Here is a 72,089-nt window from a genome sequence, read left to right as displayed (position 1 = left end):
CATTTTCACAGCTCTGTATAGTCACATGAAAAGCATTAGAAAAATATGAAAAGAATAAATCACTCTCAGTCTAAAAGGATTCTGTGTGCTTCTACAATTAAAAGAGCATAGTGCAAGACCTGAATGCTGCGTATGGAGGACACGGGGTGGGGAGGGTGGAACCTTGTTCACTTAAAGACAATGTTAAATATTTTTCAAGATTTGAAATCACTTTTTGGCACATCTATTATGGCTAATTAATTGCTTTAATTTGCTTTAAGTTGTGTACTTGAAGATGAATAGTGCACGATAACAAGGCTAGGCTTTGTGAGAAGACCTTTGGTAGTCTATACAGTGTGCGGCCTCATTACAGAGCTAGTTATCTGCAGGAAGTCTGACATTGAAAGGTACTACACGTCCCATAACACCCTCCCTTAACTGTGATGATTGTAGTTTCTTCCTAAAAGTGATGATTAGGAGAGAGAAAAACAAAACTGAAAGCTGTATGAATATTTCATGTAAATGTAAGCAGGCACTTACTGGACTCAGACCTTGATTGATGCCAGAGTGCCTCTAAATGCCTTGACATTGAAGGGTTTAGACTTCCCTTTCCACAATGACTGCTTCCAGAGCTGCAGTTAATAGAGGAATATAGCTGTATTTCACTGAAGAGCTCTTTATTACTGGCTGATATTAAACTAGACCACAAGCCTTAAGTTTGAGTACGTGGATCTAGATACAAGAGTTAGTGGATATCTAAATGGGAGAAGATAGTTAAGGTTTCTCCCTCTGTCTCCTGCTCTGTAGCTCAATTGCTTGCATCAATTTTAAATTCCCTCCTATGCAGAAGTGGATCAGCAACATATGAAAAATCAGCCATAAATTGTTTCAGAGTACCTCTGTTCAACAAAGCACCAAATGGAAATGTCTAAACAGTTTCTTACAAGGAGGAAAGTGTTTTTCAAACATATTGAAATTAATCTAATTATCCAGATTAAAAAAATTAGAATTTAATTTTTTCTTATCAAGGATTTTGAAATGCTGTTGAAACATTGCTCAAAGAGAAAAATGTCTATTCTTTCAAGGGTTGGTTCATCTTTTGCTTTCATAGGGACACAAATATTTCTGTGCATGTGCTAAGAGCCAAATTCTGTCATACATTTGAAGTGGCCTCTTGAAAAGAGAGTGGCCTTTTAAAACAGAATAGTAATGTATGCAAATAGTTTAGAAGCTGAAATCAGTGTTGTAAAGTAATAGTTTTTCAAAATCAGTCAAATGAAGGAGCCATATTTTGAAAGTTGACAGTGAGATGTTTCAGGGTGGTGTGAAATGATGATTGTGATATGTGTTTACCAAGTTTTATTAATAGACAAATCACCCTTTGAAAATAGCTCTGTGACTACCATACAATTTCATCAGGATTATGGACAACATTTTGCAAATACTTATTTTTTTAAGCCTGATTCATAAAACTCCTTATTTCCAGCTGTGCTGCATTTAGGTAGAAATTTTAATCTATATGTTAGTAAAGGTAATGGAATGATTCCTCACCAGGAAATACCCATCCTTCTGTTTTACACATTAAAAGGCACTTCTGTTTATAGCACCCATCTCAAATCCAGGACACCATCAACAGGAAGACTGTGGGATCACATTTTCATTCCCCACAAAAGTTCCCTCAGGTGCATAAAGGACTGAACTGGCCCTCCCAAGCATCCACACAGGGGTGTGTTCCTGAAGCTCTGTTCTTCCATTAAGTTCCTTCTTCAGGTGGTTTGAAAAAAGAAACACCTAAGCTGGTTTTGTCCAGTATTATCACAAAAGCTTGAGTAAGTTTTTCATAGAGACTTTTCACCTAATTGATAATTATACCAGCAGAAGAAAAGAAGTGGGGCTTTATTTTTTTTTCTTTCTTTTTTTAATCATTGCAGCATATCATCTCCTTTGTGCTAGATTTGGGCACTTTCACTTAACTTGTGTTTTGACATGAGATGTCCAGTAGTTACAAATAAAATCTAATTAAAATTATATTTTAAATTTGTTTCTTCTTGTGACACACTGTAAAAAAATAAAGCAAAAATGAAATAGTTTGAGTTTCTTTTAAATTAATGTGTTGGACCTTGGCTGTTTATAGGATATTAAATTACATGTAAACAGAGATTTTTAGCTGCCTTCATCGTATTGATCACATCTAGATATGATTTCTTCTGAAATAAATGACTGCATTCATTTCTATTGAAGAAACAAGGACTTTTATCTATTGGTCTAGCAGCAACTGGCTTAGTTATATTTTCCAAATATATATTTTCCAAATTCTCACAAGTTTGCCTTTTACTTTAGGAGTTTCTGTATTACCTAAAGAAGAATGTGAAGAGAAGTGAAGGGTATCTCTAAGGTAAAGTTGTAGGAGATGCCACATGACAGCCACTGCAATGTGATTTCTATTTTACAAAAATACGTTTAAGTGGCTGATAGTTGTGTCCTAGTTAACAAGGTTCTGAGCACTTTCCAGCTGGGAGTAGTCCTTACGTGCCTGCTCATGTCCACATCTGATTTTGTGTGTTACTGAGCTGACTATATATTTTAAGAACATTAAAGCCCATATGCACACTTATGCCCATATAAAAATGTCATACAACACTGATTTTAAGCTTGTGCAGGTGGATCATGACCACAGAGTGAACTAACAGAGAAAAAGTGAGCTTTGGTAATGTTACAGCCTGATTGTTTCTAAGGAGTAGTGTAGTGTGCCAGTATTTTTTATGCACTAGTGAGAGGGAAGACAAGAGCAGGAATACAAAGCTGCATGGAAGGACTTGAAAAACAAGAAGTTAATGAATCCTGGATCACTTTGTTATTAAAAATAAATGCAGATTTAATCTTAACATTTCATAATCAGTCATGCATCTGACTTTAATAAAACTGTAAACTTGGACTCACATCTCTGTGCACTAAAACTAAGGCTCTAATTACCTACCTACAGAGGCAGGCTGTTCCCGTGTGTCTTGAGCAAATGAGTGAAGTCACTCCTGCTACCTGCTGGAACGACAGGTAGATGGTTATGCAGGCAAAAGCAGTAGAATTTTGATGCCACTGTTAGATATTTATGAAAAGAGATGCATTGAATTTTATCTCAGTAGATCAATTTTCAGGACAGAGTTCCTAACAGTGTATTCATAGGCTGGGTACAAAACCAATTTTATCTGCTTCACTGGTGTGTGAACAGTATAAGGAAAGACATCTCTTTACTCTCTGATAGCTTATCTTCCCTGGTGACCATTTATGCGTGCTCTTGTAAATATACATATTTTACAGAAAAAGCTCTTTAAACTATCCTTCGAGATGACCTTGAAATAGAAGCATTTGAATCTTCCAGGAAATTAACAGCAAAGTCTCTTTTGATAATGACTGGTAGGGTGGGAAATGCCACTCAAAACAGAAGTAATAATCAGTGCTGCAAGCTATTTAATATTACAAGTCTAGGACAGAATAAGATTTTTACAAAGAAACACACAAAAAAAAAGTATACCTACTCTTCCATCCCTGAAAAGTTTCTTAAGAACTAATAGATTTTTCGAAAATAATTGTTTGGCAAAGGCTACTGTTTAAAAATATCTAAAGTAAACAACAGGAAAAATAACCAGTGGGGTTTTCTTGTCCTCCTGGGCACATAAATACTAACTAAACTTAGTTTATGAATAGAGAAAATAATGACACTTTTCTTTTTGATACATTGAAAGCTTGAAAATATTTATCATGGCAACATAAGGAATTTCTTATTATATCTTAGTGTGTAGTTCATTATCTTTATTTTATTCCCTTTTTTTCCAGTTTTTTCCCTCACTTTTCCACCAAGCAAAGTTTCTTACAGATGAATCCCTCCAATTAAAATTAGGTTCATACATTGTAAACATGAATGCGAAGTGAACATTGATATCACCTCGCTTATATCCGCTGCCCTGACTTATAAATAAATCCATATATTCTCCTTTTATCTATACATAAACAGACTTACAACTTCATGCCCAAATTCCCTCACACAGATGCACACTATAAAAATACTCTTCTCTATAAATGTCTTCAGGCATACGCACTTTTGTCCCTAACAAATGTATGCTTTGCATGTGCATGTGCACATTTCACAGAGCACGCTTTCCTGTCTTCCTCGCCAGCCCACATCAAATGCTTCTAGTTGCTTTTTCTCATGCTGTCTCTTCAAAGATGCCTATATAAAAATTCTCTCATTTCTCTGTGTCTATAGCTTGTACTATTCATAGAAATATTCACTTTCTGCACACAAGCACACACAGTCCTTGCAGCATTCATTATGTACATGTAAAATCTTTTGTAGTAGCAGCTTGATTAACCATGGACTCATGTTAAAATTTTATAGGTAGAACTTTGAACCACACCTCTACAATACAAGGTATTCCCTTTTAACTTCACTAACAGTGTCAAAATAACTCATGAACAGTTTAGCAAATGCACAGGAAAGAAACTAAAAGATAATAGACACAACAATAAATCACTTGTTGTTTTGAATTTTTGAATTGATACCATTTGTGTGAATTTTACTCATTATTAACATTTTTGAAAAGATGAGAAATCAAAGGCAGGTTGAGCAGTGACTTTGGTACAGGCACCCCAAGAGGAACATAGAAATAATGCTTGAAGTTGTAGGAGAGTTCAACTGGAACTCGAACTTGCAAAAGATGCCAGGAATAACAAAGAAGGCATTAGTACGTGAGCAGCAAGCTGAGGTACAAGATGTGGGTCCACAGCTGAACAAGTTAGTATAAGCTGACAGGTCAATTAAATATGATACAGAAAAAGCTGAAATACTAAATGCTTCTGTGCTTTGGTGCTCAAGGGTAAAGTTAGCCCCCAATTCTCAGTGCCAAGAAACAACAACAAAGCAAACGTGAACAAGTGAGTGAAGAGAGTTAAGAGTTAACTGCAGCTTTTGAACATATGAAAGTTTATGGGACGTGATGAGATGGGTCTGAGGGTGCTCTGAAAGTTGACCAAAAGCACAGCAAAGTCCCTATGTTTCACATTTCAAAGGTGATGGAGAACAGGTCAAGTGCTCAGTGACTGGAAAAGCACAAATATATACCACCTCCCAAAAAGGAGATCTGGGAAACAACAGAGTCAGCCTCACCTCAGTCCCAGGACACATTATAAAATAGGCCCTCATAGAAGCTGTTGCCATAAACATGAAAGACAAGACAATTGGGAAGATACAACATGGGCTGATCAGTGGAAAATGATTGATCAACTGATTGCCATCAGTGATGAAAGAGCTTGCTTGGTGGATGAGGACAGAGCAGAAATTGCCATCTGACTTAATTCCAGCAATATTTGACACAGCTTCCATAATTCATTTAGAAAACTACGCTAGCAAATGGATCCTAGTCTATAAGGATATATGTCTATCACACAAAAGGGACTGCTAGTAACCATTTAAGAAAGGAAGTAAAATCCATGAGTTTCTCTCACATATGCCATCACTGCTATATTGCATCTACCTAAACAATTTGTTAAACTTTTCTAAATGTTTTCTTTTTTATTCTTATTTTTAATGAAAAGCTGTGGATTTTTCATGCAACTCATGAATATAAATATGAAAAAATGTACTAATCATAAAGAAAATATTGGGGGAAGAACACCAGATATTTTTGATTGTTTTTATAAAAAAAACTAGCTATTAATCACATGGTAATATTTTTCTTTTTGGTAAAAAACACCAATGTATCTAAGGTATAGTTGATGGGAATCCATCAAATTTAATTATGATTTGGTTGGAAAGGCTTCTTTAGATGGGGATGAGACACAACAATTCATAATAACCAATAATTCAGTTATTTGAGGAGTAAGGAACTCGTATAGAAGTTCAAGTCAGTTGTGCCAAATTGGTCAGAACAAGGACTTTTACTCCTATGTATGCACCAAAAACATTTACAATTGTTTAACTAGAAATAATAAGATTTTGTTTCAGCCGTGTTTTTAACTACAATAGCTCCACATGAAAGGTAATGGTAGCTCCTTCTCAAAGGCTAGGCAAAAAGCAATCCTAGTGTGAAAAAAAAGGCACCTAGGGGAAGGTGAGTTTAGGCTGTGATATCTGTTCTACTCTGACTCTTGTTCAATTACAAATACCCTTTCTACTGATTACGCTTCTTCACTCCAAAATACTTATTAAAATCACCTTTCTTGCTTACTTTACATCACTGTTTTTCAAATTTCTGAAGTAAAATCCTCACTTTGGCTATTTCAGTGACAAAGCTCATTGACCTTCAATGAAGATCAGATTTTGGCTCCATTTGTTCTAATGGTTGTACACTGGGCTCTATAAGCTTTCAGAAATGTTTTGATGCTGATGCCAGACTAGGCTTACACTGTGTAAAGTGTAGAATTTCAGTCAGCTTAACTCAAAACACTTAAGAACTAATCATTGGAGCCACATTCAAACAAAAGTAGAGTGTCTCTAGATCTAGCTAGAGTGTATGAGTTATTTTTACCTCTAGAACTAAATTCTGAAATATTTCATATTTATATTAAATATGAAAGCCCTTATTATAAAAGTCTAAATCCTTTGTGACATTCAGAAAAATATTAAATTTGCATAACTGAAAACAATGAACATCACTTTAAAATATTAAAAAATACTGCTTTTTGACATCTCTGTTTTGAGGTGGCATTAACAAATATTCAGGTATAGAGCCAGTGCAGGTTTTCTTCATTAACAGTTGCATGGATTATCATAGACTGTCATTGCTATGCTATTTGGAAATTTGTTTTTAATCCAGCAGCACCATATTGCTAATGATTGAAACATCTACCAGCGGCATCTTTTCTAACAGCAGAGAAATGCCATGAAATTGATTTTAATTAGCCTTTGGAAAAAAAGGAATTATGTAGAATTCAAAATCCATTGTTCAAGTCATATGCCAGCCAAGCTGTGTAAAAGGTTTATACAGCTAACTGGACATTAGGGACCTGTGTTTGTGTTCAGAAATGCACTAACCATTTAATAGAAAAATGTAAGGGATATGTTCACTCACAGAATATCTATCTAGGTAGTGATTTAATTACGATTATAATTGTAACCAAGAAATAGACAAAAACAGAGGCCAAATTCTGTTCTCCAGAGCAAAGCTCAAAAGGACTATAGGGATTTTTTTCAAAGAACGCTTATCTGCATCATATGTTAAATATGGCTGCATCACTGCATGTGAGCATTCTATGAAAATATGGTTGAGATATTCCTAAAATCAGGTCCATTCTCTGCTGAAAAATAAAAATTGCAAAGCAAGTTGTTGACTGATATATCATGCCAGATCCAGAAACCAAAGGCAGATGCTTTATGTATTTTAATTTTTTAGTAGCCTATGAGGAAAACAAGCAAATCCCCACACAAATGCTTCTCTTTGGCTAAATGACATGTGTTTTTAGGTACTAAAATGTTGACATCAAAAGCTGAATAGTCATCGACTTTTCCTTGCTGACCTACAGGTATATGGATAATCTGATCACAAGGAGTACAACATTAAGAATTCTGACATACACAACAGAACTTAAAGAATTTTAATATTCCAAGTGAAGATTTCAAAAAACTTCTTTTAAAAATACAAGACAGCGCAACTGTTTAAATGAAGAAAATGTTCTGAATTGCAATAGGAGAGCCAACTTAGTAAGATTTTTCTCATTGAAATGCCATTGTTATTTAGGAGAATACTGAATTTATTGCACTTACGTTTAAACAACTATTTCCACTTCTGATGGTTCAGAAACTCTGATCCCTGTATTTTTTCTGCATATTTTGCTACAGGGTCTTGCTGGAACTATGTGGAAGATTTGTTTTGGATAACCAAAGCTGTCTGAGTTCAAGATTTATTATGTTTATTAACCATAGTTCATGGTAAACTGATGTCAAAGTCAATTATGTAGGAATTTTGTCTTGTGATCTGGTGAAAATAAATTTTAGAGTACTTCAAAAGAAAATGAATGGGGAAAAAAGTTAGACAAGGACAGAAGGCAAGGAAAAAATAGAAGGCCCAGATAGAGGTTAAAACCATCACCTGGTATAGTGAAGATCCAAGTATTTAAAGATGGTATTTCCTCCTGATCTGGAAAGTCAATTACATTCTGGGACTATTAAAAGCAGTTCTAAAAGTCAAGTTTTGAACATCCCCAAGGATGGGATTTGCTGAACCTCTCTGTACAACCTGTTTCAGTGCTTCGCTTCTCCTACTGAGGGTTTATTTTATTTCCCCGTAATATCCAATCTGAATTTGTCTTGCTGCTGCTTCATCTTTGTGTGCTCACCTCTCTCCTCTGAGAAGAGTTTTTCCTCCTTTTTTCTGTTGCTCCCCATGAGGTACAAAAGACTGCAAACACAAGCCAGTCAGCCTCCCAGCTGCAAGCCAAAGTTGCCTCAGATTCTCTGTGTATTTGGACAAATCATACATATGTGTGTACCAACCACGTACTCAGTCTCATGGTGGCAGCCTGCTGGACTCTCTCCACTTTCTCACTCTCAAGGGAGCAGAGCAGGACACTGCACTCCAGATTCAGCCTCATGGATGCTAGGCAGAAGGGAATTGCCATTTCTCTTTGGCCTGCCAACAGCATTCTTGCCAACAAAACCCCGTCAGTGGTTTTGTGCCTGTGCCTGTTTCATGGGCATGTGCCTGTTTCATGACCAGGTCGCTGTCCATCAGGGCCCAAACACCACTTCTGCATTGCTACTTAGTCTGAAACATATACTGTTGGATGGGATTATTGCATTTGGGGAAGGATTTTGTATTCTTCCTTCTCTTTATATGAGTGGAAAAAGTCTTAGTAAGGACTTTCTTAATATGACCATTTTTTTTCTTGAAATAGTCCTATTATATCCTTTAATTTAGACAGCATCATGAAGGCATTTGGGCTCAGCACCCGAAAATATTCAGAGCAAGAATGTCTCTCTGCTCTTTATACAAACTTTGACACAAATAGTCTTTTTATCGTTTTCATATATTATTTAGTAAAACTTCGGGAGGGATGTAACAGAATATCCAATTTTAGAATAACTGATATTTTTCAGTTTTTTTATTGCTAAGGCTGCCTTCTTACAAAAGCATTTAATCCAATATTCCAACCAAGGGTAACCCTTTTAAATATAACACAGACAGGCAGCTGCTGTCTTAAAATGCGAGTTTTAAAACCATCTGCTATCAGTGACATCTGCCCATGTTCCAATTGGTAAATGCTCTTCCTTTTTTTCATGGAACGATGCTGCTTTTTCTCACCTATTGCAAAAATATCATACAAGCATACTGGCACTATTAGAAGAGTTTCCCATTCATTTCTATTGCAAGCCCACAGGAACCCGTGGATAATGTCACTGTTTGGCAGCTGGCTTTGCATATTTACATATATATGGATAGATGGATTTTCTTTTCAGTGTTAATTTGAAAAGGAATTTAGAGGACTGACACGCAGAACTTTGGTACTAGTTTAATTTAAATTGTTGAAGCAAAATAAAATAGCAATCTATCAAGTCAGTCCTCTTAGGCAGATTTTTCCTTAGAGCAAAAAATGACCATCTTGGTAAGTCAATAAATCAGGTCTCAGCTCAGTCTGTGCAGTCTCTTTGGAAGCAGCCCTGCTACACAGATGAAACTGAGGTGCCCTTTGGACATAAAGCTTCTCCTGAAAACAACTAGGGAAATGCTTCTCCAGTGCTGCAAGATAGGGCAAAACACATTTCTATCACAAGGCTTATATCAGTATGACTTCTATTTGCAGAAGCATTTTTAATCCAAAAATGTTAGCATCAGGAAGCACATAAACACAGAGAAGAGGAAGCAAAGTTCTCAAATGCTGTAGATCAGAGCATATCCATAATCATTATGAAAGAGGGTGGGCGAAGGGTAGTTTGGGAAATAGAAGCAAAAAGCAACAAAGAACCTAGTATCTTTATTTTGATTGTGTCAGTAGTAATAGTCCTACTTAACTTTACCTTAGGAAATAGATGAAAAATTAAACTGTACAAACGTTGAGTATTTCCCACAACAAAGACCATCAAAAGCTATGATGCCAAGATCTGTTCAAGCTGCTTGTGAAAACAAGGTCTTAAGAAAGTGATTTACTGGCCTACCTCATATTTTCAACATTCAGCTTTCCAGCTTGCTCTGTCTTTCTAAGAACTCTCTAAAAATCTTTCTTCTGCTTGTTAATTTGCAAATTAAATTTAAAATCCAGTATAATATTTCCACTTCTCCCCAGTGTGTTTTACCTCATATTGCAAATGCTGTAATCAGAGGTTACAGAGGTTACAGAGTAATTTGTGTGACATCTTCAAAAAAGAAATGTTTTTTGCCTAAATTTAGACCTTTAAAGAAAGGAACCTTGAGTATTTCAGACTATATAACAAATTTCAGTTTTTACTTTGTTGACCTGACAATGGCAAATTATGAACAAGTCTAGAAAAGAAGAATTCATAGCAGGAAAGATGAAAGACCCATCAGTGGGAGAGGTACTAATGGCCTTTACAGTAATGCAGCAGCAAGAAACTTAATTCTAGAGAGCTTTTCACAATTCTTTTAATATTTCTTTTTCTTTATCATAGCATAATACCTGGCTTGACAACAGAAATGTTAACATTTAGGGCTCTATTCTTCAAAACATCATGCTCTATTAACACTGTTTTTCTCTGGATTTACCCTGTCAAAGAAGGAATCACCAAGGAGTAAGGTCTGTGGCTGTCTTATCACTAAATCCCTCTTCTCAATGATGCACAAATGACTAAGTACTTTTGGTGCCATTTTGAGACAGAAAGTTAAAACAGGTCAGTCCCAGGTTAGGGTAGTAGGAAGCTTTTCCTGCACGTGCCAGGTGTTTTATATGCAAAACAAACAAAAAACTCTTAGGTGTTTAAAAGTAAAAAAAAGTATGTAAGTCATGAGTGCATGAGGGCAGGTCTCCCTGCTGTCATCATGTTTAAAGGTATTTGACTACGTGCAATTGCACACGACCAAGTTCCTCACACAGTTGTTTTACCTGTACTTCTGATGTGCATTAACACAGTTCCTTCAGTCCTTTCCAGGATGTGCAGCTGTGCTCTGCCAGGGTTCCCCCCTGTGCAGAGATGCACAGCGTGCCTCACACCTAGGAAAGGAAGGAGATGAGACTCCTGAGTGGGTCCCTGCCGAGGCCCCAGCATTGCCCTGTGGGCTCCCAGGCAGCTGCAGTGCCTCTGTATTTGTACTCAGCTACACGTCCCAACTGCGTGCACTATACACAGAAACTGGCTGCCAGACCGTACTGCTCAGGAGGATTTGCATATTAACAAAGTGACAGTGAGGTTAGGTACCTCATCTGATGGACTTTGAAAGGACAGAGGGAGATATTTTTTGCTGGCAATTTTTTTTCTGGCAAGTTGAACTTTTTTTCAGGCTCTGTGTACCTCCAGCATTTGGATTGGCAACTCGGAATGAGACCTTAACCTGATCCACAGTACACATAGTCTGTGGAGGAAAAAAAATCACAGCAGAAATCAAATTAGGAGGAGCTTATTAATGATGTAGAATTGTTTTATAGAGTGCTGAGCAAATATTGGGTTTGCAAAATGAAGTTGGAAGTTTTACTTTTATTTTCATTTGACTGCATCATGCGGGACCTTGTTTGGACAGAGGCTCTTATGCTTCCTCCAATAATTGTCAGAAGTTAGGAAAAATGGGACACATGGATGTGTGGGGGAAACCTGTGTGAGAGCAGCTACATGCAAAGAAAACTTTCTTCAAGATAGAGACATGATTGAGAATACTATCTACTGAAAAGTTACTCCCTTTCCATTTCAATCCTGTAATTTTCTATCCCTCGGAATATTTCTTCTCCTTAAAATATTTCTTTGGCTAGAATCTGGGACTCAGTAGTTACAAGGAGGCTTTGAACATTAATTTTTGGACACTTAATTTCCCCTACAAAGTAGTGGCAAGAATCTCTTTCTTGCATCACTTTCATACTGGAAAAATGCTGAGCAACAGTCAAATAAAGTGCTCCCTGTTTTGTATAAGTAAGAAGCAAATTGGACCAGTTATTTAGATGCAAAGATACATCTTAAGGAGAATATATTGGAATAAATGGAGAGATTCTTAATAAGGGAAGAGAGGTTGCACTTAATAGAAAGAGCATATAGAGACCCTGACTGTGGCTAATGTGCATAAAAAATTCAGCCTGTCAGATCCTCACTTTTCTAATTCAGTAATCTAAATAATTTATTTGACATTTTAGCTCAAGATGACCTTTCTTGGGAAAAAATTACTGTTTTAAACTTTTAGCAAGTGCAACCACTGCAGAGGAATGCTGTTGAAGTCTGCATTTTCCCAAATGAGTAAAGGTTAATCTTGTACAGCTCAAACACATTTTTGACCCTTTTAAACAAGTTCACAAAAGTCATTTAATTTTTTTAATATAATTTCAATTATATTGCAATATGTGTGTTTAACGAGCTTGCTCCCCTCCTCCTCATTTTTTTTTCTGTAGCTCAGAAGCCATTACCCATGTGTTCTGATGGATTTAGGAAAAGGACTTGTTTTGAATGACTGAAGGTGCCATTCTACCAAATGTTACTTATAAAGAAAGTTCTATAAATCAAGTGAAAATACATGGTAGATTAATAAGGGAGTAGGTTAGAACAGCCACTAGGAATAACAAAAAAATGACTGTCCAGAGGTTCACAGTTCCCAGACTGGTCACTTGACTCAAGCAATCAGACTCAGAGCTATGTCACAAAAAATGATCATGTCTGTCTGTCCCTGGATTCTCTTCCTCTTACTAAACAATCCTTTATTTTGCAGAGGGCATTTCAATGGTTCTACTAAAGGACATTTAGTGTAATTTTACTCTGCTATTTCTGATAATTTATCTAACTTTCCGACAGGTCACTAAAAAAATCTTTCAATGTAAGGATTAATATACCCCCAATTGTACATAATAAAGGCTATAATTCTCTCAGGGTGTTCAGGTGACTTTATAGGGGTACATTATTTATTGTTGAAAATGTGAATTTGCTAGAATGGCTGAAATATCACAAAGGTTTCAGAGTGCAAAATCTGCAGTGCAGCTGTCAGCTATGAGAGGACCTAAGTAACCAGCTATCTAAGAAATGGATGACCAGCCCTACTTAAGCCTCTCATGAGATAAAAATGCAGGGTTTAGTGGTGTGTTCAAATTAGATCTTTTTCCCCCACGCTATTTTCCTCCCCTAATTTGCATCATTCGTGTGGTTTCAGATCATCATATTACTCATATTGGTGTGCAACTGGAGTAATTTCAGTGTAGTCAGTGTGAAGCTAGTGAAAGTTTGATGTCAGAGGAGAAGCAGTACACTCATCTCTGCTGTGATATTCTCTGCTCATGTCTCACTGATGTCAGTTAGTGCTTTCTTTTCTGACATAACAGTGGGGGTTTGATCTGATACGCCCGCACATACCAGTCAAAAACTGCTACAAAAACAGGGAGCTGAATGATCAGCGAGGCTTATGTTCCTAAGGCATTTTGGCAGTTTTAAAATCCAATGTAAATGTATTCAGCCTCTTACAGGCTTTCAGTACTATTAACTCTTAATTAACAGTAGTGGGATTATCTGTCTTGCAGATAGCGTTAGAATTCCAGATGCATCTTAGTTTGCAGGAGTTTATGATGGCAGGTGTGACACCACGTGGAAGGCTGTATTACTTCCAGGGACAGCCCGTCTCTAGGAGTGGTGTGGCTGCTCTCTTACCACACACAGATAAACCTAGTGAACCCTTCAACCCTTGGTAGCACGCTAAAGCACTGAAATCCAGCCTGCATTGCTCTTCCACACATTCCAGTAACGGGAAGCACCAGGCAAAGCCACCCCAACACAGCACAAGGGTGAATTTGTTATAGCTCTGGCTAATTCATGAACAGTTAGAACACTGCATATCCATCTATCACTGTTGCTCCATTAAACAGGAAAATGGAGACTGGATTTACATGGGAGCTAGCCATATTAACCCAAGGCATGCCCACTGGCTGCTTTAAGGCATCTAAGTTTACAGGAGGAAACTGGATAGGCAGCACTTTGTGCATTGCTTGTATTTCTCTATCTCACATGCTTTTGGCAGCTCTCAGCCTTCTCAAGCAGATGACCGGAGAGCACAGCCTTGTGCAGTGGAACTGTATGGAGCTGTAGTTTGTGCAATTCATGTAGTATTACACTGCACCATATTTGTGAGGTGTGGATGGCTTGCACTTTATCAAAATGTAAAACATCATGGAAGAAGAGGAATAGTAAAATTCACAGCTATTAGGCAGTAATTAATCCACTGCTGAACTTCTCCAAGAAAGAAAATCTTCCATTTCACAATTTTATTCAGTACTATTCAGCCTGAAAACTGTTAAAAAGGGACTGATTTTGAGTAAATTATTTTTGACTAATAGGATTAAATTGAGAATTCAAAACTGAACATGTATTACTAACAGGAGAAAATGTTTTGAGCACTTTACTGGGTAAAGTTAACAAAAGGGAACAGTGAGCATTAAACTGCACACACTGCCATATGAATTTCAGTGTTGTTTGGCATGAGTGCAGAGTGACTGCTCACTTTGAGCACAGCTATACTGGTTTTGGGAAAAGGGGACTCCTGCTCCCCTGCCAAAATTGACCTGAAGGTGATGTCATTGATTATTACTAGGTGCTAGTCCTGGTTACTTGTTGTGTTAATCTTGTGCTAGCTTTGTGTCATCCTTTCTACATGGAGAAATTTAATATTGTTTCCTAAACCAATGGGTAGTATTAGATTATTTTAGAAGTCTCATTATGAGTTAAATGAACAGCAAGTCTCGGGCAAGTTTTAAGTTTGAAGTTATTTGTTCTTTAATTTTAGAAATGTATTTTTCACTCATGATTGAAGTATGAAGCCACTGTAGCTCTCTGTTCAGAGAATACCTTGATAAGAGCAGGACTACTCATTTTTTTTCTCTAAGCTCTGACAGGGTTTTTGTTATGTATATTGTTATCCTGGAGTCCATAGGCTGAGATCTGAATGATTTCTGAGGACCTCACATATGGATCTGAATTAGCAAAGATTAAATGCTTGTTGCTCTCATGACCTGTTCTCTATAACATCTAGATTTTCTGTGTTGTTCACCTGTTGCTGTTTCATACAGCTCTGGGAATGACTTCATGATAAAATTATAATGAAATTAAGTTTAAATATCCTTCCTTGTTTCCATCTTCATTATGCAAATTACATGTCTTGAAACTGGCTACTTATCACTTATAAGTTTGGCTAGTCCTCACATGACTTTTCTTGAAAGATGTTTCTAAACATCCTTTTCCAAATTGATTTTCTTTACCCTTAATTATTTCCTATGCATTTGCGATGACCGTGAGTTAAGTAAAAATGTCATAGGGGCTTGGTGGTGATGTGGCAGATGGTGATGTTTATTTTGAAGTTATTTAATAGCTATCTCAGTAGTCTTCACAGGCAAATACATGGAGAAATACTATTAAGATATGTAAGGACTGGTCTGTGGTGCTTTTGGATACTAATGCTCAAGAGCATTTCTTGGTATTCATGTATCCAATTCATTTAGCTCTGTAACTAAGTTGTATTGAGGATTGATTATTCAACATGTTTATTTCCAATATGCAGTGAAAATTTGGAATTCTTAACTGACCAGCTATTAGTTTCCATGCAGTGTTGGGGCTCCCCCCTTCCTTAGAGGAGATAATAAAAAATGCAGATAAGGCCATTAGTCAATTGAAAAAACAAGAGCAAAATATTGCCACTTGGTACATGAACTCACAAGAGGGAAGCCAACAAATCGATTCTGTCCCACTGAACAAGAGGGAATGATGTAGTCCTGTTGTAACAGGGACACCATGCATTTCTGAACATCCATTAAAATCTCTATTGTCCCTTAGGTGTAGGGCAGAGATATGACCTTACATTTGAGGGCAGCATAGTGCTCAAAGGTCTGGCGTGAAGGACGGTTAGAAGCACAATAGATTGTTATCTGCTGCTCCCCAAATCATTTGGTTAAGGTCAAGAAGCTGCTAGTAAATACATAGTATGATTTCCTAAAAAGGCATCTCATTCTTTATGCCACTGAATGGCATCGTGACACAAAAAGGTCAGCCTTAGCGACCATTAAATGAGCAGCTGCTTAAGACTGAAAAGCAAAACTGGTTTTCCCAGATGCAGCTGGGAAAAGGCTGTAACCAAGAACTGTGAACATTGTTGATGTCTAGGAAACACAGGGGCCTTAATCAGATGCTGAATCCCAACAGCGTGGTTTGAGCTACAAGTTGTATGTCTGAATTGTATGTTTCAAACAGCTCAGAAGGTAATATTGTACAGTATTAAAAATGCTGTTCTCTGTTAATATGGTCATAAAAGTGATTGGAGTCTGAAAACTGTCAGATCCAGGCTTCTCATATGACTGTATCTTCTATGATGTGAAAATTCAACAAAAGAATATATTGTTCCATTTCCAGACACCATGTTGTTTTTATGAAAATAAAGCAAACCTAATTTGTGGATCAGGTTACCAGAATATTCATAAGTAACATATTTGTGGAGTACAATAGGGACATTCTTGCATTTGTGCTGCTCAGTGGTAAAGAGTACTGTCATAACATCTCTACTTGGTAAGGTGGGCACTTCTGGTTTAAAATCTGAATTCTTTCACACAGCTCAGATTTAGATAGTTATCCTGGCTGCCTCATTTAGGTTGCTGGAAACCAAAGTTGAAAGAGAAGAGTTAATTAAAAGTAGCCAACTTATAATTTCCACTAGAGTTTCAGAGTAAGGACTCATGTCCTTATGTGCAGTATTAACAACTATCCAACAGCCTGCAAAACCAGAAACCTAAAATTTGTCTGACTGCTGGGGGTTTAGTCTAAGGATGATCTAAATGCCCACTAAAGGTAACTTTCATCAGTTAAAACCTTTTGCCTCTGTGATACACACGAGTCTGTATATCCATGTTGTGACTAAGAAACAAGAATTGTTAGCGTTTGCCGTTTCTGATCTGCGATGCATAGTAGTTAGGATATTTTTTGTTATAATCATCACAGCTTGAGACTGTGGGGCAAAAAACATTAACCTCAAGCCCTGCCTGAAAGTTATTAACAAGATACTTATACCTCTACACACTGTGGAAATATCAAAAAACCAATTCTTTATCAGAAGGCTGAGTTGCACTGCTGTGCATGAAAGAGAAAAAATTAGTCTGGATTATAAGATTTTAAATGGAATGACCTAAAGTGTGAGAGATGGAATGAACCATGATGTATATGACATAAACAGAGAATCTGGAGATAACTAGAGAAAAGAATTTACAGTCTCTTATACCTATAGCACATTTAATTTCAGTCCATAGTGGTAGCAATATCAAGTTATTATAAACTGGTGACTTGCTGGAAAGCTGAGTGAAATAAATCTGGTGACCTCTGTCCAGTTTACACTGCCATAAAAATATTCCTTTTTCACAGAACTCACACCAATTTTAGATACTCATTGGCATCTTTCTTGGAAATCTCCTTGTGTCACAGACTGGAAAGAGCTGAACTGTCTAATGATACGTGAAAGTGCATCCTCCTTTTCTAGACACCTTGATAGAGTCTGTCTGTGAAAAGTAAAAGTTTTCTCCCCAGGGATATTAATCTGACCCTTCTCCTCAGCTTTCAGGGGCTTTTATTTTACACTAAGTACATAGCAGTCCCCATGTTCAAATATAGATGCTCTGCCTGGAAATGTTTCAGTCTTTCCTGGGAATTATCTTCTCATTATTTTCCTGTCATCATTACTCCTCCTTTCTTATTTATGTAAGAATGTGGTGGGACATATAGGTTCATATGAAGTTAATCTTAAGGCTGAAGCAAAAATAATCTTTTGGCCTGAAATCCTATTCCAATATGAGAAACACAAGAAATAATACCTTCACTTAGGCTCAGATGTCTGCTTGGGCTTTTGTGCAGCTGTAATAAATTATTCACTAATTTACTTGCAATCAGACTATCTGATCTGTTGTTTGATGAGTAGCCCAGTAGGTAAAGAAAACCACAGAGATAAGCATTGTATTCAAATTTGTTACAACAGGTCAGGAACCAAAAATGAGAATGATCACATGATTTCTATTAAATTGAAAAAGCTAGTAGTCCATTGTGCTATGATTTCCAAAATTCATTAAAATCACTTAGGATAGAAACATTAAAATACCTGCCACCTAAAGGTGATGTTAGCCTTCTTTCTTGGCAGTTTATTGAGTGGGAAAGGAAATCCAGCAGGGTGAAAATTTGTAGACAGGCTTAGTGATTGCTAAGGGATAAAAACCCCAAAAATACAGACACCGATACAGGTACACACCCTCCAATAGTTTCAATTCATTTCACTTTGTTTGGTTTCTTTGTTTGAATTCCCCTGTCTTTTCTTATATGGCTACTTTATTTGATTTGAGAGATGGAATTGCCTTCCAAGAAGCCAATGTTTTTAAGCAAGAGTTGCATCAAACCAAGAACATTTCTGAAAAAGCTTTGCTGGAAAATTTGTTCAGGTCCTCCCAAAAACTCGCCTATGAAGTGGTGTGTGTTTACACTGCATTTTCTCTGAAAAAAAACCCCGAAACAGGACAAGTATATGGCGAAAGCAACCATTTGACTAAAGCCTTGACACACATTTGTAGAAGATAGTTTTTCCACCTGAAGACAATAGAAAGTGTTTTTAGAGTGAAAGCATTCATCCTATTCTCTGTTATTCAGAAAGAAAGAGTAATATTTCTGGTCCACCCTGCAAGCTGCTTCTCCTCTGCATGGCACTCCTCCTTCTATAGTAAACCCCCTCTCTCCTGCCAGTCACACTTTGCTTAAAAACAATTCGTTGTGGTTTGCTGTTTTATTTTATTTTTTCAGACAGAAAATGTACTGTTGTTCTGTACATGTTTTCTTGCTGTCATACTTTGCAGACGATTTTCTTCCTATTTTTGGAGGCCTGAATCTGCCTTTGGTCACACTATTTGCTCCTCTATGGTCACCTCTGAGAAGATTAACCCTTTCATTAAAAAAGCTTGGCCAGGGTCAAACTACCGCCTGGCTCTGGACTCTTACATCCCTTTGATCTCCCAGCTATGGAGAAATTATTAGCAAATTCTAAGCCTTCCCATGTGATTTGTTTTTGTAAATTTGTAGAAATTATTCCTAATCCTATTATGTGGCTGAGGGCAAACCTGCATTAAATATATGAGACTTTTTGTTATGTGGCAGATGGATAATAAAGGAATGCTGAATGCAGCCCATTCCAAGTTATGGGAATCTGGACACTTCATCAGCATTCACTTAATCCTCTGCCATGGCCTACGCCTTTGATGAATGCTCTCATTTATGACCACTGATGCCACTCACTTAATTTCAGAGAAGAAAAATAATACCTAGCTGTTAATGTGAATATTTGAGTTTATAGCTGTACAGTGAATAATTGTGACATTATCAAGGGAACATCTTCTTATACATTATTCACTTGTATAGACCACATTACCCAGAGAGAGGAAACTCAGTTTTGCATCTTCCATCTTCTTTGGAAGGTAGGCATCATGCAGACAAAAGTCAGTGTCTTAACCCAAATTCTAGCTGACAGTCCGTATCAACCCTCACTATATTTTGCTCATTGTGGTGCCAATCTCCTATCTCACCAATGACATTTTTTCAAAGAAAGAGTGGATTTCCTAGAGACTCTACCCCATGCAACTTCCATGGCTTTTTATTGAATAGGAAAATGTATCCCTCCTTTTTTGCTTTAATACTGTTGCCACGTAGCATGTCTGTAAATTTAAGCTGAAAATTAAGACAGCACACAGTTCTTGTTTACACTTTCTAAAAATGTGTCCCATACTAATAATGTTCTTTTCGTGCATTTTAAAAATAAAACTAAAACTCATAAAAACCCTAAAATTCATAAAATGAAATCTTCGGAGTTTCTCATTCTTCAGTTTACAGCTTTCACATTCAGAACCACAAATATTAAGGTCTGTAAAATATATTAATATATTTTGCAATAATCTGCGTTTTCCTGAGGTAGGTGGGTTTTTTAAGGACATTCATAGTACATCTGATGTCCCTTCAGGTTTCCTTATTTCGCTGGAGAGAAAATGTGATTACAATCCTAATGTAAATATTGTTTTTAATTGGAAATGCTTCCATGCTTTAAAGTGTATTTATTTACTTTTTTGAGTGTATAGCAGAATTTAAGAGTAGGAGTTTGCTATGTTTTTATCCTCCTTTTCTGCAAGTGTGGTAATTTTAGTTGGTATTTAATGGTGCTAAAATTCTAAAAGTAGAACCCTGCTGTCCCTTTTAGTTTGCATGTATAAAATTCAGAGGTAAATTGAAGTTCTGGTAAATCATCAGTGTGAGAAATGTTTCTAGATATAGTAAACTGTAATAAAAAAAAAACCAGTTAAACATCTTTTCCTGGTGGGAGTTTTCACACACTGTAACTAATTTGCTTGAATCAACTAGAATATTCAACGGGAATAAAAATGTGTAGTTTATTTATTTATAGTACGTTTATTGATCACTACTTTAAAATGTAGTGTAGCAGCCTAACAGGACTGACTGCTCCTAAATGAATATTCATAGGGGTCCCGTGTGGAGTAGCTGCTTCTCTTATCCTCCTCCCTCCTGTCACCTACTTTAACACACATGCTGTACAAGGCACATGCAAGATTCTGCACACGCGTTTTACTTCGTGTGTAGCAAGGTGCCTGTCAGAACACAGAGCACTGTCAAAGTGCTGGGTTTTATTTGGAAGAGGGGTTGTAATACCTTGTGCCAAGTGTCCACATAATTATAAGGATGTAGGATCTATTTTTTAAGGTAGAAAGAAATGCAAAATGTTCTGATTGTAAAATGATGCAATGATGAAAGATTACAACTTAATTGATTCAGGGAGAATAAGGCATGGCCTTAATTTAACATCATAATGGGCTGAACTAAATTCTCACCTTATTTCATCTCTACACTGATTTCAGATGCTTTTGTTTCCCTCTCCCCCCAAGAACCACCAATCTAAACATTTCCACAATGTCACAGTATTATTTCTAAAGTACTCTATTTCCTCTTAGCCCAAGTTTTTGGTAAAAAAATAAAGTAAGGAATAGATTTACACAAGTAGAAAACAGGAACATCAGGCCTATTAACAGTGGGTCAAATCTTCCAATTCATGTTTAGGTGAAAATTTCCATAACTCCAGTCAGACATTTTATTCAACATAAAAAAACCAAAAATTTAACTCCCCCTTAAAATTATAATATAAACCATGATAAATTTTTTTTAATGAAGTACACCTAAATTGAAACCCAGAAATGGCAAAAAAATACACAGGAATGGACTTTAAAGTTGGTCGGTCATTATATGGTAAGAGTTACTTGGATGTTTTGATTCATTCTTGGTATAAGTAATGGCCATGTAAGACAATACAGATTGGATCAAATTTGGGAATTTTTTCAGAATATATGGGATTTGAGAGCGAAAGTCACCATGTATTTTCCTCACCAGCATGATGTCAATGGAAACCTGTAACATTTACCTGTGGTGGGGCCAATCTCTCTGGCAGTAAATGTCAAAAAATCATCCTTTATTACTATAATAAGAATATAAAAGCTTCATTATATATGATGCATGATCAGTATCTGGGGATTACTTGCTATAGCAGTTAAGGCTCTACTGAACAGCCAGATAGTGGTCAAACACCCTGTTTGCTATTAAGTATTACTTTAAGATTGCTATTACAGATTAATCTAAGATCACACTGTTAAACCCAAAATGTATAAAACATCTTCCATAAACTATACACTGGAGGTGATTATAAAAAAGAGCAGGGGCAATATAAATATTTTTGTTGTTGTTGGTCCCTATCATTCAGGCTGCAGCTTGAACACTTTATTTTTCAGAAGTTGCAGGGGGGTGTTTACATTCTTTTTTACAAGCTGGCTGATACAGACTAGAAGGCTGTTCATTGAGCTTTTCCTTATGATTTTCATGTTCCTCTTAAGGGTCTCTTTGAAGAATTTTAAGCAAGCGTAAACAAAGCCCTCACTGAATGCAATATTACTGTAAACCAGTGCATTCTTTTCATATCTGGAATGAGAAGGTAATGAAAGCATGCTGGTGTCATGGCTCCAATCTTGCAATCAGAGGAGCTTTCTTCAGTATAAAGCATAAGTAGGAAAGGGAATCTAGAGAACCAAGAGAAACCTCACCAGCCAAGGTAGTGGCTGTTTATTAATGGGCACTGAAAGCAAAGTGCAATTGGCCTCCTGCCCACCTCTGTGGGTTCTGTGATCACAGAGTAATGCTCCAAACCCAAAGACTGAAACAACTGCTTTTACTGGAAAGTGAGACACACTTGTGGCTTCTTTCTCATGAGTCTGTTTTCCAGTGTGATTGTCTTTGAAGCATACAGCCTTTGTCATGTGCAATAAATTACACTTTGCTGTAATGCTGCCTTGCTAAAATATGCTAAGAAAGCTCTGAGCAATATTTACAAATACTTTAAGTGTCATAACAATACACCCACTACTCAGGCTTCCATCGATTTTACTGTAATAAGAGTTGTAATAAAGGATACCACTTTTAAGTATTATGAAAGTATTCTGTATAAAGAAAGATAATTGGGAGAAAAACCCCTAAAACCTGTATCAAAATCATTTTGCAAATTCTACAATCACAGCTGTCAGAAAAAGTAACCACAATCTCTTTTGTCTAAGAGGAATTATCTGGTTCTGTGCTATTGCTGCTTTTCTTTCTTTCTGTCTTAAGTAGCTCATTTACTCAAAAAGATCAAAGCTCATCTACTGCCACAATTTAAGAAAAAAAAAAAGCAACCCACAAAAAAAAAAAAAAAAAAAAAACCAAAACCAAAAAACAAACAGGTTGCTATAAATAAATTTGAGTTATGCTACTGAAACGAACAGCCTTACTTTCCCATTCAGGATAAAGTTCCATCCTGTATACCAAGTGTTAAATTCTGCTGCCTGTTACATGAGTGTAAAGCTGGTGTAATTCCTTTGCCACAGAAAGAAGGCATTCAAATTAACATCAGTTCAAAAGACGGAAGACCCAGACCTTCCCCTGAGAATTTGCAAGTCACCCCAATATATTTATTAATGCATCCAACTTTATGTTTTTAAGACCTTCCTGAGGAAAACTAAGAAAGGCATTTGAAAACAAGATAAGTATTTTTTTTTCCTATCCACCTTTATTTTTATTTGCTACTTTTAATGGAGTGTGGAATATGCCTGCTACACTTGTCAGCAACAAGGGCCTGTTTCAATGCACTGGCATCAATGAATGATATGGGGTGGATTTTGCTTAGTTTTCTTCTAGCAGGTTACTATAGCTGTCGATCCACACCACTTAGGTCTTGACAGAAACATAATCATGTTATATGGGTATATACTGAATGAGTAGTTAAAGTATATTAGAAAACATATACACTGAAGTGGATCATTATTTTCAGCCTAAGAAAGCAAGGCACCAGCTGAAGGCTGTTTCTCTAGTTGAAGCTTGGTGTTATTTGGTTAACCAAAAGGAAATATGGTGTAATCTAGAGAACTCACACTCCACCTCCCAGATATATTGTCTGCTTTTCTCCTCTAATAGATCTACAGATGCAGTGACTTCTTGAACCCTTTCTCTAAAGCCGAAAGTAGCACTCATGAAAAGAAAAGCTTAGCACTCTGGCCACACCAGTGGCAGGCTCTCAAGTCTGACTCTGACAATATGCATTATATTCTAGCTGCATTTTTAGCATAGCAATTGGGGATAATGTTTTAGGTGAAATCTAAACTAATTTACCCCACACTCAAAATTGTTCCAAAGACCAGTATGTACTTTCATATTAAAAGCAATGTTTAGATCTGCTGCCCTCCTACCATTACACTGATATAATCTGTGGAGATTATTATTTTTTTTCTTTTCTTGAAAAAGCAAGCAAACAAATGTTTTGTTTTACAAATTAGGTGTACCAGTAGGTTTACTTGCAGTTAGCATATCTTTCAGAAGGAAATAGCCCCTGCATTTAATAAGCAGAAGACAAGAATTGTCCAGTAAATTCCAGGGCAGAGTGTTTGTTCAGATGAGCTACAAAGCAAGCTGTGATGGAAGGGAACTTGTAGGTCCCTGTCTAGTATTAAATTTTCAGTCTTGATGTGATTGTATTATTTTATCTCTGTGAATTTAGCACATTTGATATATGGTTATAGCCCAATAAATGTAACAATAAATATCACATTTGTATTCAATTTCAGAGGTCTCCTTCCCTCCCTCACACCAGCAGCAATGGGTGTGATCTTATAAGGCTCTGACTGTAAATAATCTGGTTAAATACAAGGTTACTGATGCACTGACAATATAGAGAGTCACGGAGACTGTGGAAAGATTCAAGCCCCCAGATGTGTCTCCTTGCCTCAGTCAAAGCAGATGTATTTGATTCTGAAAAAGCAATGCATAATCTATTTTTGTTTGTTCAATAAAGGAACTGTATATTTACCATATCTTTAGGGATTACTTTTTATTGTTTTCAAGGAAATAATTTCAATGCTTACAAATTGTTGGATGACATTCCCTTGTACATTTTTAAATATGATATGCAGGGAAAAATTTCTCGTTCTAATCTTTTTATTTAGAGTAGAAAAGCTATTGTAATCTGGGAGATGAAATATGATATCTTTATTAAAGAGGAACATTCTAGCTCTATTACACTTACAGGTCTGCCAGTATATCCATTAAGGAATCCATTTTTCAGACTTTTAACACTTGTCTATATTCATACTGGAGAGAAACTTGGCACTCAGGTTTATAGCCCAGGAGCAATTTGTGCTGCTATTTACAAATGTCTCTTGGTATTCATTTAAAAAAATGTTTTTCTATTAAATGCCTGAAAACCATTTGGTTATTTAAAATGCAAATGGGAACAGTATTAAAAAGAGCTCTGCTGGCTGCTCTAAGAGTCCCATGCTGTAGTCTGATAATACTTCTGTCATATGAAGTTTATCATATTAAACCATTTTAGAATGAGCTGAAAGTTAAGAGATGTGGCATTTTTTGATATTAGAGATAATACATATTTTAAAAATTGTGTATGCACACATTTGCACATCATAATGATCCAAAGATCCTTCTAAAGGTAAATCACAGAATCACAGAATCACTAAGTTGGGAGAGACCTCCAAGATCATGAAGTCCAACCCAGCCCTAGCACCTCATCTAGACCATGGCACTGAGTGCCACATCCAGTCTGTTTTTAAACACATCCAGGGATGGTGACTCTACCACCTCCCCAGGCAGACTGTTCCAGTACTTTATCACTCTTTCTGTAAAAAACTTTTTCCTAATATCCAACCTGTATTTCCCTTGGCACAGCTTGAGACTGTGTCCTCTTGTTCTGTCAGTTGCTGCCTGGAGAAAGAGACCAACTCCACCTGACTACAGCCACCTTTCAGGGAGTTGTGGAGAGTGATAAGGTCACCTCTGAGTCGCCCTTTCTCCAGACTAACAGTTTTCATAAGAAAAGGCAAAACAAAAACCTATGAATTTATATAATACTGTGGTTTATTTCAGTACTGAACCTAGTAATATCTGACATCATAGCATAATGCAGTTTATGCAAGTTATTTTAGCCTTTCTCTTAATTAGTTCTAGCTTAAATATTAAAAATTAAAATTTAAAACAATAATAATAATAACAATATCAATAACAATGACAATAATAATAATAATAACAAGAGTAATAATAATAACTCTACCTAAGTATGTAATTTTATCAGGGAAAATGTGGTTGACCCAAGGTAGCACAACCAACCTAAGTCACATCACATCTTCCAGCCTTAATGTTTAATGTAAATTGACAGGGATTTAATTCAAATATACCTTTGCTTCTTTTTTGTTTATAAACTTACATTTTAATTTGTTCTTCAGCTAGAAGTCCAGTTCTTCTGAAATCAAAATAAATATCACCATTTTATTGTCTGGACTGTGTTTCTGCCAAGAAAGGCTGGACCAGGTGATCCTTCAGACCGCCTTCTGAGCTGATATTCTTTGATGTTATGATTTGTTCTGAAAAAAAAATATAGGAAAATAGATCTTTATCCTCACTGGATGTAAGTTAAGAGCTCTGATGACTTTGTACTGTTTCATATCAACTGAGAGACTACCCTGGGCTCGTAATAAGTACATTTAAAGTTCTTAAATATTTTGAGAAAGGCTGGAAGCATAGCATCTGTAAAGTATTGATATCAAACCTCATCATAAATAAAGTTCTATTCCTACTCCCTCATTTAAATCCTTTTTTAACAATAAATAAACTTGAAATGATAAATAGAATTTTAATAACTTCTTATCAGACTGGCTTTCTTAAATTTGCGTAAACTACTGTAGTCTGAGCTGGAAGCAGTGAAGAAAGTATTACAAAGAAATTAAATCCAAAGTCAAGTGGTCTTTTTACCTTCAGGTCATTTCAGATTTTAAGGGTTTAGAAAAGGCCCATCCAGCTCCATTTAGACTTCAGGAATAATTCCTTAAAGCACTTCTGTAAACAAAATTATTCATAGCACCGGGTTTTTTTGTTCAGTTTTGTAGTTGCTGTTCCTCAGTTAAGAAAAGCACATAGGGTGTTTTTTTCCAAGACTGTACTTTTCACTTCTGCAAACTTAATTTTTAGTCTTGGGTTCTGAAAAATCAGAGGCTATTTAGAATACAATAAAGAATAAAAGTGTGATCAATTGTAAGAAGTATTTCTGTGAAATCTGAACAAAGTGGGAATCAGAATTGCAGCCCCAAGTATTTAAATAAGCTATTACAAAAGGAGTGCTAGGAACCATTATATTCCATGATTTCTTGTGAATAATAGAAATGCTCTCTATCAAGTATTTTTACTTAAATGGAATAAATGTTTGAGAGAGATGGTGTTCATCCATTGTAACCTTTCATGCCACTACTGTTGGTATTGTTATAACTTCATCTATTAAAAACATGCTTTGAAGCTATTAAAAATACTCTAAAACCTACAAAGAAGTGTAGTTTTAACCACCTTACATTAGTATCTCCATCTTTTGGTAGCGTGTCATTTATGCTTTAATGACATCAGTGTAGAATTTCAGCATTCTTACACTAAAAATGCCTGTCATATACAAACAACATTATGGCACTTTCTGTATAATATGCCTATAGTAGTGCTATTATTTAATGGTGTGCTTTTATATTGCTGAAGTTTTAAAGGATAAATGTGCCTACATCTCATACTAGTGCTGGGGCTAGTAAATAGGATTGCTTGTAGTTAATGAGGTGAGCAAACCTTCACCTCTAGTTCTGATGGTCCAGTATCACTGAGGTAGAAAAAGGAGTCACACTTATGACTTTAGCAGAAGCAATCCCTGAGTCCCAGGTTATGAAACCTCCTGTTTATGTCTGGAGGTGTTTACTGGTGTAACACAATCATGTGCTATAAAAATTTGGCTGAGCAGGGCTAGGTTTGCCCAGTTTTCATTTAGGAGCATAGAGCTGTTCACCGTTTGGGCTTAATTCCAGCAGCCATCCCTACTCCTCTCACCATATCCCAAGGAACAACCAAATTAACTATTTTCTTGGACTTTTATAGTTAAATTTAGGAAGTCTGCCCTGTGTGACCACACTGTGGTCAAATTTGCAGCTTAGACACAGGTTGGAATCTGACTCAAGTGGGGATCAACCAAGAAATAAAGAGAGGAAAAGTGCTTGTTTCCAGGCATGTGGAGCCATGCATGCTGTTGCTGTTTCCATGCAGCAGTACTACATGAAATAGCAGTAACATTGCTTGTAAGGGCACAGCTTATTGGATTTTGTGAGATCTACTATCCCAAATACATCTGCTTCTTGTTCATGCAACATGAGCAATGTTTATGAATTCATGAAGAAATATTTCTTAGAATGTTCTGTCAGACTGAAATATCTGCAGTGGCTTTCTGAATGGAAAATAGGCCAGCAGGAAGATTATTTGTGTGTGTTTAATTAGTGAACAAGGCAAAATATACATATATATTTTCTCTTTGTAGTGCTGAGTACTTAATTTAGAATATTGTTTTCCAATCTAAGATACAGTTATATGAAAGAGGTTTTTTTATACTGTATTGTACACAAAAGCATTTAAAACACTATTTTTTACAATTTTTTCAATTATGTGTTCTTTCATATTCTTTACACTCACAGTTTGTATATTTTTTCAAAAAATTAATTTACTCACTGAAATAGCAAAGTAGATTTTCAGATTAACGTGAGATACTTTGTCTGGCCACACGTAACCTGTATATATCCTCTTCAAATAGTAAAACCACTAATAAAATCTTGCCAAGACAATCCTTACCATTAAAATCTCTTTTATATTTATGACATATTAAGTACAAAATATGCTTGAATTTAAATTGACTGGATGTGTGAGGAGTCTTTTGGCTGTGGAGAAATTTGAGAAATGAGGGATAGGTGAATATATCCCACCACAAGAGAATATATCCTTTAATAATGACATCAGTTTCTACTGTACTACTAATGTAGTTCGAATGTGGTAGGTTATTTAAACCCAATAAACCAAGCTTTCAAATCCAGTTAAATATCTCCTTGGCTTTCTTTTGGGAATGACATGGCATGGTCTTGGGAAAATGGAGCCCTTTTAATTCTGCTGACCTCTGTCACTGTTCGTATCCACCACATCCAGGTCAGTGCTGGCAACTGCTGCAGGAGTCCTTGTCACGCTGTTGGTTACACAAATACCTGGTCCCAACTCAGGCCTGCAGCCCATCTGCTTAGCACTACAGACTTGCATTCTTGAAAGAAAGTCTGAAAGCTGTTTCTGTAGCTTGACATTAAACCTTACTCAGATTTAATAAGGAGTATTAATTGGGATATATTTTCACCGATTCTAGGGTAATTTATTCTCATAAATGAGAGGATGATAGTTCACTAGTTAGCATGCAGAAAAACTCTTTTATTCATTTAGATTAATTAATATAATATGATAAAAGTGCAAGTCTGCCACTGTAAGAAATAATTTTATATGAATTTGGAAGAAGATTCTGGTTGTTCAGAGGAAGCAGACGCTTTAGCTGAAATGCTGAGATTCTGATCCCATGACACTTAAGAATAATTACTGACTATACATGTAGCAGAAGCAGTAACAATTTTGGTACATTTAAACCCCCATTTTACCTGCAAACTTACTGGTCTTTAAGCTGAGGCAGGTGGGATAATCAGGTGAATAGAAGCCCTTCAGATACTGTATGTTGTTCAACACACACCTGTGTGTGCATTTGGAAAAGGAATTCTGTCTTGTTTTGCTGCTGAAGCAGCCACAAAATGTCAAGATAATCTTAATTTATCCATTAAAAATGTAGGCCCATATTTAAGAGTCATCAGCAATAAAGGAAAATATACTGAATCATTTCAAGTGCATGCTAATCATTTAATGTAATAAATGGAGCAACTCTAATTATCTCCCGAGGAAATGATTTCACACTAAAACAATGGAAATGAAGAGGTTACTTTGGGAGCATTATACACAGCTGAAAATTACTCATCTGAATCTAGAGGATATTTCAAATAAATAGAAAGGATTGCTTATGCCTTTTCAGTAGTCATTTAGTGCTATGAGAGAAAGAGTAAACGACGGCAAAGATATTTGGTAATTTGCACTCAGAGAGTGAGGCTTTCACAGGTACCATTATACAACCAAGCACTGCTCCTTTTCACTGAGACACTGGTTAACATGAGATCAGTGTCATAACTACAGGTTCAGAATGTAGTTGAAGGGTGAACAAGAAAAGTAGTATATTTGTCTTTTAGATTTGTTAAGTAGAGTCTGCATTAGAATTTGTAGATTTGCAATTGATAATATCCGTGAGCCTTTCCCTTGGGGTCTCTGTGACTTTATTTTTAAAGGGATAAATAAAAATATTTATGATTTTATCCCCAAACAAAATCCCATGAAAGCTTAATTTGGAAATTCAGCACATTTGTAGACAACAAAAGAAATAAAAAGCAAACTTTTGAATAAGATGTAAGAATTTCTCAGGGAGTGGGGTTAAAATTGAGTTTAATGATTCAGTCCATTCCCTCCAAGGGAACTGATTTCACTGCAAGCTAAAATGTTTTGTTAAATTATGTACTTCAGTTGCTGGGGTGTTATGTCTCTCTTGGAGAAGCACATGAAATGAGCACTATCCTCCTAGGCATTTTAAAAACACATCCACATTAAATAGAATATATATACAGTGGTTGAGCATACAGTCTTTTTAAACTAGATAACAAAATGAATTTGACTTGTTTTAAAATCTTTTTTCCTTAAATGGCTCTAAAGCTAAGACTAAAAGATAGATAATGTGGACTGAAAATTTTTCCCCTTGCTTTCAGTTTCGTGGAGAATAGCACATTATAGGTACTTCCCTTTGTGCGAGAATCACATCAAACGCCAGGAAAAATACATCTGTTTTGGCTACATATTTAACAGCCTGCTTTCCAAAACCATCAATTTGTCTTTATTAATACATCAAGTACAGTTTGTTTAAAATGTTTGTCCATTCCACTCCTGTGCTACTACAGATATTATTACCTTATACTTTTTACTAAAATTGGATAAGATAGAAGGGAATACAGCTCTCCTCCATAGTGAGGGATATGACCTAGTTCAAGACAAATTAGTGCACAGTGATTCTAGAAACACAAATAGACGACTGCAACTTTTTGAAGGTCTGCATTTATTCTGAAGCTGACAAGAGTATTGCACAAGAGACTAGACAATTGTTTTTTTATCATAAGATTACTGTTCATCATGTACAAGAAAACAATTGTTATCAGGTATGAACTTAATTGGAATCAACTGTAGCAGTCTTTACAGGAATTTACCGAAATATCTGCCATTCAGAGCTGGCTTACCATAATATTCTCTATGGAATAGTTGACCACAGGATTCTCATTCACAAACAGCCAGGTTAAACAGTTAAATGCTAGCAAATCCTGCATAGCCCTGTGGGAAATTTCACTTTAATCCCGAACTTATAGGAGGACAATCAAAGCCCAAAGCCTGGGTAACAAATTTGATCCTCTGTTGCAATCTGCGTCCTCATGGGAAGGAGAGAGATGCTCCCTGTACAAGCCTGAGATGGATAAATACCTAAATGATGAGATAGATGGGGAATGCAGAAGAAGCGTCTGGCTTCAGCCATTCGCTTCCAATTTCACATTACATTGTGAAAGGCAATTCTTGTGCAGCTTGGGAACAGCCAGTCCTGATTACTATAAGTTGAAGTGTGGCTTAAGGAATGATTAATGACAGTGTCAGGAGAAAACAAAGCACAATGAGAGTTATCTCTAATCCACCTGCTTGCAGATGCTATAGTAAGGGAATGAAAATGGCCCCGGCGAGCCCTGATAATAAAAAAATCAAAATAGAAAGGTGCAAAGCTGTAGATATGTATTAATCTGATATATAAAAACTAGGTCTTAGCTTGAATAAAGCATTAGGCATGAATGGAGCCCCATAGGTGATAGATATTAGAGCATAGTGGACTTCACATTGTCTGTATTTTTTAAATCAAACAGAACTGTTCCCTTCAGTATTGCCTTTGACATTAATAGGTTGGTATTTGAAAAGTCACAGTTCACTAGATGAGCAGGCTTGTGAGTTCAAGCTCATTAAACAAAACCTCTTTTTGTTTCCTAAAAAAAAGTGACACCATACCACCACCTTGTGGCTCTGTGATGCAGAGTCCCACGGAGGGGAGAGCTGCATTCCCAGTTCCACACACGCTACTGTCAGATGAAGCACAGCTAAAATACCTCCTTTCTTTTTGAAAGGCAAAAAGCTCACAAGCTCCTTCAGCAAGCACAATACCTCTGAAAGGCGGCCTGGCCATTTCAAAGGGTTCTTGGCCTGTTTTCCAGGTGGGTTTGCTCCGATTCAGGACTGGGGCTCCTGCGAAAGGAAGGGTAGTCATTATCGCACCTATGACTGAATATGCACATTGTGGTGGTTTCTTTCAACCTGATTGCAGCTACTCAGCTTCTCTCCCTTCCTGACCTATCCATCTTCCTAAACTTCACATCCGCTGGGAAATCTTGCAGAAGCTGCTAGTGAGCTGAGAGCTGGGAAGATTCCCATCACAGAGCGGTGAGACAGCGCTGCTCAGCGCTCGCTGCTCATCAGACAGGGCAGGGAGCGTCCCTCCAGCTGCGCACTGCTGGCAGGCTGCGCCCCGGCAGGAATTCCAGTGCTCACCTGTGAACTGCTCACTCGCTTTGCAGGTTTCATCTACTGAAAAGTGGGTTTTGAATCATTCTAGGGAGAACACTACCGCGTCTTTTTGTGAGGTAGAATTGTTAAAATTCTAGGCACACCATAAGGTTTCCTAAAACGCTGAAGCTACCCAGGAATCTAAACATTTTTACTCTTGTTTGGGCACGTGTTCTCCCTATGTCGCCAAGGATACTTTGAAAATTTTAACCATCGTCATATTAGTCAGGAATATAAACTGAAACAGAATACTTCCTGAGGCCTGCTTCTCTGCCAGATTTAAAGGTATTGCTTCTTGTCAACAGGGAGGGAATTATTTGGCCCCACTGAGTTCAGAAACAAAAGTCACATTGATTTAACTGAGTCAGGATTTCAATCCCAATGGGTTTTGCCCCCTCCTTTTCCTTAATATGACCAGCAACAAGTTAAATGTTAATTTATATTTCATGGAAGTATTTTAATATTGAAAAATCTAATGAAGATTTAGCACTTGGCTTCTAATGAGGCTGACATAACTGTTGAAAGAAAGCAAATACATTATTTTAATTGATATTAATTCATAAGTGCTCCTGATTTATATATTAAGCAAAAAAGAAAGCATCTTGTCATATACTACAATTTATTGTGTATTCAACCATCATTTACTCAGAATCTTCTCTTTTTTTTTTCCCTCATGTGAAGGGTATGATGGAAGCTGCCATGTAGAATGGTACAGCTGCTGCATATGCCATAAGTACTGTGATCACATCACCCTTATTTTCTGATGACGTGCCTCAAGTCAATTTTACCCATGTGTCTTTGTCTCCACCTGACATCTCCTGCTATCATAATAATCATGCTGTATGGTTTGAAGCTTAAAGCTTTTGTATACTATATTTTCTTAATAATGCCAGGGAGCCAGGCAGTTTCTGTTCTATAAAGATACATTGCTATAGGTAGAAAAGGGTCTCAGTTGAAATTCTTGATCAAAAATTGACACCAACAAAAATCAGAGGCGTTCAGCTAAAGTTTTGATTACTCCATTTTATAATTGGGGGGGGGGGGTGGGGAGGGGACAGGGAATAGATTTGGATGTAAGTTTGGGTTCTGATCTCCTTTTCAGGCATTAAGGTCTCAAGGTGTTTATTCAAGCTAAGGTTTGGAGTGGAACAAAGCAGAGGTTATGAATGAATTGGAAGTGTGTTTACCTGTGTAACAGCACAGATCAGGGGAATAATTTAGCCAAGAGAAATTTGTGTTACAACTACAAGGCTTTATATAATTCTGAAAGACGTTTAGTAAAAATTTTAAAAGTAGACTGTCAGTGTCATTAGGCAGACATCTTATGAAGATGTGATAGGTTGAAGCTAAACGCAAAATCATTTAAGGGTTAATTTGTGTGCTCACATCCCAGAACTGAAAAAAATGAAGTTACCACTGTCAAATGCTTGTCTGAGATGCTTTTATACCAGTCTTAGTCTCTGTTTTCCTCTTCTTTGCAATCAAATGTTTCATTCCCTTCAACCTCATCCTCCCTTCCCATGACATTAGTTTCTCTCTTGATCCTGAGAAGCCTTTGGGAACCTGAAAGGTTTCCTTTAAAAGATTGCACTGAGCTTTCAAATGTCTTCTCAGAAGCATGCTACCTTTGGATGAAATTCTGGTCTTGATGCATACTCTATTTTAGGTCTGTCTTCCTGCTTTCTTTACAATGTGTGCACCCAGGGATTTTCAAGCAGGATTCTGTTCTGAATGTAGAGTTCCTGAAAAACATTGAATCCTCGCATCACACCCTGTAAGATCTGAAAGCAGCCGCAACCTCAGCAGAGATTTACAGACTATCACAAAATGTATTTTAACAGAAGCTGAGAATCCTGTTACATAGTGTTAAAGGCAAGGGGTGAGAAAAGGTAGAGGATTAGAAGATCAAACTCCTTAAAAGAGGGTTCAGATTGGTTTTGAACACCTGACAGAGATTTAAACTCGCTCTTTCCAAGCTGTTTTTGTGCAAACAGATTCATCTCTGAGTTGCTAGGAATGACATCTTCTTTTATTCAGAAAGCTCCCTAACCAGTTATTTCAAAAGATTTTAAGGGAGTGTTCTTCCTGGACAAAACTCATTCCACTCTCCAAAGTCAGAAACAAGCCAAAAGCAAGAATGAATAATTTACAAAGGGCAGCTGGTCTGGTCCTTGCAAAATCAAACTAGTCTTGGCTCCAACTCTCCTCTAGATCCAAAACTAAGCCCTGCTGGTCATAACTACTTCTACACGGGGTCTGCATATCTGCCTAAATTCCCCATCTTCTACTGTATGTGTACCTTGGGTTGTTACCGCTGAAGATCAATAGATCACGCGGACACAGGTTGAGGTGTGGTGCAAGAAAGAGCTGAGTTTATTTTTCCTCCCAGGATTTATAGGCTTCTTACCACGGCCAGGGACTGGATGGTCAGGATAACACTTTCTCACTGCACTGGCCATGAGAGGTGCTCATTACAAGACATGTAACAGAAAGAATGTACACATATCTATGTTTATAGTTACTGTCCTGGGAAAGTCCTTAGAAAACTATGTCAGCAAGCTCAGAAGCTGAGTTTTCAGGGAGACATTGGGTAATATGTTCTTTTCCCCTCACATGTCCTATCCTTAAATTACATAGTGCTATTGATTCAATTATAGTTATTTGTGATAATATGCTTGAAGAGTGGGTGAATATTGAGTGTACCCTGCAGAGGAGACTCAAATTAGCACCCAGTGGAGAATTTAAAACTGAGTATCTTAAAATAGAGTGACACTCACATCTTGTAAAGCAAAGTAGCATCCAAATTACTTTCTTGTGTATAATTATGGAGTGTACATACAGGTTCTGTAGTTTAGTACTAAGTCATGTGCTCACTGATGTCACCATCACAGGGAGCATTCTGAGGCAGGACATGATATGGTACCTCACCTTTGGTTAAACATCCTGGCAGCTGTTTTGAGGTAATGTCAAGATGTTTATTTAAATCACATGTTAGGAGTGTTTTAAAAAAGGCTTGAATATATTTCCACTTTATCACGTAGTGACTTTTAAGCCATCTCCTTTGACGTATGCTAGCTGGCAGCAAAATAAAGATTCCTTCTTAGAATTAGGCTGGACAACATAATATCAAGTTCAGTTGTATTTACCTTAATTAACAAAAATTTTAGTCATTTATGTGGACACTGATCCTGCTGTGACCGCATAAAACAACAATAATGGAGCCATACAAACATTTGGAAACAGAACCACTCCTCTGTGATCAGTAGGTGTTGAAACTCATTATATTTCAATTCTAATTGGAGTCCTGGTTCTTTGTAGTTTGAGGTTGCATGTGTGAGTGTTCTTTACAAAGTATATGTTACTGCAGGACAGCCTTTAGAACTCTTTTGCAAGAATCCCAACACCAACAGCTGGTCCATATGCAGTTGACAATAGACTGAATGTCTTGGCTAAATATGTGACTTTCTTTAGCAGTGCATCTACAACATGGACATCAATCATCAACGAAGTGTCAGTATAAGGGCTAGTATATTCCTCAAGAGAATCACCTACACCAGTGTAAACACATTCATGCTGATAACTTAGTCCATGTTGTAGCCTTTTGTTTGTTCAGAGCATTTAAAAGAAGCTATGTTTTTAAGGAATGAATTGAGGTGTGCAGTCTGGAAAAGAAAAGAAATAGAGCATAAAATGAGGGTAGCTCAGATGCATTTAGCATCTGCAAACAAAAATCAGTATTCACTCAGATAAATAGATTTCCATGTGATGTTCCTTCCTTCTCTCTTTGTTAATCATGAAGCTTTTTCCCTTCTTTTTTTTTTTTTTTTTTCTAAAGCTAGTGGTAGATCTGCTCCTGGCAGTATGTTATGTTCAACCATTAGTTTATTTTTTAAGACTAAGAAGAGATATTTCTACATTATAAATTATTTATAAACATAAGAACAAAGGGAGGCTGTCAGGGCTGCTGGTACTTTGAGAAAACAGGGGAAAAAAAAGACGATGAATTTATGAAGAATACAATTTTACGAAGAAAGGAGGAGGGAGAAAGCAACTACTAATTATTAACATTCATCTGCAGACAAATCCTGAAAGAATAGGATTAGAGGGATACATTTACATCTGTCTGTCACAAAAAGAATTCTCATTAAAGGTTTACTAGACTGTCACAAAACTTCTTCTAATGTTAAACTTGAGGGTCTCATGGGGGAGAGAAATATCTCACTTTTGGCCCATCCAATGAAGTGATATTAAAACAAACAAAAAAAATTAAAAGGCGTATAAAAACACTTGCATTTTTAGTAAGAGCTCCAGCTGAATCTGCTTAGGTGACACAAAAGTCGATATGCCATGGAAAAAGTTTTACATGTCAGAGCAAGTTTCAGTAGTTTCTATTTACACAGCCATGTGTACTTTGAGACATGATATGACTGCCACAGCAATCACTTTGTGAATAGCATTCATCATCTGGACGCTTCTTTTCATCTATAAAAAGAAATCTGCAATAGGTTGCTTTGACAATTCAAGATGCTGAGCCACAGTTTCTTTGCTTTAAAGAAACAGACATTAAGGTTAAATACATTAAAAGTGCACAAAAATAAACACACTGTGTACGTACAATATGTTGACAATAGCAAACTTCAATCTACTGTAGTTTTTGATCAAAGAACTGAATCTGTGGAAAAGAAATCCTGAATCTAGCTAAAGCTGTCATTTTATTTTTCATAGCAAACTAATTTATATTGAGCACACATCAGTGAGGAAAAATCTAGAACAGTTTTCTACTACTTGAGCCACTGTATGTGGCTGTATTTGTAGGGTGTTCAGCTATTAATTAGGAGGGCATGCAGCTACTCTTGGGTTCGTACATATATATTTCACTGGAACAGTATTCTAGTTAATTTGATTGTGGTTTATGAGCTGGTTTAATTAACATATGCAATGGCTTACAAGGGAGGAAGTTTTCATTTTCATTTTCAAGTGAGCATTTTGTTAGAGATAATCAAAATTAGCAAAGAAAAACATTAAAAATTCCTCTAGATCTGTCTCTTACCATGAAAGCACTCTTCAGCATATCAAACCAAAGCCAGGTTAAACCTTTGAGATACAAACATTCCAGTTAGTAAGAATTTCTTTTCAGCTTTTGGGTCAAATTCAAAGGAAACTTAGAACTCTAATTTCTGATATTCTACACATTTGTTTTTCTAAGTGCAGAGTGGAGAGTATTCCCCAATATGTATTTTCAAACATGATTGGTGATTATTAGTGATGACTTTTACAGGAAAGAATTGAGAGAGCATAAAAAGGCCTGATTTTCAGAGGCTAGTTCCCAAGGTCTGCTGAAGTTTCAGCTCTCTAGGTCTCTCAGCTTGGGTGCCCAAAACAGATGCATCCAAATGTAGGCCCATATGTTTGAGCATGTTGCACCACTATATATGCACTCCCTGGCACTGTTGAAAAGCATACATTCCCTGCAGCCCTCCTACGCTCCTCCCTCTGTTCTGCTCCATTTAGGTCTGTGCACACAATCTAGATTTCAGGTAACCCAAATGAAAAAGTTCTTTTTATTCCTGTAGCTGAAAAATTAGATGGTCACGTCTGGAGCCGACAGGGTAGCCCACCTTTCAGCATGTGAATCCCCTAAGCATTCCATAGTTGCTCACCTGCAAAGGGTACTGGCAATGAAAGGAAATGCAAAAAAGCCTTGTAAAACAGGAGTTGTAGAAGCAGTAATGATATTTTTTTCTGAATTTATCTAGAAGAACTAATAACAAGATATTTTATGGTAAAATTACCTATTTCTAATTTTTCCTATACTCAAAGCTTTCTTCACTGACTGTGACATTATAATCCACCTGAGCTGAAAAGGTAACAAATCAGAACTATCACTACAACTTTAGGAAATTCCTATATACATTCTCAAATGACTTTTTAAAATAAACTGAAAAACATACAGTGGTGCCCAGCAGACAAACACTTAAGCTACAGAAAAAAAACCGCAAAAACCCAGTAAAAATGCCCAAGAAATATGAAATTAGTGTCAAAACCTATTTGATTTTATTCCCCTTTTCTACTCCCATATCTTCCAGGCTGCTCTTCTTTATGTTCTTTTTGGAGTTCTTGCTTGATATTTCAGGGCAAACTCTGGTTTGATTAAATATATAAACAAACAAACAAACAAACATTAATATTTATTAAATATTTATAAATAAATAAATAAATAAATAAATAAATAAATAAATAAGGAGCACTACTATTTTCTTGTCTTCCCTGTCATGCAGTCAATTATCACTAATCACGTTCCAAAGAACAGAAAATATGTGCAATTATTAACAGTGGACTAAATTTCCCATTTTTACAGTTGGATATCTCCTTTCCCTTATTCATAATTGCGATTGGAAAGCAATTAAATAAGCAAATGGTGAGACATTCAAAAATCTACACTAAAGCAACAGTTGAATATTTACTGTGCACGTGCTTTCTCAGATATATACACACATATTAAAGGCAAGTGGAAAATAAAATCCTTGGGGTTTTCATTTTAATTTTTGGCCTTAGAATTAAGTGGTTTTTATTTTTCCATCTGAAATAAACATCTCTGCAAAAGATAACTATGTGTGACACCTTTACAATTTCCTGACAGACCGGAGTTGGTGAAAAGCTGCCTATAACTGAGGATTTCTGTTAAATTCAAATTCTTCTAATTAATGTAGATATAATTTTAAAAATACACTCTTGTACCTTGGTAATATTTGCTATTATACGTTGTTGCAAATAAAACTGTTGCAGTTCAAACATTTTTGTTGTGACTTAAGTTTATTATTCAAGTGTTCTTAATTTTAGAAAATAGGAAAACATGTATCATACACAGGTAGGTAAAAATATAATTGCTGAAACTCATCAAATACACAACTCTCAGAGGACAATTACTGAATCATATCAAAGTTTGGAATCTGACCCAAGAAAGATTTGTGTGCAAGTGCCTGTGCTTAATTCCTGCTCTGAAATGAGCCCTTTGCTATCTCAGTGCAAGAGTAGGATATGTCCCTCTAGAGTTTCTTTCTGTTTGCCAACTCAAACTTGTGGGCGCATCACACAGCCTTTCATGTTTAAGCCTGACTCCACAGCTACTCTAACTGCAATTATATGGGGATCTGCTGCCTCCAGACAGTCCACTCTTCTCTGCTAGGAAGAATTCTGCACAGCTGCAATGCTCAGTCATCTTTTCTGTATCCTGGCACCAATTACTTCTAGTAAATTTTATTGCAATTTTCATAAACTGCAGGTTTGCTCTTCTTGTTCTATGATTTACATTATTTTTGTGGATATGTGAATATATCGAAATGTTTTTCCTTAACAGTAGCTGTATAAATTTTGCCTGTTATATTTCATTGTATAGCGACAGACTTTATATTTCTGCTTAGTATGCTGTAAAGTGGGAGAAGATTTCTAAAATATTGTTGGAAAGTAATCCAAATTCCAGCAGATTTCCTGGGCTTTATACTGAAAGCCTTAGGTGCCCTCTTTTGGTATACTGCAGGAATTTCAGGCAGGCTTTTTAAAAAATAACCTTTTGGGGAAACACAAATCTTCACTTACAGGACTCCTGTGTTGAACGTTATTCTAATGGAACTCACTCACAAAAAAAATAAAAGTATTTAGTATGAGGTCCTATTGTATGGTTTCCTTCAGTATTCATATTGCATGTGCAACCATGCTTTGACATTAAATTCTCAAAACACTGGGCTTTGATTGTGATGCCTCAAGAAGTATTTATACTTAAAGACAATATACCTGGGATACATATGCACAGGGAAAGAAGAACTCTAATTTCACAGAATATTTTCTGCTAACCGAACATTGTAGTTATATCATTCTGTCTCTATGGCTTTCAGTGGCACGGAGAATCACATAACACTAGCTAAGTTCTAGTTCCATCTACAATGCAGTAAAAGGTCAAATTAATTTCTTTTATATGTTATATACAGTTACAAATGTGGAGATGGTACAAGTTTAGCTGATATGTCTGTGTTGGTCTATCTTGCTTTATGTAATATTCTATCCAGGTGACAGTCTAGACTAGTGATACTTTAATCTGTGCAAATTTCCTTTGTACTGGTTCTCTTTGGGTACAGTTTGGGTCCTTAATCTGTTAAAACAATTCTTAAAACAAAAAGTATATATCTTCTCAACTCCTCTTCCTCCATAGCACTTCCTATTATGATAATTTGAAATAAATTCAGAGTAATTCCTAGTAGTTAACTCCAAATTTGTGCTGAGAGTGAATCTCAGACATAGTTAACTAAGTTAATTTCAGTTTTTATTAATGTTTAAGTAATGTTTTCTATCAAGTTCAATAAGAAAATCAGTATAAATTGTTGATTTAAATGACATCACTAGGGAAATTGTCTTTTCTTTAAATTCTACCTTTCAGCTAAAGGAACACTACCACTGCAGGAAAGAACAGGTGCACCAAAAGAACATGCTCAACAAAAATAACTAGAAACATGAATTTTGTACGGGGCCTTAGATATTCTTCACAGATAGTCTTATGTTCTTCTACAGAAGTCAACCTCTGTTTCTTTGACCACATCAGCACTGATGCAGAGATGGATAATTCAACCTTAGTAGATGATCCTACGGAGGAGCAGTTTCCGTTCCTGTGAGGGAATTCTATTAGGAAGAGAATATGGCTCACAACATCTGTTTGCAGCCCATCCTCGTAAAATAAATGGTCTTTGTATCTGCTTATTGCTGTTGGTATTATCTCTAAAAGCATGAGCTGCAATTTTACCTAAAACTAGCCGAACAGCAGTTGAATATGAATGGCTATAACTTTGAGGATGTACATCAGTACTAGCTTTATGTGCAGATTGAGGGCAATAGGCCACATTGTCACATCAATTTTTAATCAGGATTCTCCAATTAAATCAATGGACTGTACTGTTTAAAAGTCAATAATACAGTAAAACTTGGTACTTGGCTCAAATCTACAGATTTAGAGGATAGCCAAATTCAGGATGACTGTAACACAAATAATGGAAGTTGCTTTCAAGTGCTCTCAATCATTTAGCTCATTCTAAAATGCAAAGTTACAAACTACACATCTGATGATGCAGTTAGGCTCCATTTGTAAATACATTTCCTATAACATGGGATGTGATGTATTATTCATAATATAATGAAGAGCCAGGTAGTATGGACCAAAAAAAAAAGGCAGAACATCATAAGCAGGCAGGAGACAGAGGAGTCACTTGTAATGTCATTTTTAGCTAAGCAAAAAATATGATATTATATTCTGTATTCTCAACAGGGTTCAGCCTTTAAAGATTACAAAACCAGAAATATTTGCCTGCAGAACAAGAGCAGCACATTTCAACCACAAACTGGGAAGACAGAAACAATGAAAAAAAAGTGGTCCTGAGTTTTAGTGTGTCTAACATCAACTGAAAAATTATTAAGCATACATGCTTTTATTGTGAGTTTCATTTAATCAGTCAGGATTATAACCCCATTCTCATTATGTTTTTTCAAAGGACAACTTCCTGTGAGGAAGAGCATGAAGTTGTTCAGAAGAATCTGCATTTATCTTTAAATTGTTGCCCTGAAATGAGGAATAATCTAGAACTGACAACTTAAAGCTAGGTGGACTAGATATGTTTCCTTCTGTATTTCAGAAAATGCAAAATTCTTCACAGTTACCAATTCAGCATCAGAGACCTGACTCATTTGATCACACAGATAGAAGTACATTGCAAATTTTCCTGCGTGTCTGCAAAGCAACAAGGATTTGGGGTCAAATCTTCTGATTTTGTGAAGACTAGCGAAACTTATATTCACTCTTTTGGAAGCAGTACTAGTTTTATCTACACTAGTTTATATTCTCAAAAGACCAAGTCATGATTAGTTCAGAGTGTTTAGCTGCAACATCCTTACCTCTTACCCTTTGCAATTAATTTAGCAGTGCTGACTACTCCAAAAATTCAAAAGTCTCGATGAGTTACTCACAAAATTGGGCATTACATTTACGCTACATTTGGAGGGTTATTTATTTTCTTTTTCAAAGTTTTAAGACTTCATATTCTCAATCAATTTTGGCAACTGTGAAGCCTAAAAAATTTTTGTTGGAGTGAATGAAAGCCAAGAATCTCATGTAAGTCACAATTTCCAGAATCAGATCTTTTAAAAAACAATAAAATGAAATTTTGATTTTGGTTCAGTCCAGGAGGATTTTGACACTAGTATCTCACTGTACAAGATCACTCATCAGATTTGTGAGGAATTTACAAAAGTGGGAAAACTGACTGAAGATAAAAGTTTGGGGTTAAAGACAGGAATTAGTTGCTGTTCTCTGGATTCTATGACTCAGTTGTCTGTGTTGAAGCATGGGGTTCTTGGGATCCTGTAATGCGTTCCTGTGAATTACTAATGAAGACCAGAATTTTCATCTGGTATAAATTCTAAAGAGAGCAATAGTTTTACCTAGAAGTGAGTGTGGTTTTGACAGTGAATATGCATTTGCTATATAGCATTAGGATGGAAAAATAATTTGCCTTGTACTGAAAAATTTGTAGGTAGGCAAGAGAATGATGCACTGAAATACCTGACTTGAGAGTCCATCCAAGGGGGACTACAGGTTTTACAGATCCTAACAAAGGATACTGCAGTTGTCTGCAACAGGGATTATAAAGAATATGATGACAAGAAGGAAGGGGGGACATTTAAGAGGAGGCAGAAGACTCAATACTCTGGGTTTGTTCTTTTTAATCTCATAATGATAAGACAGCAAGAGAAAGTTGTACTCTGTATTTTATGAAGTCAAGAAAGGGAGCAGTGCAATATAAGCTAAGAAGGAAAATGATGGAAGTGAGAAGGCATCAGTCACATTTACATCCCACTGTCTCTATCAGTGTTTAAGGTATTATAATGCAACAGCATTCCTTTGTGACTCTATCATGGATCAGAGCTTCAGAGATCCTCAGTATTTAGAAATACCGTCTCAATATTCCCAGTTTGGATTTTACATGTTCAACAGAAACCATGCATCCGAAGTTTTTCTGATGTCATAGTTCCCCTGCACCTTTACCAGCCTATCTTACACTTACAGTAAGATAGCACTGATGCCTATCTTACATACTTTACATTATTTGATACATCCTATTCTTAGTCCCTGATCTTGCCACATTTGACTTCTAGTCTTTCCTGTCCATGGATTTCTGAGCCTCCAATTTGTCTCATAGGCCCTCCCCATTCTTCCATCTCCAAATCTCTATCTATTCTAGCAGAAATTCATCTGCAATGAGATGCACGGTCATTCTGTGGAATCAGAATGGTTTTTGCAAGGGTTTCATAAAGACATGAGGTGTAAATAACAGATGTCCATCTCTAGAAAACTATATTGTGGCTAGGAATGAACAATTCCTAGAAAATACAGATGTGTGGAAGTTACAGCTTAGAAATTATGGCTTTGTTACAAACCCTTCTCTTCAGCAAAGATTTAATAATTTTAATCCCTTCACATATCTTTATAGTAAATTAGTACAGTGATTTGAATACTCTTGCTCAATAATTAGTATTGCTTCACCATCAAACATCAATATCAATTCTGCTTCCCAGATCCCACAGCAGTCATGATTCATTCCCATCGTCATGATGCCATTTCAGATCAAAACCAGCAGAGTCATAGCCAACCTCCTGGTGGTTTGCCTTTTGATAAGATGTGAGAAACCCACAGTCTTTGATTTGAATTAAGGGTAGAAGAGTTTTGAACTCTCATACAGTAGATTGGAGATTCCAGCCACTGGGAAGGTTGTTAGAGGTTTCCTTGATATGAGGAAAATTTTTGAAAGCTCAAACATTTTAACAGGCTGAGAAAATTGTTTTCCACTCAGTTCTAATTAGATCATAGGCTCAATGGAAATTGTAATAATTTCTGACTTTGAAAAATGTGATGTCTCATTGGCTTGAACAGTTAATCAATGATTGAATTCACTCAATAGAAGTTTACTTAAGAAACCAGAAAACAGATGTTATGTCTCATTCATTTTGCTATATGGGCTCAGAAAGGTAATTACTACCATGACTTGGAAATCCTGATCTTTGACAACTGAATTAAGTTCCTGTGAGTATATACTGTGTGTGATGAAAAGTCCAGGAGTTGTGAGTTACACATTCAGGAGCTGACCTAAGGGAGCATTTCAAGATTTTTGAGATTCCTACGGGGGTCAAAGTTTATTCACAGCTCTAGCCAATTAAGTACTTCTTGTGAAAATAATTTTTTTTAAAAAGGTAAAAAGCTCTTTTGCATACAATCAAAGTGGAGATGTTGTAAAAATTAAGAGAAAAACACTCATGTGGTGTTAAAATAAATTACCAATGATATTTCTGGATCTTTAACTGTCTTTACAATAACTTTCTGCTTGCATAGTCAGTAATTTTTACTTTCAAAATATGAGATTGGAGTTCATAGTAGGCATTCATGTGTGAACACAAAAGAGTATAAAAATACTAAAACTAATTATTTCTATATAAGAACTCTTTTCCTCAGCACAACTTATGACAAACAGTGCAAATGCAATATAATTCAAGAAAGGTCTTCCAGGAAAAAGGAAAAGGAACTCTTGTTTAGAAGGGAATATCCTTTGTTACATATCCGAATTCAACAAAAAAGTGACTAATTTGATGTCTTTAAAAAGAAATAAATCAATGTTGATGAATGTTGATGTGAAAGAAATCTTTTGTCGGTCTACAAACTGGTCTTTGCTTTATTTGCATCTTCAAAAGCTATTGAAAGGTTATTATTAGTAGGCGATTTTTAAATATACCAGTTAAATTCAGGTCCTGCTTGACAATTCCAGTGATGTATGAGACACGATAGCTGTTATGATTCTTTTCCTTTCCTGAGCACTTTTGAAAGAGGCTTGAAAAGAGGGGGAAACTGTATTTTTAGCACTCCAGTGAGTAGATCAATTGAGTAAGAAATTGCTTTTACACAGTCGGTTTTTAAGCCTAAATGTGATCTAAGCCATAATATTAGTTAAAGACTTTCATTTGTATTGGAAGGAATTCAGAATCTAGGTAATCCTCAGTAACTTAGAATGACTTCCTGATTAAGCACTAAGTTTTCATTAAGTCAGCTACCACTTAATCTTGTTTATAGAGACAGTTTTCTGATCCTTTTGGAATGTCAAGTAAAAGGACATTGTCCAGAGCCTTAAGTTATTCTGAGATGAGTAGACTCAAAGAATTACATCATGATATTTGGCAAATCCTTCTTAACTCTTTCGTTGCTTTGGGATGTTTTATTTTCTTCCAGAAAGTACATGTAGCTCACTCATTCAGTGAAACACCACTTCATTTATGAATATGGCACAGACAGAATTATAGCATAAGTAATCTTTGTCAGCCCTCCAAGGAAGAATTTGCCTTTAGAGAGGAAGCTGATGTAGACCTCATCATGTGGTAAAACATCTCTACGTGAGGATAGTATGGCAAGAAAGGCTGTTGTGCATCAAATGGTCTGAAACTGCTCTTCAGTTCCTCTGCTGACACTTCATTGTTTTATTTTGTTCCCTTGATGAAGATACAAAGGATTAAATGCTTACAATATCTCGCTAAAAATATTCAGTCCAGAGTCTAGGCAAAAAGTTGTCCAAAATGTTAATGTTGGCTTATATCACCAATACATTGAAGTTGTGCAGTTAGAGAAAGTAAAAAGCAGATGTGTTTTTTGTCACATGCCTGATATCTTATATGTCACTAAAACACACAGAGCTTTGCAACAGAATGGAACAAAAACTACATTATCTATCTGAGGAACAGTCTTTTTCCTTATTAGTGCATTGATCTTTACTATATAAGGTGACACCAAAATTTAGGTGATATCCAGTAATTTCACAGATTTTATCTTAAATTTTTTTAGTATCTCTATACTTGAATCACAGATTTCTGTAAATATACAGTGTTTTCTATCCATACCATTTTACTTAGGAGTTAGTGATCAAAGTGATACATAACAGGGTGGCTGTGCTCAAACACAAGTACTTGATTGAGACTGTTCCAGTGAGGTCCTGCAAAGATGGTCTTGCAGATTCTTAAGAAAAATCTTGCAATTATGAGTTAATGGTACTGAGGTTGTAAGGGAATTGTCTGCAAAGCGAATGCTATTTTTTAAAAAAGAATTACTTTTTACTGCTAGAGAAACCACACTGCAGGGATGGTGATTTCTGCAGTGATCTAGCTGTGCTACCTCTCTTCACAAAAGCTCAGATTTGGAATGTTAAAGAGGTTCAGGTGGTAATTTTTGTGTTTTGACCAAAAATTGCTTCAAATAAAGTGACTGGAGAAACCTGAGGGAGACAAAAAGTTTTCCCACCTAATTCCTTCCAGCCCAGGGACCATTCAATAAAATATATAAATAAAATATTCAATAAAATCAATAAATATATAACAGGAACTGTTATCCTAGTGCTTTATAAAAACTTTTGTTAATGATTTGATACATTTGATACCTACCTCTGTGCCATACAATGCTGAAAGCTTTTGCACAACTGAGGTAACCTCATTCCCTTTGCCATCACAGTAAATGCACTCTTCCCGCAACCCACACTGTACAATCTTTTCCAAGTGTCAGCAGAAGAGTGATAGTCTCTTCATTATTATCTCACATTGCATGTCGCCTGTCCCTCAGATCTCTCCATTAAATTACTCATATGAGGATTCCCTCATATGCCAGGATAGTTCCATTAGGTGACTTTTTCTAAGAGGAACAAAAGGTGCTCCAGCACAAGAGTGGCCATGGCAGATCTGAGGACAGGGATAACCAGGGGAGGGCTGTGATAATCAGTGGGAATAGCCATTTGTTTTTCTAGCAGAGAACATTATAAGCTTCTGTCATTCTCATAAAGTCTAGGCTACACAAGAAGTGTAACTGCTATCAATTCCACAACAAAAATCTGTCTCTTTAACTCAAACATCGGGCACTTTCATTTAGCAATGCCTAGCTCAGGTACCACGTGTGAACCAAACATGAGTGCTGTGACATTTAGCTGTGCTGTCTGGGTAGCCACTAAATTTCAACTGGCATGAGCAGAAACCAAAACACTGAAATGTTATCCACTGCTGTCATCCATGGAGCGATTGGCAGAGCATGGACTAGGTTTCCTGCAGGCTTGCTACTCTTGCTGTCCTCCTCAGCATATCTCAGATTTGCAGGCAAAGCAGAAGAGGTTGACAGCATAAATTTGAGGGGTTTGGACTAACATATAAAAATTAAGTGAGGGTCTTTAAGTTATCAGAATAACTAGGGTTTAGGTGAGATTTTTTGCTTCAGTAATATTATTCAGTACTTTTCAATGAAAAGACTCAAAGAGACACAGACCTGATGGACAAGGTATAACAAGGCAGTACCAAAGACAGAAATTGTCCAGTCACTAATTGATGGGCTGATAAGCATCTGCCAGGTATCACATTAGAAAGAGACAACCTGTATTTTGCAGCTGAGGAGGAGGGGGGGGGGGGGGGGGGGGGGGGGGGGGAGGGGAAAGAAGATGACCATGAGGATTTGGGAGGTTTTCTAAGACTATGCAAAATTCAGGCAAGAAAGTTTAAGGGAAGAGGTCTAGGGAAAAACAAAGGGTAGAGTAGACCAAATGGATTATAAAAGGGGACTGCCACATGAAAAATCTTGCTGCTCTGTTAATCTATCCTTTAAAAAGTATTAATTGCTTTTTGAACTATCTCTCTGCTTAGTAACACTTTGTGTCCTGTGAGTGTGTGTGTGCTGTAAGAGCTAGGTGGTGAAACAGTGGATTTGGTGACAGCAACTGGAGTCAGAGGAACCTCTGCTGCTGGCTGCCAGAGCCAGTGAGAACCTCAGTGCAAGTGTTCAAGAAAGGTTTGCACAGTGGTCTCGGGCACATGGGTTGATTCCTGAGGTGTTTTGTGCAGAACCTTGTGGGTCCCTTCCAGCTCAGGATATTCTATGATTCTAACTTCTGAGATGGGAACTCTTTGTGTCCCAAGCACCAGCTACTGAAGGAAAAAGCATGAGTGAAGGGGCTTAGCATCTGGCCTGAAGAAGACATCCCACTGCAGAAACTATAATCAAAAATCCGAGGCTTACAGATGAATAGTCTCAAGTATATCTATAGATATTCAGAAATTGACATGATTTCCTTGACTTTAAGATCAGAACACAGGACACAAGAAAACTAGAAATCCACAAGAAAAAAAAAATCTTGTAATTTGCAATTGCCACTACAAGATGGAAAATGGAGATTCTTGAAAGGATTCATCATTTAAGTGAAGTAATATTTTTGTCACATAAAATATTTGTCACATTTAAAAAGTGACATTCTGAACTTTGTAGTTTTAAAATTATTAGATTTTAATGCAGAAAAAAATCCAACATTGTATACCTATAGGTGCCATCTGTAGGGAAAAAACACCTTGCTTTCAGTTACATCTTTTCTGCAATAATTTAAATAAAAGTTTAGAGATTATGTTTTTAGAAACATAAATATTATTTAAATATTGTATCTCTATTTAATACTTTTAAACATTGACTAATGAAATATTAAACTCAGGAAAATGCAGCTGTTTATATCATCACTGTTCATTTGAATGAGATCACAATATATGTATCTAGAAGGGCATTAATTAGGCAGCATGTAATAGTTTACAAGACCTGCTAATATATGGGACTTCTGGGAGCTTTTTCAGACTGCAGCAATTGATTTTGTCACAGAGCCAAAAAGTGGAGAGGAGTTGTAATAATTTTTTCCTCTTCCCAAATTACACCTGATAAATCTAGTGGTGGGATTTCTTTTCTTACCCCCTGATCAAATCAAACCTTAATTGCTCTGGCATCAAGGTCAGGCAACTTGGCTAGCTCTGAAAAATATCAGCTGTTTTTCTCATCCTTGCTGAACCTCTTTTAGACAAATTTTGCATTGTTTTTTGTGTCAGTTTTATCGTGGAACATCATGCTGCCATCTGGAAAGAAAAACACCATGATACAGGAGCAGCTGGTGAATGAGAATGGCCAAATAAACATTGGCACTCACTCTGCCATTAGGTGAGATAAGAGGATTGAGGCCATGCCAAAAGAGACAGCCCAAACTGCTGCCATTATCCTTCACTGTCCCCTTTCCCCTTATCTCTGTTTCAAAACACAGCTATCATTCATTTTAGAGAAGGGAAACCAAACCTATCAGGTGCTGGAAATACCCTTTTGAAGCCTGAAAAACAGAGATATCCATGGTGAAAAGCATCTGAGACATCTTGCAAATTGGCTGAGTGACTGGATACTTTTATTCCCCTGGAAAAATAGCAAGAACATTTCATATTTCTATAATGATTCCTGTCATAGGAGCTCAAAACTTTACTTTAGGTGTAAATTAGTTCTGTAGGTAGTTTGAGAATTGCTAAGGAGATATTAGCTTTACTTTCATAGGCAGGGAAGTTAAGGCACAAAGAAACAAATACCTGATTTTTTAGATATCAATTACATATGGAGTTTGTGTTACTGCCAGGAATAAACTTTGATTTTAAACAGCCTTGCATTTTTACATAGCAACAGAGCAATTTACTTTCCAGAAACTCAAGGCTAGAGCAGAAATTTAGAGATACTATGGACATACCCAACCTTAACCTCCAGAAATGCAAAACATAATCACAGAATCATAGAATACCACATTGGAAGGAATCTCAAGAATCATGTGGTCCAACCTTTCTTGGTAAAAGACCTGTCTAGGCAAGATAGCCAAATGTCTTGTCTAGCCAAATCTGAAAATGTTGAGGAATCCACCCCTTTTCCTGGGAGATTATTCCAATGGCTTTCTGTTCTCATTGTGAGAAGTTTTTTTCTTGGGCCCACCAGAATCTGCCCAGGAGTAACTTGTACCCATTATTCCTTGTCTTTTCTGCGTGATTCCTTGTATGAAAGAGAGTCTCCAACTTCTACGTAGTCACCCTTCTTATACTGGAACACAGTGATGACATCTCCCCTAAAGTTTCTTTTCTCAAGGTTGAACAAACCTGGCTCTCTCAGTCATTCCTCATATGGCAGGCTTCCCAGTCCTTGGATCATCTTTGTGGCCCTTCTCTGAACCTTATCAAGCCTGTCCACAGCATTTTTGCATAGTGGGGACCAAAGCAGCCTGCAACATTTCAGGTGTGGAGGAGAATGGGATAGTGGCTTCTTTTTCTCTGCTGGTGATGCCGTTATTGATGCAAGCCAGCATCCAGCTGTCTTTCTCTGCTGCAGCAGCACCCTGTTCACTCACAGTGATCTTGCTGCCCACTAGGACCTCCAGGTGCCTTTCCACAGAGCTGCTCCCTAGCCCAGTAGATCCCAGCCTGTACTAAACTCCTGTATTCCATGTGCAAGAACTTACATTTGTCCTTGTTAAAGTTCTTAAGGTTCTTGCTAGACCAATCTTTCAGCCTGCCCAGGTCTTCCCAGAGTGACTCTGTCAGTTCCCCACCCACCACACAGAGCACTTGTCCCGAAACATAACACATCAGTTTCTCTAGAAGGAGGCTGTGAGAGACTGCACCAAAAGCCTTGGAGAAATCCAGGTAGACTGTGTCCAGTGCTCGCCACACATCAGCCAAGTAGGTTACTTTGTTGCAGAACACAATCAGGTTTGGCAAGCAGAATTTGCCCTTGGAGAACTCGTTCTGGTTTTTCCTAATCTTATAGGACTCAGAAAGATTTGTTCCATAAATTTTTCCGAGGACTAAAGGGTGATAGGCATATGACTTCCTGGATCTGTCTTTAGTCTCTAATGTAGGGATGTATTCTTACTGACTTGCTGGAGGGCTGATTTAGCATTTCAGGATTCCCTTATTTTCGGGTACACATCAAGGTAGTGGACAGAGGAGCTATATTCGGCTATTCATGACACAAACTTTCTGTAAGGTAGAAAAGATGATCCAAGTCTGATTCTTAACTCGTAGACAATCAGTCTCAATAAGTTGCTCATCTGAAATCAGAGTATGTTAGCTCAAATTTGCAGCTTGGTTCAGCTGAGAATCTATTTACATTTGGTACAGTCTGGACACATACAGATTTGCAGTCATTAAGAGGGCCTAAAATTGCCTATAAGATAATAGTTCTAGGAAGTTTTACTTAAAATGCCACTTCTTTTTTAATAATTAGCGTGATTGGTTGTGAGACAAAAGGCTGGACATTTGAAAGTGAGAAATTAAGGATGAATTATTCTTTATCATTATGTCTGTCTTACTGTATCCAATAAAAATCCAGTTGTCCGTGCAAATTTGACTGGCAATAGTCTTTGATTACTCACTGATGGTTGTTTGGAGGAGAGTTTAGTAATCTCAATGCACTTCCCAGTGATAACAGCTGCCTTCCTCACAAAATCCCATATGGTGCTAACTGGCAAGCCTGTCAGTTCTAGTAAGGCTAACATCATGGTGTTAGCATTGCCTTTCCTTTGCAAAGAACACCGTTGCCGAAGTACACTGGTGAAGCCTTCTAGAGCAAGTGAAAACAAAAACATTTGCTCTGACATAACATCTTTCACTATTATAGAAGTATAAGCAAAGACTAGTCCAATCAAAAATCATGTTTTGCTTTCTTATGTCTTCTACACAACAGCAAAAGACCAAATAGACACAATTCATGGGCTTTTAACAGCAGGGAAAGCCCTCATCACCTCTGATCACCTCTGATCTCAGCAGAAGTACAGGCCACAAAACTTCACATAATTTGTATGGACTGGAAGCTAAACCAGCAGTTATTCAGTCAGGGAAACAAAAGAAACCTTGCTTCCTTCCCAGTCTGTACCACTCATATGTAACCTGCTCCCTTCACAGCTCCTTCCACTTCCCATGGTATTTATTCATCCCCTGCCCTACTGAGCTCCTTCTGAGGGGTTCTACTGGCCATTAATGTTGTTTCAGAGCTCCCTGTAAGTGTGCATTGTTTAGCTGTTGGTACACTCTACAATGGGCTGAGTTTGCCTGCCTTTCTCTCAGCAGATCAACTGGTTTAGGTCTCTTTCTTCTACTACTCTTTTGAGGTACATGACCTTGTGCCATTATGCCTTTACAAAGTTGCTGGAAGAAGAAAACCTTGCAGAAGGGTGCAGTGCGTTGTCACATTGGCCTCGTTTTTTAGAAAGTTCAGCTACTTAGCAAACATCAACAGCTTTGGGGAAAGTCAGTGTCATGGAGAGGGCACACCCAGCCTCACAAGATATGAACATCAGGCAGTGTTTTTAAAGTGACCAACTGTCCTGTTGTACCATCCTTACCGCAAAGGACTTGTCCTACATTTGCAATAATCCCAGGACAGCTTCTGTACTCCATGGAAAATGTTGATGTTGCCAGCTCTTAGCTTTTCCACCAGAAGATTAAAAATAAAAATAAAGAAAATTGGCCAGTGAAAGATGCAAAACACAATGAAAGATGATTTCAGCTGATTTGTTCAAATTTTAAAAAATGCTTCAAATAACTTTACTCTCCCCATGCATTTGCAAATTAACATTACAGGTGTTTTACAATTCCCCTACCAAAAACTTCAAATCCAACCTGAAAAACACTTAAACCTTTACAAACAAACAAACATAGAATTCAAAAACATGCTGGCAATTGAGGCAGTGCTATGTTCCAAGAGTAAACTCAGAATTATAGTGGGCTGATTTTTGCTGGAAATTACTCAGATAGTTGCTAGTTACTATAATATCTTAAAAACATGTTCATTGCCCACCACAGAAACCACTTCAGTGGCATGTTTTGCCACTAGCACCATAAATGAAATAATTTCAGATCCTAAAAGTAATTTATCAGTTTAGTATTATACCTAGATTAATTAGCCTTAATAATGTTAATAATAAGTGTAGTAACTTTGTAATTGATCTTGTTCTAATATAGTTAAATTCAGCCTATTTGGTATAACATTAACTTCAACCTCTTTAAGTAAATATTTTGGTTTTAGTCATACAGACAATGTGATGGCAACTAGCAGTGACCAAGAAAGATGATTTCTATTTTTAACCCTTAAAAGCTAGTTTATTTGAGGGTTAGTTTCCTTTTTTCCCCAGGTTTATTTTCCTTTTCTCCCCAGGTTTTCTACTACAGGGTTGGAAATCTGAAATTTCACTTTGCAGAAAGACTATGTAACTTACATGACTGAACAGGCCTTTGAAACTTCCACACTTTACTGTGTTCTTAAGCTTTCCTTTGATTTTAGCGTCTGATTGAACTTAGTAACTCAATGAAAACAGCTCCAAAAATGGTTACTCAGCAAAACTCTCATAAAGTTAATGAAAACATGAACATTTCAGAACACAACGTATTTCTGTTGTGATGACAGATGTTGTATGGTGTGACAGCACCATATCACAGAACAGAGGGAAGGTTATAAGGATGCAGAGCTCTTGGATAAATATGGCTCTAGACTTTCAGATTACTCAAGAAAAAAAACTTGATTAAGATGCTAGCAAATGACATTTATCATGTTCCCCAGTTGCAACACCAGTCTTCTACTCAGAATCATAGACCTGATGGTTATTTGTGCTTGGCCTAGCAGAACTGACTAACAGTGAGGTACACTGCAAATATGTAAATCACAGTTGCAATCGTTGCTTAGTATCATGTGGGAGACAAAGGAAGAATTGATACTTCAGATGCAAGACATGGCACTGAACAAATATAAAAGAGCACCTGGAAGGCATGAGGTTCTGTGTATGTTATTTATCTTTGACACTAATGTTCTGGATGGTTCTAGGCAAATTGTCATATGTCCATGTTTAGTCTTGACATCTGTAGCACAACAGTGGTGTCAGTAACAACCCTGATAAAATGCTGCAGATCAAAATGCTGTGGATCAAAATGCTTTGAGAGATTTTTATTATTTTTTTTGCTGTATGCAGTATGTAAGACCTATGATTTCCTCTTGGTTTTCATACATACAGTTTGGTGCATCTTATGATAAAATTATTCTTACAATCATTCTCTGGTGAGGCTGCAATCTGCCTTTCCCACCAATTGTTTATCACGGCTCCAGCAATTAATCCTATGGGTAGGTTTTATTAAGAAAACACTAAATTTAGCTTTAGGTATTTTTAATCTAAAGATGCAATAAGAAACAAAAATAAAGAGCCATCACTGTGTAACAGTCTCTCCCAGGCCATATCTTGTCAACCAGTCATCTAGAAAAAATAAAAATTTTTAAAATTCTTACTCTTACTTCTGTCCCGACAGCAGATTCAGAAGCTCCACTATCTCCATACAGTAACTCAAGGCTGCCTTGCTAATCATGAGATCAGATAAGTCATTCCAGTGCAAAAAAAGCCCTTTAAAAATTATTCTTTAAAGTGAAGACCTGCGTATGCAGCCCATGTGGAGCCACTGGAATTTTCTTTGCACTGTTCCCTTTTATTTCCTGGAGATATCCTTCACAGAGAGGGAAGGAATGGATGCATCAGAGAAAATAGATAATAATGATGGAGAAACAAACTAATTTCTGTAAGTAAAATGACTTATTTGTAAAGAACAATAGTAATCTACCCTTCCACAGGGGTTTGAACTGAAGTTTTTGCCTCATCTGGTCATTTCATCATGAAGATGCCACAGCTGTGTTTTCTTGGATTCCTGCACATTTTATACTATATATTGCACCTATATACTGCCCCTGCTTCTGGAACCAACTTGTGAAATAGTGTCCAACTTAGCTTACCCACGGTACCTCGGGTACCAGCATCAATGTAGTTGCAGTAGCACAGAAATCTTTGCAGGCTGCAAAAGTCCCCAAACAAACTAGAAGATAGATATATACAGACACAGAAGTTTTCCTTCAGAAGATGTGCGTGCTACACAGTTTTCTCGGTATCAAGAGAGGTAGCTTGAGCTTATATATGCTCTCAAATACAGTGTTTAAATGGCCATAATGTGTCCTGCCAGTAGGAGTTTATGTGTTATATTCTTTTTGTCCACGAGATGTCGATGTACCCTAAGAATTCTAAGGCATGTAGCTTTTTCTTCGTAACATAAAGCCTGCCTACGCCACGGCCTTGGTTCTTCTTGGGTCTAGCAGATCTCACTGCAGAATTAACAATAATAGTAACAACTACAGACATCGTTCTGTCCAACAGAAAGAATCATTGGTAAGGGTGCGTAACTTCATTAATTTCTTGCACCACGCAATCTACTTCTGGTTCTGGATAGACACCTGAGGGGGGTGGGCAAAATACATCAGGATGTGGTGGTGAGGAGAGCATACATGCCAGAAGGAGTAGCAAAGTCTGTTAACTTAGGCATTGTGCCTATTACTTTGAGCTCCCAAATGGGAACTGCTCAACATCTGACTTGCTCAGTGTGGGTGGAATGAGTCTATATGTATCAACAGCTGTATGTGTTTACTGATACATTAAAGAACTAAAAAGGGTTAGAACTAAGTTTATGGAAATTTACATTATTGTCTGTCTTTACGAAAGCTTTAAATTTGCTGTAATTTACATGAGCATATGATTGGAATAACATGAATGCATTGAAGTAAAATTAACTAGTTAAGGAATAGATACTGTTCCTCCTAATTATAAAGAAATACTGAGATCTTCAGATGATAGATATTTGACATATGCTAGCTTTTACTGTGTTTTACTGCCTTCCACTTCTCTAATATGTGTTGCAAACATAGCTGAAGAACAAAATATACCTGCCTGATACCTGAAGCCACAGATACAACCCACATGGGCTGATGTGGTCCTTACTTGCCCTGTTTGAGAGTTAGTTGGGGTGGCACAAAAGGCCTACTTTAGAACAAATTTTGATGTATGTCAGCAAGACCTAAGAGTGGGGATTGATGTATCTGGAAAGGGAGACGCCAGGGTGGGTACTTCCCTGGCATTCCTCCAGGGAAGAAGCAGCCAGCATTTATGAATGGGTTTCAGTAATGCAACAACTGCTGCCAGTTTGTTAGAAACCAGGTTTTGCCAAATGCCTGTTCATTTTTTCCATAGACCTTTAATATTTTCTTTCAAAAGAGTAGGATGGAAAATTAATTGACTGTCTTTTTTTTTTTTACAACAGAGAAGCTAAACATGTTCTTTCTTGCATATTTTAGAAAAGGATGTAGCTGTTTATGGTAAATTTCAAATAGCACAAATTACAATTCATGCATAGTATTTTCTCACATTTTAAGAAGACTGATCCCTTCTACCTGCATAAATATTTTTTGAAATCAAAAAAATTGAAGCAACACAAAATAAGTTCATATCTGTTTTAAGTAATCTTTTTTGGGTTTTAGGAGTCTAATACATGATGTCTTGATTCTGCTTTCACTGGGATAAATCTGGGGCAAAATCCATTACTATTTAATTTTCTGTTAACCAGCAAAGAAAGATAGGGGACCTTTTTTTAGCCTGAGGTAAATTTAACCAAATGAACAGAGATACCAACAGAAGCTTAAAAATTTTCTGTATTTTACTGAATCATTAAAAAGGAAGAGTTGATATCCTTTCCTACAAACATAAGTAGGATAACTACAGCTGGATGCAATATGTAGTAAAATGTATCTTCTTTTCCTAATTTCAAAACATCAGCATCTTCTAGGAATTCAGCAAAATGGATGCTCATGGAACCTGGTGTTAATGCCAGGTTCCCACCTGTTGGGCCTGAGACCCCTTCAGGTGTTTGAGTCAAACATTTAACTGTTCTCTACAAGCTTCAATCTGTGACAGTTAATCTAAACATTACGAAGAACAAAAGCCCAGTTTTTACAAAGAATGATAATATTATCTTCCAAACCTGCAAAGTGTTGCTAATGGGTTTTTTTTTTTTCCTTTTACCTTTTACCTTTCCTTTTTCCTTTACTCTTTTTTTTTTTTTTTTTCGGCCCTTTTACCCATATGCATAATAGATACAGTGCTGCCTATGAACTCATACCCAGCTGCACCTTCCTGGCACTTCGAGGTTGTGCCAGAGGTTGTGCCAAAGGTTGTGCCAAAGCCAAAAGGGCCTAAAAGTCCAGATGAAGTTCTTTTCTTTTGAGCCGAACTGTAGAAGATCTGTCTAATAGAACACCTCAGGAAATGAGCTGAGTAAGAATTAGAAACTATAAAATAGGAATCAAACTGATTTTCTTTTGACTGTTTCATAGCATTTAAATCAGCAGTACATTGGTCTCTCCTAAGTAGGCACATGTTCAGATCCAGCTCTGGCAATCTCTGTACTTGGTCTCAGTCTCATCTCTTCCTCTTTCCCATTCTTGGTGTGCAGGAATATCTCAGAGCTGGGGTTCCAGGCTTTAAGTAAATTCAAGCATTTCTGCATCTCTAATATTCCCTTCACATTTTGATGATCAAGGTCACAACTTTTGGACGATTATTTTCTTCTTTAAGTGAAAACTGAGTGTCTAAATAGCAGTTTCAAAAATGGCCTTTTTTCCTAACCTCATAAAATTATTTTGTTCCTTGTTTCTCAGGTATGCCTTCCTCAGAACTTTGCAAATAAAAAGGGAGGTGAGGTAGTTTATGAGCTTCAAGTGGAAAAATTCTATGTTCAATGGGAAAGACATCTGAGAAGTCACATAGCAACCCAATGAAATCCCCATTTCAAACAAAGTATGATACACCCAAAATGAGAAGCAGAGTAAAACCTACATTTGTGCACCCACTAGCCTACATATGACCGCCTCTCAGCAGGAGAAGGAAGTTTTAAAGATGTTGTTTTTATAGGACAGTGAAAGACATGGATAGCTTCAACCTCTTTTTAGATTGCTCCATAGGGTAGAGGTATGCATGATTTCACTTCCTTCCTGCAATTAATCATTAAGACATTTTTTATTTAACAAAAAGACCTTCTGTATGCAACTTCTGAATTTGTGGCAATTATAATGGTTATTCATTTCCACCGGACTGGTAAGACAGATCAATAGACAACATTTTGACCTGAGGCTTGTGAGATGCAGACTTTGTGTCTGTAGTCTATAAGACCTCAAACAAATCACTTTGACATATATATTTTTGAAGATATCTATTTCAAAAATATCTAGGCATACCTACTGACCATAGTTTATTTCAGAGGACTGACAACGACAGTGGATCTTGCAATGGCAGTTTTTATGACCAGATTAGAGCATGAGAATATCTAAACAAATGTAGGGTTCTCTATCCCAATAATTGCCTGGATTTTCTATGCCAAATGAAGAGAAATGGGCACTGAAGAGTGTGATTCATCTGTTCTTCAAGCAGATGATTCATGCCCTAAAATTGTCTATTACTCTCCATTGACTAGTAAGGAACTTCAGTCATCAGTATAGTCACCCGTACTTGGATAAGAGGCTTTGGGCAGCCGGTCTGAAAGTGTGGCTCCTGAAACACCTGGATAGTCACCTGAAAAGTACACAGTGTGTCACCTAACTGCTTTAATTCTCTGGCTCCTTACAGTCAGCAGGGCTGTCAGCAGCTGCCTGAAGATTTATAGCTTTACAAGTTAGTTCTGAAGATGTGAGAAAAGGGTGATAGTCATGTTCATAGCCACGCTTGGGAGCGTTCTTACAGAACATGCAGAGCATAACACTTCTGTATTTCATTAAAGCATTGAGGAGAAATACCCAAAAGATTGTGAGGAGCTTAGCTACTATAGTGTGGCAGGCCTTATAAGGGCCAGCTGAGATAGATAGATAAAGCCTGTTGTTTGGAATTAATGTGGTTTTGTACATCATGATCTTCTCATAGTATTGCCTGCCAAGTGTACTACAAAAACATTTCAAGTACTGGGGCATTAAGAAAGTCACTCTGGAAGCAGCTAAATTGTTGTTGATCAGATATACATTCTGATAATTAAAATATTTTTTATATTTTGGGGGTTTCTCTTGTTTGTTTTGTTGTTGTTTTTTTTTCCAACCACCTCCCCAACATAGTCTTTTTTCACTAAAAATTTTCAGATTAACAGAAAACTGTTCAGCATGTAAATAGTATCAAGAACCATTATTAAACATCTGTTAAATCGGGCAAGAGCCAGGAAAAACTTCAGCTGGATTACAATTGTTCTTGAGAGAGTTTGCAAGGGAGTGAGAAAACACACAGAGCACAGAAGCTAGCCAGAGTCTGTTCACATTTGGTTTCCTTCTCCTCCCCCACCCCTGGAACATTACTGATAGAAGGAAGCAAATGGCTGAGGCTCTCATATCCCAAAGGATGTAATGCCCTACGGGTTGGGTAAGACAACTAAATTGTGTTCCACCCCTCCCATACTTTGCTGCTTTGTGTAGTGCACAGATATGAAAAGTGTTATGGAGAACATAGTATATGATGTTTCTGCATATTTTGACAAAGTGCCCCATTAACACATTTCCCCCTCCAAAGTGTCAGCACTACATTGGCTATCCACTGACCTAGAAACTCTTCTTATCTCTGTAGAAGGAAGATATTTACATTTAGAATTTTGAGAAGCAAGTTCTGGCAAATTCTTCCTCTAAAATTAAAGATGTTTCTGCCTTCAGCTGTCCATCCCATTTCTCTGCCAGGAGTTACCACATGGTCAGCAGAGGGGAACGTGTAGCACTTCTGCTGAAAATGCCCAGTGTCCTAGGATAAATCATTGTGGAAGATAGATGTCAGCTGGCACCATCTAGATGGAGTAGTGAGTTAAGATTTAGATATGTTATTTCTTCTAACTTTGATCCAGGAACTGTAACCTTTGGCTGGGGGTAGACAGATACCAGTAATGTCTTAACTCTAATGCAGCTCAACTATTAAAGGTCCAACCAACTTGAAATTTCAGTAATGGAAACTACCATGAAATCTCCATACACTCATGCGCAGAGCCTTAAATGGTATTTGCTTTCATAATGGCACAGTGTCTATCCAAGTGTGAAATCTGAATGAAGCTATTGCAATATAAACTGGAAGTGCATAGCTGTTCATTCAGAGGAGCTGGGGCAGAATGCTATCAGTCTGGCTGAATCTGTTCACATGGAGTTGCCATCTGTTATCACAATGCCATGTTGCCCAATTAAAACAATATGACTGGATTACAGTATTTTGAGTAGTATTATTTGCTAGATTGTCTCCGATTCTAAAAAATCTATCATTCCATCTGACTGCCTCTGCACCTGCTAATTCAGACAGTGTAAAGAAATTGCAAGCTTCTCATTTATTAACTGCATGACTGTAAGCTTCTTCAGAGCCTGAAAATATTTCTGCATCTTAAACTTTTTCTGACTTCGTCCAGTAGTCATTTCTCCATTTTTTGAGGAAGTGTGTATATTTGGTATGGGAAAAATTACTGCAGAGCTTCTGTATACAAGTGGACAGTGGGTACTAAGGATGTAAGTTAATCAGGGTAGATGAAACTCTGTTTTTAAAAAATAATTGTTTTTACTTTTAAATAAGAGTTTTAGATGTAATGTTCTTCAGTTCTTTCCTGGTTTGGACTCCTAAACTGTAATTACAAATGTCTTTTATTAATTCCTCTAAGCGGTTATGGCAGAACTTTTGACTTTACAGAGTTCTGCATATACAATCTTTTCTGTAGCATGCAGACGAACATGCATTTTGGGATTAGTTGAGCTTCCATTTTTATGTTTTATTCTGGTAAAGGCAAGTACTATCAAACACAAAACTGATACTATTAACTGAAATCCCTGCTTTTAGGAATAAAGCCAGCTATTAACAGGAGAATTCACATGATGAGTGTCAGGGAAGCTTATTAATCAAATACACTATAACTTTAGATCTCTGAAGCACATTTGTTTTATAAAAAAAAAATATTCAGTTTGATAACTTCAAACTTAAGCCAGTGCTGGATAAAAAGCCTTTCAAATTGTGCTTTATGACTTTACATTTTTCTTACAAAACTTTTATTTCAAGGAAGTTAGAACACTTATCAAGTTGGATTTCTAAGTTGCTATCTATTCCTGAATGGCACCATGAACAACATAAACCAACTTGAATTCTTGCCCAGCTTAAGCACACTTGTTCATTGTAGTGTAGTCTATGTAGTCCCTAAAGTACTGCAATAGTGACTCTTGGGCCAAGCACAAGGATGGATTGCATACCCATAAAACAACCTCTTCTGTGCTTCTGAAGGTATATACCATATCAAACATAATGTATCAATACTGCTGCTGTAATTAATGGAGTTAGCCATGGCATTCACCTTCACAAAGTATCACTGAATATCCTGAGTTGGAAGGGACCCTCAAGGATCATCGAGTTCAACTCCTAGCCCTGCACAGCATCACCCACAAGAGTCACACCATGTGTTCAAGATAAGCATCCAAAAGCTTCTTGAACTCTCTCGAGCTTGGGGCTGTGACCACCTCCCAGGGGAACTTGTTCCAGTGACAAAACACCCTCTTGGGTGAAGAACGCTTTTCTAATACCCAAACAAAACCTCCCCTGACACAACTTCAGACCATTCCCTCAGTCCTGTCACTGATCACCACAGTGAAGAGACCAGTGCCTGCCCCTCCTCTTCCCCTCACAGGAAGTTGTAGATTGCAATGAGGTCTCCCTTCAGTCTCTGTCATCTTCAGTCATCTTCTGCAGGCTGGCCTCAGCTTCTCCTCATACAGCTGCCCCTCAAGGCCCTTCACCATCTTTGTTGCTCTCCTCTGGGCACTGTCTAATAGTTTAATGTCTTTCTAATACTGGGGCACCCAAAACTGCCCCCAGCACTTGAGGTGAGGCCACCCCAGTGCAGAGTAGAGGGGACAATCCCCTCCCTTGCCTGGCTGTGCCTGATGCCTCCCAGGACACGCTTGGCCCTCCTGGCTGCCAGGGCATTGTTGGCTCAAATTCAGCTTTCTGTCAACCAGGACCCCCTGGTTCCTTTACATGTCACTGCTTCCCAGCCTCTCATTCCCCAGTCTGTCCATACATCCAAAGTAGCCCATTCCAAGTGCAGAATCCAGTGCCTTCCCTTGTTGAATTTCATACCATTGGTGATTTCTGAGTTGCCTAATTTTTTGAGGTCTTTCTGTAGAGCGTCCAGGCCTTTGAGGGAGTCAAAACAGTTCCTCTCAGTTTTGTGTCGTCCACGGATTTGCTTAGTATCACTTCAAGTCCTGCATCCAGGTCATTAATGAAGGTGTTGAAGGGCACAGGGCCTAGGATAGAACCCCACTAGTGACAGGTCACCAGTCTGATGTCACCCCATTCACTACAACCCTCTGCACCTGACCCATGAACCAGCTGCTCACACATCACATGACGTGTTTATTCAGCTGTGTGCTGGACATTTTATCCAACAGGATACTGTGAGAGACAGCATCAACAGCTTTACTGAAATCCAAAAAGATTACATCAACTGGTTTCCCTTGATCAGCTAGGTGGGTTACCTTGTCATAAAAGGAAATCAGATTTGATAAACAGGACTTTCTTCTCATGAAGCCATACTGGCTGTGACTGATGACTCCCTTCAGGTGTTTTTCAATATCTCCCAGAATAACCTTCTTCATAACCTTTTCGGGCACTGAAGTGAGACTGACAGGTCTGTAGTTTCTGGGCTTCTCATTTTTGCCCTTCTTGAAAATCAGGATATTTGCCAGCTTCCAGTTATCTGGGACCTCTCTGGATTCCTAAGGCTGCTGAAAAATCATCAAGAAAGGTTTTGCAATGACATCAGCTAGCTCTTTGAGGACTCTTGGATGAACCCCATTAGGCCCCATTGATTTGTAGGGATCTAGCTGGAGCAGCAGATCCCACACAATTTCAGGGTTGATTGGGAGCATATTCTTGCAGTCATGGCCTGCCAGCTCTGCCAACCCCTTGGTCCATTGTTCAGGTTGAAGACAAAGGCAAAGAATGTATTAAACACCTCTGCCTTGTCCAAATCTTTGTTTGTGACCATCCTCATCCTGTAATGGGACAATGGTATTAATATACTTGAATAAAAACTCTTTTTATTGCTCCTTCAACTTCAGCTGAGCTTTGGCCATATAAATTTTCCCCCCACAGTGGCAAGCCGTGAATCTACTCTGCACCCTGCTATACTTCTGCTTTCGTTCTCTATGACATCCAGAGATCCCCAGTGTTACTAATGTGGTTTTATTATTATAACACTGAGAGAGAAAGGAACCAAAGGTTGGTCATGCTTTATTTCCCTTCCTCTGTCAATCAGCACTCTTTTAGAGCTGCCTCATATATTGGATATGTGAGTCTCAAATAAGTACTGAATGAGGAAGGAGGGACTGGATAAAGTATTCCTCTGCTTCCAGTGCCATGTATCACCCACTTTGCTCTGAAATCACCTCCAGACGGTTTTGACCTCCAACAAACGACTAATATTCTCAGATTAGTAAGGTATGAGAAAGATCCCCATTCATAGTTTTTTTTCTAAACCCCACTGACCTTTTATTCAAAACATTTAGGATTAAAATACTCAGTGGTAATATAAACTTTGTATTCTGAAAGGATTCACATGGTGTCACCAACCACTAGTCTATGACAGTATTTTTGCTTTGTTTACCTATGCTTTATTTTTAGGATGCAACCTTTTTGTGGTTTCTTTCCACTAGTATTTTCTCCATATCCCAACAACACAGACCTGCAATTTGGTTTTGAGGATTCTAAACAAAAAAATAAGTAATGAGTCTCTGACAAGTCTGAAGTGAAACCTGAGTCCTGGACTTCATTCCCACTTACAGAGGCTTTAGCTAAGTTTTGCCTCAAGATTTTTTTTAATTTGTGTTTTGTATACTAGCTTACAACTAGGCCATTGCATCCTAGTGAAAACAAAAGGCTCACAGGGGCTTTTAAATTTGTGTGGGAAATTATTTCATATTTGGTAATTACATTTCCCCTTTGCAGAAAAAGCACCTTGTATTTTCTCAACCTTTATAAAATCACTTTTAGTTCCAGGAAAGGTTTGACAAAAAGTTAATCTCTAGATTCAGAAACAAATACAAAGAACAAAAATCAATAATGTGCTTTAATATGCAGCTTTGTTTTAATTTTGGATCTTGATAGCGTTTCATTCAGCCAAAAGATATCAGGCATTAAAAGCAGGCCTGGCAACACATTTTCATGACCAACAGATCACTGCCATCCTGGACACTTCTTTTAAGCACACTGTCTCTAAGCAAAAATCCCTATTTAAGATAAAGCTTTTCATCTGGCATCTCGTCTGTGGGTCTTATTTTATTCACCAGTACTCCTAAATATTTTCTGGGACTCTCAATCTTATTAACTTGAAATGACTTGGTTGATGATGTTGATTGTAACATTAATCTTTGAAACATACCAGTGTTTTTGAAGAGTCCATGGTGGGCCATCTAGACAAAATTATCACCTGACTTGTCAATAAACATGGATTCAGAAGGTATAGTCCTTTTTGTCAAAATGGTGAGGCTTTGTATATTTCTTAAGGGCAAATTCAAGTTTGATTTCAGAACATACTTTCCATAACATATGAATAGCTGCTCACAGAGCTGCTAATAAGGGTAATTTATTTAAATAGTGAAAAAGAGTGCAGCTTTTAATGACTTTCAGTACAATAAACATGACATAGTAAGTCAAAGTTGAAGGACAGTAAACTTGGTCAGTTTTGGGTTCTGGTCAGACTCTCCTACCCACACATGAGGTAATTTGCCCTGTCACCTACATAAGCTTCCTGGACATACTGGCATGCTGTGAAACACATAGTAATTCACTTCTAACCACTTCTGCTCCACAGAGATCATTTACCTTTTATATATCCCATTTGCACTTTTTGAATTCTTATCTCAAATCTACTTTCTTCCATCTAAGCAAAAATACTATGTACTTGAATTTTCTTCAGAAAATTACCTAAGTTCTCAGTCATTTTGTGCCCATCATTTTGCTTCTTCATTAAAAGAATATTTATAGATTAACTGAAAATTCAAAAACACTGAAGAAAACTAGCAGTTTTATGATGAAGTAAATGTGAACTGCTTCATATACTTCCAAATTATCTACTTGACACCAGTTATGGTTTACAGCATTTTAGAGGTCTACCTTTTCTATTTTCATCATCAGAAATGAAAGATGTTTTAATTTCAGTGCTATACATGCATCTGAAATGCATTTGACCTCTTTTCTTATTGTCCCCACTAACCATGAGGAGACAGAATTGCTTATAATCCATACATGGATATATCAAATGCCATCTCTCTTGTAGTAAGCCAAGACAGCACAAGCCGCAAAGAAATAGGTTTTCAATATCATACAAAAATGACAAGGATTTGAAAAGTGATTAAAGACTTCAGTAGCTCACTTTCTATGAATTAGACACTATTTTTAAAACTTGCAAATGATGTCACTGACTCATCACTTTACTGTAAAGTTACATAATATCTGGCACTTATGCAAAATCCATACCTTCTGGTTATAAATGTCATCAGTGAGAATCTCAGCTTCCTGTTGAAAATAAGGAGCTCTGAGCCTGCATGGCTACACAGAAAACTTTAAAACTAAATTACCATAGCAGCCAAATGACAAAAATCTATTTATTCATCTGCTTTGGAGTGCCATAATAATTAAGCTAATGTCAAGGTGTCTGTGAATTTCCATCTTGATTTTTCCACTGACCTCTGACTTTTAAAGTTTCTTCTAGAGAAAGAATCTATGTTTCTATGGTGGCAAAAATGGACTTAATGTTCCTCCCCTACTCCCATGTTCACCAGTGACATGGGAATTAAATATACTCTTTAGGCCTATCAGCAAAATCCAAAATTTGGTGTTAGCAAATGTTTGGAAAAAAACAGAAGTCATAAACTCCTATCTTAAACCCATAGATTACAATCAAATGTACTGCATATATAGGAAGAAAAAAGGTTTTCTTCTTATTTCAATTTTCTTCAAAATTTATAATTCTCTCCCAATGTATGATGAGATTTTCTCAGTGAAAAACAATGTGGTTGGCTAAAAAAATCTATCTTAAAACCTCTAAGAAAATTGATACTTTGCTAATGTAAATGGAAAACAATAATAACAGTCTTAAACTGTTTAAAACTACTCAAGTACCAGATTTTGAAAGTATACCAACAAGATCATCATGTCCTTGAGAATTTTAGGGAAAATCATATAGCTTAAGAAAAAGAAATTAAAATTGGTTTTATTTAAGCAATTTTAAAGCTTCTGTGAAAAATGTTTAAGCTTCATGTTCTCTGTCAGGCAGTAGCACAACTTTTTTTCCCAGGGCAAAAGCAAGCAGCAGTAAAAAAGTTGTATTGTCTCTGCTATTTTGAACTCTAAGGTTAGGGCGAGAGCTGTATAAGGGTAACATACAATACGGAACAACAACAAAATCTCTTTTTATTTTAAGAATAGCTTAATGACAGACATGGGCTTCTACGGTGGCTCTCTGGCAGACCAGTCACTGCTGCCAGTCACTGAGCACAGTGTCAGCAGCACAGGATGACTCAATAGGGGGCTGGAGGAGTGGAGAGAATACACCTAGTGGTGCAGGTCCCTACAAGGATTTTGACTGACCCTTGTGAAAGAAGAGCTTTCTAGATGTGTTAATTCCATGTTGGGCAGTCTGGAGTAGGTTTGTGAGGGGGAAGGAGGAAGGGAAGCTATAACTGAAACACTAAGACAAATATAATTTAACAGTACTAGTAAACAGGGCACTCACAGCTCCTCTCATCATTCTTCCTCAATGTAGGAGGGAAAAGTAACCCTTTTAGGTATTTATTTGTATCCCTCTGCAGACTGTCCTGAGCTGTCCTCTACCCACCCTTACTGAAACAGCATCACAGGTCACTCCTAAACATAATTGCTCTATAATGGATGAAATTAAGACCCCAAGACTAAACCATAGTCCAGTTTTGGGAGAGATAGGGAAAAGCACAGACAAGGAGACACAGAAACCAAGACTAAAACTACACTTTCTCATGTAGGTACAGACTGACCTGAGCTTAGAGAAAATCATCAATGAGCTAGCTGCTTGTCTCATGAGGAAGTTTGCTCATTAATTAAAGCAGTATCTCCATCTGTGACTGCACATAATCAAAACAGAGCAGTCCAGCTCAGCAGGTAGGGAGAACTGATCAGTATCAGCCTACTTCTGTACAGAATAAGGACAGAAGAGAAAGGAAGGATGTGCTAAGTTGCAAAATGGGACTGAAAATGCACTTTTGACCAACAGCACATTCTTCAGAACAGTAATATCTTCTCGATATTGAAACTTTATCCACAACTGACCATTGCCACATTGTAGTCACTTTTCTCATAATAAATTAACAGCAACAGGAAGCACAGCTTCAGAAATTTTTTTTGAAAACTCTAAGCATCTGTGAAACTAGGTTGGCATTGAATTAGTCATGAATTCAAAACTCAGCTGCCATTAGTAAAACCTTAAGGAAAGTCATTGTGTAAGTTTTGAGCAAGCCTGGCCCTGTTTGGAGAGTTTTATCAAAACCACATGAAACCATGTGACACTCAATGTCTTTCTTGGTATTTTGCTTGAATATTGAGTTCATTTAAACCCTGAGTTAAAAAGGGATCACAAGACTTGGAGTCTGCACAAAGTGACATTTACTGTAGTGGGCCTTGGAGTCAAAATGGGCGAGTCCCATGCTCAACCAAGTTCAGTAATTATGCTGATTCAGTTTGCACCTAACAATCAAAATCGCCCATGTTATTTCACTGTCAGGAATTGAAGACATATTCATGTGACATATGTGTTTTTCTAGGTACAGCCAGATTTCTGGCACAAGAAACTAGAAAGAAACTAGAAATACAAGGCATGAGCTAGCCCAACCTAGCTGGAGGCTGCTTGCCTCTGCCTGGTGCCCCACCTAAGCTGGCAAACCTTGACCAGACCCAGCTGGTTTGTACAAAATAAATGTGTCTACTACCCTCAGGCATTTCTTCATCTTTTCTTACCACATTTGCCCCTGGCAAAAGGAAATGAGTTTTTGTGTTTTCCTAGACACAAAGTCACAAAGTCACAAAGACTCTCTTGTCCTAAATTATCTCTATGGAATTAAAATAATTGTCTTTATCGAAGTGCTTTGAGATTTGTGAGTGAGCAGTGTTATATCACTGAAGTGCATCATTGATGATAAGATTATAAAATAAATCTGCAGTGCTGCTAATTGAAACACTGTGTATAATTAGAAGGGCTTTTAAAAATCTGTTTACCCTCCAAATGAATATACAACTTCTGTATGTTATGAATAGTTCATAGCTAATAAAATTTTTGCTGTTTTATGTCATGATGATGCTCTAAATTTACACTTTGACAAAAACCAATACTCTCACTAACTGCTCAGATTTAGCCCTTTACAGATTTTATTAACTGTTGTATGTAAGGTTTGTTGCCTTTCCTTTTCAGTTTAAGTGTCTTATACAGAAACTTTACAGCAATTGTAGCAGTTGCAGTTTCACTAAAACTCAGCACACAGCCATTTCCAGTGTCAGAAACTGACTCTGACGGAAGACTTTGGGCAAGGCTTTGGCCCAAAGTGCCTGCCCAGCTGGTACCAGGACACTGCAATGTCCCTTCATAGAGCAATGCCACAATTTCACTGAGGACAGCCTGCGGCCAGTGCTCCCCAGCTGGCCAGGACACAGCTCCCAGGGAAGGCCCAGCTTCCTCCCCTTCCTCCCTGTGGCCGCCCAGCCTGGCTGCCCAGCGCCAGGGCTGTGGAGGCCACACAGTGCGGAGCCTCCGCTGCCCACGGAGCCTCGGCTGCGCAGGCCGGGCCTCAGGCCCTCCGCTCTGCACCACGGCACATCGGCTCAGCGCTGAATGGCAGGAGCGCCTTTGGCCTCGCTCTGTTTTTCTCAGCAAAAAACCCCACAAACCAATGTTATTACTTTAGACTCGTCCTGCTTGCCCTTGGGCTAACACCAGTTATAGCGCCGGTGCATCACCGGTGTGAGCCCACACCAACATTGTGAGATGCCATTTCTGGCCCGGATCCAGGGAAACGCTCGAGCACACGCGTCCCTTTGCCACTGGCTGTGTGCAAGGCCTGGATTATACGACTGCTGCCCCAGGAACACAGCAAGCAAAGCAGTAAAAGGAAAAATGTACATAAAAGTCAGGGCTCCGCAGTTCCCAGCACCGAGCTGTGGAGGCTGGGCTCTGTGGTTGCGTTTTTCAAAAGCTAAAAAGAATAAATCTTCCAGAACATAAAGGACTCGGCACAGTGTAAGCCCCTGGGGGCTCTGAGGCAGCAGTGGGCCTTCATGAGAGGAAATCCAGCTCACTAAGGGGACTGGCATGGATATCAGTGTGGGTCTAGGGAGAATACATTGAAATTCAGCACATCCCTCTGCAGCCCGGCTGTGTGACGCACTGGGGATATTTGGCAGATCCTCCTGTGTTAGCCCCTTTCTCTTCCTGTTGTGGTCTGAATGAATAGCCATTCTGCTTAATTTAACCTATTTTTTCTTAAGTTCATACTCTAACTATTTACTCTAAAGCTAGATCTGAGTAGTATTTGTATAACTACGATTTTTCGGTATGTTCCAGCAATGTTGATTCATTTGTGAATTCTTGGCAAGACTTTTATTGAAGAAAAACCCCCAGTGTAATTATAGTTGTACAACATTAATGTGTTTTTTGCCATCATCATCACTTATTTTGCTCCGCCTGGCAATATGAATGTGAAAAGTTATGTTTTGCTGTTATAAATTATATCTGCACCAAGATGAATTATTGCAATAGCTTCATTCATATAGATACAGGCAAGTATTAAGGAGTAGACAAATTGCTAAAAGACTCCTAACACAATATAACCTCTTTTATATACAAAATCAGTCTAGTAAACAGTTTAGGCTAGCATATCAGCAGAAATCTGTTGCTGAAAACCTGTATTGCATATTTTTCCAGCACAGTAACAGATCAGTTCCCAATTACCCATGCTTTACATTGCAATCCTAAACACAGTACATTCCATAATGAACAGCATAAGTGCAGTAGCTCAATGCCAGATTCCACTAGCAGGCGCCACCCTAAACAGAGTTAAAATACCACAAATTAAAAGAAACCTTGGAAGAATTTAGCAGTAAATACTATTCCAGTAAGTGCTTCTCTTTTCTGTCACGTAAATATGTTACTTTTACAATCTTTTCTTTAATTGAAACACAGGAATGTGACAACATTCAGAATGACAAATGGCTTCAAGATATCACATATATAGGAAATTTTGTCAGCATTTCTTTTGAACTGCAGGCTTTTGAAACATAGTTTAATATTGTGTTTCTCAATACAGGTGTGTCTCAAGCTCCACATGTCATTTTATTGTCATCTAGCACTTTTGAACTCTGGTCAGGACAGTCTGAATAAAACAAAATGAATGCCTTTCCCCATCTAAATCTGAACTAGTTTTTCTGTGGATAAGCCTTATTTACTTAAGTGTTTCCATTTACACTAGATTTTCTGATTATGATCAAAACCAAAAATGGAACTTCCTGAAGAAATACTGTATTTCAGAGAAACGTCACTATGTCAAGGCACTTTATGAATTAAATAACTCTTAATAATTTTTTTAGATAACAAAGTATTACTATTCTTATAGTAGAACCTTAGATAGACCTTAGATGACAAGATTTCAAGAAAACTTTTGCTGCTTTTGAAGCACGTGTAAATTCAGATACTCAACAGAAAATAAAGATCAATATATTACATGCTAATTAAATAATACATTTGGGGGGAAATTATGTATGTTTTTATTTATGTATAAAAATTAATTGATGAAACATTGAATCATTGATATTGACAGAAAATATATTACATTTATAATTAGCAGTGTGGTCTAGTGTAACTTTTATTTTCTGATCACCTAGACAACCTGGAATGCCATCCTCCACATATGAAGAATACACCAAGATGCAGTTTTCTTTTATAAAGCTAGCAGTAATTTCTCTGAAAAGTGTGCTTGCTCTACACAGTCTTATGTCCAATTGGTCAGTTCAAATATCTTCAAAACCTTATTTTCTTTGCTATGAGGGAAAACTTTTATTGACATATTTATAAAATAAAATGAATATAAATACAATAAGCATTTCACTAGATTTCTTGCTGAACAATATTGGACTTCTTGCTGTAGCTGGTGAACTACAAAATCTCACTGCTATCCCACCAGGAATCTGATGATGTAAAGTGAAAAATACTCTTGTTATGAATAAAAATATTAATAATTACTAGAGTTCTGTCTCCTTCATGAATGCAATAATCTTCTTCCTAAGGAGTGATTTCATGAATTATTGTCACTATGTTGTCGCTATGTCACAATTGTTGCCCTATGCAGAGACATATTTTTCATCATGGGGTGGTGTGGTGTTACTTTTATTGAGCATTTTATTGCCAGTTAGTGTTTCTTGAGATGTTTTTTTTAAGTAATATTTCTACTTTTAAAAAACTAAAACAACCAGCCAAACCCACAAACAAACAAACAAAAATCCTGTTTGGGCTTCTTTTGGCTCTGATTGTCATTTCCTGCCAATACTACAGCAGAGTTTTAGAACGTCTCATGGCACCCTGTGCTTTCTCCGGGGTTATCTATGGAGGCAGCGGTAAGGTTTTGTCACTAGGTGGAGCTTGGAGCTTCAGTCCTCAAGTACTCATCTGCCTCATTTCCTGCCTTCAGCAGGGAGTTCCTCAACCTTTCCAATCCCGTAGCTAGGCAACTTCAAAACCTTTGGAGGTAAATTTGGTTGTATAATCTGTTGTATGTTATAAGTATTCCTATTAGAAGCACTTTTTTTACATATTGAGTCATGTTTTCTGGGACTGAAGTTGGTTAATAATCAAAGGGAAAAGAATAAAGACTTTCCACATGTGGGCCTGCAGTGTAACTTCTTCAGCAAATTGTTCCGTGTTTGCCTCT

Source organism: Pseudopodoces humilis, chromosome 7 (assembly GCF_049639895.1).
Source record: "Pseudopodoces humilis isolate 2021_Gansu_Grassland_sample_001 chromosome 7, ASM4963989v1, whole genome shotgun sequence".
Lineage (NCBI taxonomy): Eukaryota > Metazoa > Chordata > Aves > Passeriformes > Paridae > Pseudopodoces > Pseudopodoces humilis.
The sequence above is the reverse complement of the archived record's forward strand: the minus strand, read 5'-3'. Positions refer to the sequence as shown.